General features: G+C 35.2%; 2 protein-coding genes across 2 annotated transcripts; one reads left to right on the top strand and one right to left on the bottom strand.

Moving 5' to 3' along the window:
- Positions 1 to 6,211: 6,211 nt before the first annotated feature.
- On the bottom strand, positions 6,212 to 21,108 carry ZP2 (zona pellucida glycoprotein 2). The gene is made up of 18 exons (XM_052001329.1): positions 21,019 to 21,108; positions 20,632 to 20,720; positions 20,351 to 20,434; positions 19,745 to 19,839; positions 18,424 to 18,576; positions 15,060 to 15,104; positions 14,720 to 14,884; positions 13,957 to 14,053; positions 13,511 to 13,689; positions 11,625 to 11,748; positions 10,175 to 10,362; positions 9,993 to 10,084; positions 9,757 to 9,881; positions 8,864 to 9,053; positions 7,726 to 7,858; positions 7,530 to 7,626; positions 6,754 to 6,834; positions 6,212 to 6,392 (listed from the first exon to the last, which is right to left on the bottom strand). Exons 1-18 carry the CDS (start codon positions 21,069 to 21,071, stop codon positions 6,232 to 6,234), a joined length of 2,151 nt encoding a protein of 716 aa, XP_051857289.1. The 5' UTR covers positions 21,072 to 21,108; the 3' UTR covers positions 6,212 to 6,231.
- Positions 21,109 to 40,789: 19,681 nt separating this feature from the next.
- On the top strand, positions 40,790 to 54,194 carry ANKS4B (ankyrin repeat and sterile alpha motif domain containing 4B). The gene is made up of 2 exons (XM_052001319.1): positions 40,790 to 41,015; positions 52,314 to 54,194. Exons 1-2 carry the CDS (start codon positions 40,852 to 40,854, stop codon positions 53,401 to 53,403), a joined length of 1,254 nt encoding a protein of 417 aa, XP_051857279.1. The 5' UTR covers positions 40,790 to 40,851; the 3' UTR covers positions 53,404 to 54,194.
- Positions 54,195 to 64,363: the final 10,169 nt, after the last annotated feature.

Below are 64,363 nucleotides of genomic sequence, written 5' to 3'. Positions count from 1 at the left end.
AGGAAATCCAGGCCCTCATAGAATCTGAGTTGAAAGATCCCCGAGGCCATCTTGCCCAACTTATAACCTAACAAAAACATTTTTGTGATATACTTGATAAGTGATGATTCAAACTTTGTGTAAAGATGTCCAATGAAGAAAAACTCAATACCCCCTGAAACAGCCTAGTATACTTTGGGAGAATTTGAGTTTTAAGGAAGTTTTTCTTTACATCAGATTTAAGTTTGTCTTTTTGCAACTTCTATTGATTATTTGTCGTTCTGTTCTCTAGGGCCAATCAAATCAAATCTAAATGATTTATATATATGATATATAATTTATATATAATGATATATATATTAATAGAAGAAATTATATTCATGAGTGTCCACTTTACTTTTCCCCCCTTTCATCCCCCTCACCCCCAAGAAGGCTATAATTAAAAAAGTATATATTTTTGTATAGATATGTGAATATATATATATATGTATGTATGTATGTGTACATATACATTTAGACAGATACACACCCCGCCTCTTCCCATATATACACACACATATCTTTCCTATCCCTGCTGACTCTGCTTTAATTTTGCTCCTTAACTTGTCTTATTATTTAACCTCCCCGCCACCCATGGATCCCTCTCTTGTTTTCTTCCCTCACCCTTTGCTTCTCCATCTGCCCATTCCTCCCTCCTTAATTTTTTGTAGATTTTGGAGGGTGCTATACCCTTCGTGATATAAATGTAGCATTGCCTATTTAACCCATTCCCAATATGAGTAAGTTTTCAGAACTACAAGCCCTCCTCCCATCTCTGATGCCTTTGTGTTTATTCTTCCTCTCCACCTCATTTGTATAATATAATTACTATTTTTACCTTAACTCTGCCCCAATCTTTCTTTTGAGCTTCCCTATTGTTGATGTCAATCTTAAACATGATATATATTTTCCTTGTAAAAAATCAATTTGTTCCTTGAAATTGAGCTTTCATATTTTCATATTGGCTCTATGTTATATGTTCTATTAAGTTTGGGTTTAACTGATAAGTCCTGAAAATCTGCAAGTTCATTGAATGTCCATTTTTTCTCATTCCATATTCTAGAGAATTTTGCTAGATAGGATATTTTTGGCCACAGGCCTAGTTCTTTTGATTGTTGAGGGATATGATTGCAGGACCTATGGTCTTTTGTGTATCAGACCATCTGTGTACACTATTCTAGACTGCCAGGGCCATACATACCTGTCTTTGGGATACCCCTGGATACACACAAAGATGATCCGATCCTGAGGTGCAAAATAGCCTTTCTTTATTAGTAAATTCATCAGGGGTTAGCAGGAAACAAGAGCAAAAGAGTGCAAGAGCAAGTGTATGCCTGCATCTCTCTCTCTGCATCTCCTTCTATGGACTTAGAGGTGGTTATTTATATTTACTCTCCTCTGGGATTACCCTGTGCCTAGCTCACTGCTTAGGTGGATCTGCAGAAGGGAGACACCTGGAGTTAGTGCTGCTTCTAGGTGGAGATAGCACAAGAGGACACATTCCCTCTTCATCTCAAGGAACCTATGAGCAGTTCCTTTAACACCTACAAGACACAATCTCTTACCTCAGAGGCCAAGCCCCTTTTTACCTCCTGGGCCCACCCTACCAGCTGACATAGCATACATGGCAATTCTCAGAAAGAGAGAGAGAGAGAGAGAGAAATTGTGGCTACTGATAACTAATCATAGCTCCAGCATATTTGAACTGTTTTTTTCCTTGAAAAAATTTCCCTTTGATCTGAGGTTTTGAAATTTGGCAATAATATTTCCATGTGTTTTCCACAAAGAATCTTGCTGGGGTTGGTGTGTCCTACATTCTAGAGCTTCCAAGTTGGGGGTGATTAAAACATACCATCTTAGTGAAGAATGGCAGAAATATGGAGTCCATTTATTCCAAGTTCTTTCCCCTTTTTATACCCTAATGTAACCAAAACAACATTGGGCATGCACAAAGTATGTACTCTGCAGGCAGGACCATGTAAACAACTTGCGATTGTACATCGTTTGCTACCTGGTATCACTCTTTGCCACCTGGTATCAGTCTGCTTCAATCACAACACAGGAGGTGGTGACAACCTGACTTCCCAGGAAGGCCGATACCCCTCAGGGAGATGAGGAGCCCAACCAGACATTGCTAGTAGGTTCCCTCTGGACTGAAGGGTCTTATACCTCACCCAGAGTTCAACCCCTCTGTGACCCTCTACAGAGGTGATCAGTAGATTTTTCTATTTCTACTTTCCCCTCACATTCTATCACTTCCGGAAAATTTTCTTGGATTATTTCTTGCATTATTGTGTCACGGTCCTTTTTTGGTCAGAACTTTCAGGCAGACCAATTATTCTTATATTTTTCCTCTTCTTGATCTGTTCTCCAGATCTGTCATTTTTCTTATAAGATATTTCACATTCTGTTTTAATTTTTCATTTTTTATAATGCTTTCTTTTTTTAATTTTATAATAACTTTTTATTGACAGAATCCATTCCAGGGTAATTTTTTTTTTTTTTACAACTTTATCCTTTGCACTCACTTCTATTCCGATTTTTCCCCTCCCTTCCTCCATCCCCTCCCCTAGATGGCAAGCAGTCCTATAGATGTTAATGTGTTGCAGTATATCCTAGATACAATATATGTTTGCAGGATCAAACAGTTCTCTTGTTGCACAGGGAGAATTGTATTCAGAAGGTAAAAATAACCTGGGAAGAAAAACAAAAATGCAACTAGTTTACATTCATTTCCCAGTGTTCTTTCTTTGGGTGTAGCTGCTTCTGTCCATCATTTATCGATTGAAATGGAGTTAGGTCTCCTTGTCAAAGAAATCCACTTCCATCAGAATACATCTTCATACAGTATCATTGTTGAAGTGTATAATGATCTCCTGGTTCTGGTCATTTCACTTAGCATCAGTTCATGTAAGTCTCTCCAAGCCTCTCTGTGTTCATCCTGCTGGTCATTTCTTACAGAACAAGAATATTCCATAACATATACTGCTTTATTTCTTAGTCTTTATAACTTTACTGGCTTCCTCTTGCCCAAATTCTACTTTTTAAAGTTATTTTTATCTTTCAGACTATCTCCTTTTTTTGAGTTGGTTCACTTTTTTCTCCCATAATCTTATTTTTCTTGAACGTTATTTATTTATTTATTTATTTATTTGTGTTTTTCCCCCTTAATGTCTCAGATTTTAAAATTTTTTGAATTCTTCTATAAATTCTCTTGGACAGGGAACCATTTCACCCTACTCTTTAGGGTGGGATTTTTCACTTGTGTCCTATTAACATGAACCCTGGTCTTCCCCCTTTCCCTAGGGAGTTTCCCTGACTGGGATCTTTCTTTGCCAGCTCATTTTTTTTTTTTTTTAAATGAGAAGTATTAGTGTCAGTACCTCTAATTGTGGAGCAAGAGGCATCTAGCTTCATTTGTCTCCTGGAACTCCAAACTAAGAGCTCCACCTTCTCTCACAAGTGCCTGTATCATCCCTGCCCCGTGCCTCTGCACTCTGGTGTGCTGGTAACTTCTCATTCAAAGCCACAGCTCAGCAGCACAATTGGGCCTAAATCAACTGAGGTTCCCCCAGTCTTCTAGGGCTCAGACTCCAGACTCCTCAAAGTGTCCAGAAGGTGAAAGTTTCTGTGGTTTCTGCTGATACTCCAGCCAAAACAAACTAGCCTCAAGGTTCCCTTTTTGATGCTTGTGCAGAGATTACCCACAGGTGTCAACTTCAAGTGGGCTAATCCCTGGACTGGGGTCTTTCTTCAGCTCTTCTGGGATTGTACTTATTAGAAGACTCCTGTTCCAGCCCAAGTTCTCTTGATCTTACACTAGTCTATATTCACACTGAGGAGCAAATTTGTGAAACCTGGAGAGTTTGAAATTTACCAACCTACTCTTTCCATAATCCTCCTGGGAGGGAATTATTTAAGAGAATCCTCAAAGAGCCAACAAAAATTGAAAAAAAAAAAAGTAATATGAATAGAATATCCACACTTAGAAGGGTTCAGTGAAAAGGCTACCTACAATCCCATAAGCTGAAATGCTATAGAAGTCAGTATGGGAAAGAAGGATATTCTCAAGAATTAAATTATAAAATTTCAAAGAAATAATTCTAATGAATAAAAATTAGAGATGTATATAGATTGTATGGATACAGAGACCTCACCAACCCAGACATTAAGATTGCAATATGCATAATTAATCAAAATATACTCAATGGAGGGATTTTTTAAAAAAATCCTTTTGGGGAAGGGAACATTGAAAGAAATAGTTCTGAAGACATAGTACTAGAGTACCAACACTGAACTATTTTGCCAAGTTTAATAAGCATTTAACAAAGTCTACTTAAGAAATCATTTCAAACACAATTCTCATTCTTGGTATGAGGAAACCTTTGTCAAGATCATCAAAACTTATATCTGAACGTACATGATGAGAACAGATAGTGCTGAAAACTCAGAAAAGAAAATCTGGGAACAGTTTAGCAAGGATCAAAGAACTAAATAAGATTCTTTAGTAAATAGATGGGACAGTATCTTCTCACAGAAGAGAAATGTATCTTTTAGCCAGAGAATTAATTGCAATGTGCTAGAATAATAATGGCTCAGAGTTTAACTTAAGGAAACTAGAGTACCAAGATGTTCTTGAACAACTTGTTCATCTGACCTGGGGGAAAAAAAAGCTTTGTTATAGTGAGGAACTGGCAAACAATTGTTTAGATCTGGCCAGTGATAATGGAAAGACTGTGGGAAATAATAGTATTAAAAGGAAAAATCTATATAACAAGTTCAGATTCATCCTGTTATTCTTTGAAGGTACATGTTTAAGTTGATAATTGATACTATTCTAAAAAGGAATAATTTACTGATCAAGTATCTGTTTTAAAAGTGAATGTAAGACATCCATTGTCTAGGTCAGTGGGCCTTTGGTTCCCAGAAGGCTTAGAACATATTAAAAAGTATATTTAATGACTATTCCCCCCCCCCAAGAAGAAATGTTGGAATCTTTACAAATTGTTAAGTCATTAGAGTTGATAGAGACAATTATCTAATTTAGCATGGTTCACTATCATTGATCTAATCCTACAAGGAGATGTTTTGGGCCAGAACCTGAAACAAGGTACTAAGTAGAACTAATTGATACAATGCTTGTATTCACACCTTTAGAGAGCTCATATAAGCAAGAAGTATTTAAGTACTCATTGGAGTTCACAAGTATGAGAGATTCACAAAGAAGAAACAAATCAGAGATTGTTTTTTAATCACCAAAAAGTCATGTCAGCCTAATTTATTTCCCTTTTTTGAAAGGGTTTATTCTAATAGAATCAGAGCAGAAATACTTGACAAATGTTCCTCGTGTTATTCTTAAGAGATGGGTCTTAAAATAAATAAACAAATAAACAGCTAAAAAACAAAACAAAACAAAACAAAACAAAAAAAAAAACACAAGAGTTACCTATGTTTTATCTTGGAAGGGAGTCTCCAGTAGAATGCCTCAATAGTCTTTTGTACTGAATATCTTAGACTCAAATATGGGATAGTTGGCAAGCTTAGCAAGCAGATGGCACAAAACCAGGAGAGGCAGTGAACACATTTGTTAAGATACAAAGATAAATAAGCTAGAATACTAGGCTCTCAGTTGCCTAAACTTACCATTAAGTGCCATTGGGCTTTTTTTTTTTTAATAATTTCACAGGGCCCAAATAGAGGCATATAAGAAATGATTTGAATATTTTAGTGGATTTTAAGGGTCTTGATATGCTGGACATGCAAAAAATAATTCCTTATGCTAACCAGTTCAGGTAATGTCTACCCTATAATAAACCATTAGCAACCCAATCATGGCTAGAAGAAAATATTAGTTTTCAACAAAGGAGTAGGGGGTGGCAATAGGTGTATGTATTAAATCACAGAACATAGTATTCTTAAATTACTGAGACTGAATTTGATCCAGATCTACTTCGTGATAGACAAAGCACATTTAAAGTAGAGAGGAAATTGGGATTTAAACATAGCTGCAAATACTTTCGTTTCTCCAGTTAAAGAACTCCTATAACATATGTTACCTTTTTCTAGTAGAAGTATGATAAAAATTTAATACAAGTTTTAAATTACCTCCAGAATGAACGTAGGGAATTGTTGAAAGAATGATCAACCATAATCCTAAATACAGTTACCTTCACACTCAAGAAATGAGACAAAATTGTTACTTGACTAACTTTATTAAGCAAGATCATTTGTTAACTCACATCTTTTTGTCCTGCTTGGTATGCATTTAACTAGACAAATTACTGCCACAACAAATATCTCTGCTATTATAATAGACCCTACTTGAAGAGCAATACTTGTTCCTTCATACCAAGGCCTTTTAGTGTCTGTAGGTCCTAAAAGGCAAAGAAAATAGATTCAATAATAAAATTTAGGTCACATGTATGTTAAACTTAGTGTCATAATCCTTTAAAGTTTTCATGACAAAATAGTACTATTAGTCTTAATCATAATTAATGATGATTTTGGACAATTTTAATATATAGTATCAAAAGGCTTAATTGAATCAGTCTTCTCTCATTTAAGTTCTCACTTGCTAATAATTTAGTACTGAAGGATGAAACTTAGATGAGTGCTTATGAAAACAAAAATAGTTAAACTGATTTAAGAATTTGAGCCCAAGACAATATTTGAACCTAAAGTTAAATAACCCGAGTAAATAAAAATGTGTATTTCTACAAAAGCCTTGTGCCATACCTCTCAATGAGGGGACCTGATCTGATAACAAGATGACAGGTCCAGGAAGACTTGTTATTGTAGACTTTTCTGCAATGATATCTGAGAGAGAAAAAATATGCATGTATTTATTTACTGTAATCATGGTCATCTGTTAATGATTGAAATGTGGGTTTGAGAGCAAGTATTAGAAATACCTTGTCTCTTACATCTCGTGTATAGTTTGATCTTTACCATGTTTCCAAAGCTTAGCCTTTCAAGGAGATTTCTTTCCTTACCCCAAAATTCATTATACCTAGACTATCTTATCTAGGTGAAATTCTTCTTGTAATCCCACCATTGTTCTAACTCTGGTATAGAGGGCCAATATTGATGGAAAATAGATCCTTCTATGAGAATTGTTGGAGGTGGAAAAATCATGGTTTCCTGCTTCCTACAATTCTTCTTTAGAATATTCAATATTCATACCCTCATTAGTTGTTAACCAAAGTAGATTTCTACCACAGGGAAAACTTATTCTTCCCTCCCAAAGATACTTAAATATTAAACATTTAAGAAATATTTAAACCTGTATATTCCATGTGGGTTCTTTGGTTGGTTTTGGAAAGAACCACTGACATTGATTTATTAACTACTAGCCTAATTAATAAGTTGATTACCCAGAAACCATGTCAGATTTTTCATTAGTCTCAATTGGGAACAGCTTATATGAAAGCTTAGTCACCATTAACGATCAAGGAACAGCAGAAGTTCTTAACTCCTAAGCAGAGCAAGGCTTAAACCTTTTAAATATTTACCTCTTTTCATCCTAGATGATGCGGGACAAGTCACTGAACACAAAGGAGAATCTGGATAGAACCGATCACAGAGCAAGACACTGCAGTGGAAATAGATCTAAAAGACAAATGAACACGGGAAAGAAAGGCGCTTAGCCTATCTAAGCCTAGCTTAGCTCCATCTTCTAGGAGGGCTGAGGCAACTTGCATCACTTACCAGGTTAGAGAGAGCTTGGCCCTGAGATACGAAGGCAAAAGTTGTCACTTCAAACCTTCGGTAGTGATTAGGATAGTTCACAGAACCTACATTGTGGAATTTTGTACGGTAGTTGTCTAGTATATAATCACAGCTAGGAGGCAAGACACATCATGATTTGACTTAAACACAAGGTCTCTGTTACAATTTGAACCAAAGTAATCAAAACATTAAACAAAATAAAATACAGATGCTATATTTTAAAACTGTCAGTATGAGATCTGGAGATCCTTACATAGGAATTAAGGACACCCATTTCTATTTGAACTCGATACCACTGGAATTGATATACTCCACCTGAATTCCCAGTCACTCCAAGAGATAGAATTTTGGTTTTTCAATAAGCATTTATTAAAAATGATGGGCCAGGCATATCACAAACCCTGGTTTCCACTGCTGTTTAGACACTAAGATGCTAACTTTGAGCATGCTCTTAGATTCAAGGGGGGAGGAGAAGGGGGAAGGGGGGAAGTGCTTGAAATAGTCAGTTTATGCTCATCCCTATCCCCAAACTTGGATCAGTCCAGGGAGCCTCCTCAATAGTTGCTGCTCATTTCAGAAACTATACCTTAGAAGCACTGTCCTGGGACTGTTCTTTCATAACCCATTATTTTAGGAAAGGCTTAACCAGGCTTTGTTTCATTTCCTCCTTCCCCCACCACACTTATCTACAACATCCTTATCAGTAAACTATTTCTCTTTTTCTTATTTCCTTATTTCCTAGTTCTGGTATGAACCATGATCAATTTAACTGACAGTTCCTAGATGGATTGTATCATTGTGATTCCTCCCTATAGCCCCACTGTTTCTGTGGCTTTTCTAGAGGAAAATTAATTTTCCTTGCCATTATTTTCTTATGTATTGTCTTCAACAGAATGTAAGCTCTTTGAGTTCAGAAACCATTTGTTTTGTTTTTGTTCTCAAGTGCTCAAGACACAAACCTAATAAGTGATATTTTTAATCATTCATTTCAAAGAGGCAGTCCAACTTCATTTTTCTTCATGAACTCAACCGACTTTGCACTATTCCATATATGGTCTGTTAATTTAAGCATCAGAATTCTATAACCAAGAACAGATTAGCTTAAAGGTAGACTTACCCATCCACAATCACATTCCATCGTGGAAGAGAGGCAGGGTCCACTGATGCTGTTGCCCAGCAGTCATCCAAGACTAGTTTGAGGTTTGGATCATTTCTGTTTTGAACTTGAACTTCCATATAAATTGGTTGACGTAGGTATTTCACTATAGGGTACTGATCATCCTTATAAGGATGGAGATAAGTCTCATCTAGGAAAGGGAAAGCTTCCTGTAGGTTATTTGAATAGTTTTAAGACCAGAATAGAAATGAGGGAGCCAAGTAGTAGAGTTCCATAGGAGATTCAGGAAGACCCAAATTCATTTCCAAATATGTTTTCCCCATCTATAAAGTAGGATAATGGGGGGGGGGAGGGGAGAAAGAGAAAGGAATAGGCATGTACTTATCATGCATCAGGAACTGTATTAAACTTTATAAATGAGAATTTGATCTTCATAAAAATTCAAAGAGTAAAGTGCTATTATGATCTTCATTTTTACAGGCAAGGAAACCATTTAAATGACTTGCTTACAGCTACACAGCTGAAAGCGTAAGGCCCCATTTGAACTTTGATCCTTTCTTGATTTCAAGCCTAGCATACCTACTGCCATTCCAGCTGCCTCTAACATTCATGACAAAAATATAAATTGCTTTACAAATAGACACACTATAAAAATGTCATTAAAATAATGTCCTACTATTAGAATAGTGTAGAATAGACCAGAAAAGTGGAATAGAAACCATTGACAACCACTGTTCAAGAATAATTATAATTGTAGCATATAAAACAGAGTTAGAATTGAATTGAAATATAAAGGTTATAGAAAAATGACCCAACAAAAGGACATTGTTCTTATCTTGGAGAGTTAAGGTACAATATAAATTATGCTTCTCAGAAGTATATATTACTCTTACCTGGATAGATTTGTAGGATTAAGGAAAGTGGTCCTGGTTTCACTGAAGCCACTGGAGAAGGAGGATTACTGATATTCGTTCTGACCAAGATATCGGTGCTGCTGTAGAAACATCTCACTGTCAGACTGCCAGGATGAGTGTGGGAAGGGAAGATGCAAAGGTAAGTGTTTCTAGATTGAACAATTTGACTTAACTGACCAAGAAGGAATATGTTTACTGAGCCGAGAGCCTCTTACCTAAATTCACTGTCTCTAGTAATTTTGCTTGGGGGGAGATCTGCCCAAAGAGCATGTATTTCATTTTCATAGATGACTTGGTCTCCTTCAAACTTCAGGACATTAAGGAAGAGTTCATTAGTAATTGGTTAACTTGAGGAGAGGCAGGTCTCAACCTCTTAACGCTCCCCCACATCACCAACCTTTGCTCTTGTTCCACACCCATTCAGAGGTATGTGAAATCGAACCATCTCTTGAGAGGGATCCTTAAAGGCCCACTGGCAGGATGTATCTCTCACTTGGAGAGTGTCTAGGTTCAAGGTTGGCTTTGTTTGGTGGCTGTAGACTTCAAAGTTCATAAAGCCATCCGGGGTACATGTGCCATCAACAACTATGGTTTACGGAGGGGAAAAAAAAATTTGTTTACCAAATAAGTTTTATAAGCCGTTAATTTAGCACTAAGCCTGGAATCTGGAACTACTCCTAAATCCAGTATATCTATGCGAGTCAATCTGTAGCCTCAGTTTTCTCAAAAAAAAAAAAAATAATAATAATAATAATTTAAAAAATTAAAAAAAAAAAAAAAAAGGAACCTAACCCCTAGCCCCCTACAAAGATTGTTGTGAAGATCAAATGAGAATTATGAAGTGCTTAGCACAGTGCCTGGCACTTTGTAAATGCTTCATCCTTTCATTTCTTCCTAATGGGAGAGTTACTAAAAATGCTGCTTTAAAACTTCTAATAATCTGACTACTTTGAAAGAATATCCTTTAGTTTTAGGCAACTCACTTTAACTACATGGCCATACAGCCCTGTTTGTAGTGGCTAGAAGCTGGAAAATGAAAGGATGTCCATCAATTGGAGAATGGTTGAGTAAATTGTGGTATATGAATGTTATGGAATATTATTGTTCTGTAAGGAATGACCAGCAGGATGAATACAGAGAGGACTGGCTAGACTTACATGAACTGCTGCTGAGTGAAATGAGCAGAACCAGGAGATCATTATATATCTCAACAACGATACTGTTTGAGGATGTATTCTGATGGAAGTGGATCTCTTCGATAAAGAGAGCCTTAATTGATCAAAGATGGACAGAAGCAGCTACACCCAGAGAAAGAACACTGGGAAATGAATATAAACTGCTTGCATTTTTGTTTTTCTTCCTGGGTTATTTATACCTTCTGAATCCAATTCTCCCTGTGCAACAAGAAAACCGTTCGGTTCTGCATACATATATTGTATCTAGGATATACTGCAACCCATTCAACATGTAAAGGACTGCTTGCCATCTGAGGGAAGGGGTGGAGGGAGGGAGGGGAAAAAAAAAAAAATCGGAACAGAAGTGAATGCAAGGGATAATGCTGTAAAAAATTACCCTGGCATGGGTTCTATCAATAAAAAGTTACTAAAAAAAAAAAAAAAAACTACATGGCCATAAAGACCGATATGGTTAGATCTGGGGGGGGGGGGGGGGAGAGGGGAGAAGGGAGGGAAAATTTGGAACAGAAGGTTTTACAAGGGTCAAGGTTGACAACTTAGCCATTTATAGGTTTTATATAAATATAAAGCTTTAATTAAAGAGACTAGTATGGTCAGAATTGACCGGTTTTACAGTCTGTTCTTCTCACCAATGTCAAATAGGATCCTTACCTACTGAAACTGGTGACTCACAGGACTCGGGATAGAGGATCACAGATACCATCTCCCCAGAATACTGAAAAGTCAGCTTGACTGAAGGTAAGTAAAACTGAATATCTGCCTCATTCTCAGACATCTGAAAATAGAAAAATTTAACTAGTATGAGATACCAGAGGTTATCTCTAAAAGCAACACTGGGGATGTTCATAGGTTTGCTTTTAGTGTCTATTTAGTCACCAGGTCAAGGGACTTTATTTCTTTAGATCTAGAGGTTTTTGAGGGCAGGAATTATTTATTTCTCTTAAAACAATGATATCTTGTTATGATCAATATTCTAAGTCCTAACCAAGATCAAATATGAGGTACTACAAAAAGTTGGCAAACAACATGCTTTCCTTTCACACCAAACCACCACATTTATCTGGGGATCAAGAAATACAAGCTTGAGATATTAAAACAGGTATCAGATTTGGGAACAAGAAGTCTCAGCTTTAATTTCTGCCTCAAACAATATTAGTTATGAGCTTGGCTGTAGTGTGCTTTCTAGAGCCCCCATAATGGGGTACCAAAAAAATATACCTTCTAGACTAGCTCTCTGGAGAATTTTGGGACCAGCCTGAACCTTGGGTCTTAGTGGAGGAGTGAAAGAGGCAAGAGACTCACAAGGATAGAGTCCATTTATTTCAAGTCCTCTCTGCCCTTAAATACCTTAGTATTATTATAGCACACTGAGTATGTGCCAACTAGAGAACCATTACATTATCACATCGAGCAAGTGCTAACTACAATAGTATGTCACCACAGCAAACCCAAGTGGTAACCATAAGCACCTACTATTGATATATAAATGCCTCTTTACTGTAAGCATCCCTTGCTTCAACTAGAACACAGTTAGTCATGCCCTCCTGACTTTTCCTTAGGGAAGATAGAGAGCCAAAGCAGACATCGTCAGTAGGTTCCCTCCGGGCTGAAGGGTCTTATACCTAACCTAGAGTTCCCCCACTATCTGCAGCCCTCTATATACTTGGCATCTCATCTTGCTGGCTTTATTTTCATCTAAGATGAGAAATGAACTACTATCTCTAAAGGACCATCTTATCTTGAACATTCTGGGAAGATGCCCAAGTGGGAAATGATTATCAAAAAACCTGTCACTGTTCCAAAAGAGGCAAAACCCCTCTAGAGTCTTTACCCAGATTTGCATGCTAAACAAATTACAAATGACTGGAGGGTACTGGTAAGAAATGCCTACCGACTAAGTGATCAAAGTATACTATAGGTCCCTACATCCTTCAGTCTTTACTCATACTAGACACATAGGTGATCCCATAAGGAATTCTAGTGCTCTTTGTACTATATCTCCACAAGAATATTGGTAGTAGTGCATAAATTTTCAAGAAAAGATTTTCCTTAAAAGCAAATTTTAAATGGATTTCCATTAAGATTAGAAAAAAATGAGTTATTCTACCTTGGGGTGGGGGAGGACGAAGGTAAGCAGTATATGACCTTAGGTTACTAGGAAAATTCATTTAGTGAACAAGTCTTACATATAAATAATAACTTTCTGGGTATAATGAAAGTCATATCATAGGAAATTAGGTAGTCAACCTAGTAGTTTCTTGGGATTTTCAGATTAGACTATCTATATGTAAAGTCATTTATAATCTCCCTTTTAATGAGGGAGGTCCAAATTCCTTCAAGTCACCAGTAAGGTAGTATATTTTATTTATTCCTTTTTTTGAGAAGTACAAGCCAAGATATAATTCTTTAAAATATCCTAATTTTTAAAGTTTTAAAATTTAAAAAATATTGAGTTCTAAATTCTTTCCCTCTTACTCATTGAAAAAGGCAAAGAACTCAATTATACATGTGAAATCATTCAACAAATACAAACTTACTTTAGATTTCAGAATCCTTTTGTTGAAGTGTAGCCTTGAGCCATTTGACTCTAGAGCAATGCCACTGGTCTTTGACATATTCATGGGGACATTATGACTGTCTACGTTTATGGCTATCAATGCCCCTGGAAACTCTGGTATAAAAAGAGTCAGATGTGTTGAATTACAGGTGGCTGGACCTGAAAGATCAATATTGCTTATATTAATATTAAAAAATTCTTCCATCCAAAAATCATTTTTTCCTCTCTCTTTTTTTTTTTTTTTGCTTTTGCTTTTGCTGAGGCAGTTGGGGTTAAGTGAGTTGCCCATTGTCACATAACCAGGAATTGTTAAGTGTCTGAGGCTGGATTTAAACTCAGGTCCTCCTGACTTCAGGGCTGGTGCTCTACCCACTAAGCCATCTCCTCCCCACAAAAATCATTTTTTTTAACTGCCAATGATCTCACCTAATATGCAAATCATTCGGGATGAAAGACTAAGCCTTTGTTCAGGAGGCCCATAGGTAAGCTCAAGAGCCACAGTATACAGGTGATTATTTTCTTGCTGTGTTTATATATATTTAAAAAAAAAAAAAAAAAGAAAAGAAAAGAAAGTTGAATTCAAGTTGACATTCTATTACAGCATCAATTAATTAATATGCAGACACAGTGGAGTTTGGATTAGATTTTGATGTAATAGATTTCTCTGTAGGTGAAAAACTAAATACCTGTTACTTTTTATATGAAGGAACTAATCTCACTACACATTTTAGAAAATAGTTGAATAAGCACAAAAACATATTACCCAACCACAAATTCTAATGCTAAAGAACACTAATAGTAGTAGGCAGAAGTTACAAAGGTATGAATTAATAAGTGAATATTTGGCCTTCAAAACACAAGCAAGTCAATATGTGTTCATTATAGCTATAAGATATGATGAATAACAGTGTTACATGATGGGCAAAGGGTCAACCTTTTGAGTCAGAAAGGCCCATTTTAAATCCTGACATGAAGCCATTTGGCAACAGGTAAGTTACATAGAGTTCCAAATTCAAATGTAAGAGGCGAATTTATTAACTTCATTGCATATCTCTAAGTTTATATCCCTATAATTTTCAATACTAGTGAAGTCACAGATCCAGACCTAAAGAAACAAAAGTCAGAGAAAGACAAATTCAAATATCTTTTCTTGTGAATTTTTTTTTTTTTAAAGAAAAGAATCACCTACCTCATAGTGGGAGACTCCAACAGCATCAAAGGAAACTCGCAAGATGATCTTGCTGTTGTCAATGATAAAACTGTAGCCCTGTTGCATGGCTTCCTGAAGCGTAAGCCTTTGCCTTCTGGGACTCTCACCCACAATGAGAGTCCAAGATACCTGAGGTTCCCTATCCTGAAATAGGAAAGGAAAAAAACCTGCTTAGGTATTGGTGCCTAAGTATAATTGTACCTCTAAAACTTGAGTTCAAATGATGCTTTATCCATAGAATTTTTTAAAGTAAGCTAATACCCAAAAGCAGAGAAATGCAAACAGAGAAGGGGTGGAAAAGGGGATGGAAAATGCATACCATGGTCTCGTCATCAAAACTGGGTAGGATTTGTGGAAATGAGACCTGAAAGGAAAAAAATAAATCACTTTAGCTTCTAAAGTATATATGGTATGATACTTATGTAGTTTTTAAGTGATACAAAGCATTGTATATATTTTTCATTTGATCCATACAACTCTAAGGTAAGAACTAAAAGTTATTACAACCTTGTACAAATGAAGTTTAGAAATGAAAATTTGCTTAAGTTTTCCTGGCTAGTAAGTATGATGGGCAGAAATTGAATCCAGTTATCCTTGGGTCCAAGTCCAATATGCTTTCATTAGGAAAAAAAAAAATTCTTCATTCCATCTATAAGAATAAGGTCAATTTCTAAGATGGAGATGTGGTCTGAGGGGATGGGGAAAAAAATTAGGCTGAGAATTAGAAGATGCCAGGCCTTTGTTCTGGCTTGATAACAAGTTAGTAGAACTGGAATCAGTGAATTTTTCTGTACCCTGGTTTTCTAATCTATAAAGTTAGGTATACATATTTGATGCTTAATATTTATTAATACTGAGCTATAGAACTTGGTCTTGGAGGTAAAGAGTCATCTTAAACTCTCAAAGCAAGAACAATCAACTCTAACTCAATAAATTATTTGAAACAAATAGGGAATGAAGAAGTCCTACCAGGTAGGACAAAAACAGAAAAAGAAAGTTATAGCCTAAACTCCTTAATGAATATTGATGCAAAAAAATCTTAAAATATTATCAAAAAGATAATAGAAAACATCCCCAGGATAATACACCATGACCAAGTAGCATTTATACCAGGAATGCAGGGCTGGTTCAATATTAGGAAAACTTAACAATTGACTATATCAATAACCAAATTAACAAAAACAGAAAAAGCATTTGATAAAATCTACACTCATTCATATTAAAAACACTAGAGAGTATAGGAATAAATGGACTTTACCTTAAAAAAAGGAAGTAGCATCTATTTAAAAACTATCAGTAAGCATCATATGTAATCATGATAAACTGGAACCATTCCCAATAAAATCAAGAGTGAAACAAGGTTGCCCACTATCTCCATTCCTATTCAATATTGTATTATAAGTGCTAGCTCCAGCAATAAGAGATGAAAAAGATTAAAGGAATTAAAATAGGTAATGAGGAAACCAAATTATGACTCTTTGCAGATGACAGAGAACCCCAGAGATTTTACTAAAAAGCAATTAGAAATAGTCTACAACTTTAGCAAAGTTGCAGAACACAAAATAAACCCACATAAATCATGAGCATTTTTATATATCACTAACAAAATCCAACAGCAAGAGATACAAAGAAATTCCATTTAAAGTAACTGCCAATAGGATAAAATATTTGAGAATCTATTTGCCAAGGGAAAGTCAGGAACTATGAGCAAAACTACAAAACACTTTCCACACAAATAAAGTCAGATATAAACAAGTGGAAAAATATTAAGTGCTCTTGGATAGATCAAGCAAATAAGATAGATGACAATACTATATAATCTATTTTTTTTTAATGCTACACCAATCAGACTCCCAAGAAACTATTTTAATGACCTAGGAAAAAATAACAAAATTCATCTGGAATAACAAAAAAGGTCAAGAATTTCAAGGAAACTAATAAAAAAAAATAAAATGAAGGTCGCCTGATCTAAAACTATATTATAAAACAGCAGTCACCAAAACTATTTGATATTGGCTAAGAAATAGAATAGATTAGATTCACAGAACAAAACTCAATAACTATAGCAATCCAGTGTTTGACAAACCCAAGGCCCTAGCTTTGGGGAATTTGGGGAATTCACCATTTGACAAAGACTGCTGGAAAAATTAGAAATTAGTATGGCAGAAACTAGGCATTGACCCACACTTAACACTGTTCACCAAGATAACAAAATGGTCTCATGATTTAGGCATAAAGAATGGGATCATAAATAAACTAGAAGAACGTAGGAGTTTATTTCTCAGACCTGTGGAGGAGGAAGGAATTTGTGACCAAGAACTAGAGATCATTACTGATCACAAAAAATAGATTGTCAACTTAAAAAGCTTTTGTTAAAAAAAAAAAAAAAAAAAAAAAAAACCACTAATGCAGACAAGATTAGAAGGGAAGCAATAAATTGGGGAAAGTCTTTAGTTAAAGATTCTGTTAAAGACCTCATTTCTAAAATATATAGAGAATTGACTAATTTATAATTACAATTTACATGTATTAAGGGAAATGAACAGAACCAGGAAATTATATATTTCAACAATACTATGAGGATCAATTGTGATGGAAGTAACTATCTTTGGCAATGAGAGGATCCAATTCAGTTCCAATTTATCAGTAATGAACAGAACCAGCTACACAACACTGGGAAATGAGCATGGACCACAATATGGCATTTACACTTTTATTGTTTGCTTGCATCTTTGTTTCTTCCCAGGTTATTTTTACTTCTTTCTAAATCAGATTTTTCTTGTGTAGCAAGACAACTCTATAAATATATATATATATATATATAGACATATATTTTATTTAACATAACTATAACATGTTTAACATATATGGCACTACCTGCCATCTAGGAGAAGGGGTGGAGGGAAGAAGGGGAAAAGTTGAAATAAGTTTTTGCAAAGGTCAGTGTTGAAAAATTACCCATGGATATGTTATCAATAAAAAGGTATAATTAAAAAAAATAAAGAGGAAAAAAAATACATATTAAAAAAACTCTGAAAGGCATAGCTATGAAAGAAGTGTTAGTGTTAAATCCTGTAATATTTTTTAACACAAAGTGATGTAGAGTATATATATATCTACTCTGACTCCTGTCTCTACCTCACCCCACTTTCAGTTGGAACATTAGCAACCTTGAGAAAAGAAATTACTTGCCCAGGATCACAGCTAATTAAGGTTTCTCTAACACCAATTAGCCATCATCCTGAGCAATAATTATTTATAGGAATAATATTTATGTAGTATTTGCAAAGCATTTTACCTATATATCATCTCATTTCATCTTCACAATCCTAGCAGATAGGCAAGTAAATGTCCTCATCCTTGGTATATTATTTTGTTAAGCTATACTAAATTCTCCTGGTGGATTTTTAAGGACATGGTACCTGGCCTCAACAGTAGGCTCAGATGAATAGCTATATTCTGATGCCGAGGAAGCATTTCTAGTTTACATCTATATATAAAGTTCTATACAGTATGGAGGCGCAATTCCTGCCTTCAAGGAGCTTACTATTTAGTACTGAGCAACAGTATTCTAAAACAAAATAAATGAAAGGTTGCTTAGACTATGCATTTAAGCATGTATAAAGAAAGTCAAGGGATCCTTTGAAAGCAAAAAGCTAGAAGGATGATCATGTTATACTCACAGACATGAACTCCTTGGTACAGTTTGTGGCTGCTAAAGTTTCACCTATAACCTCATCAGCTTGAGTGGCAGGACAGCTGAGCCGGTAGGTTACAACCTGGTGGTTCACAGTACCATTGGGCAGGAATTTGAGGTTCACTTGATACATACCATGCTGGAAAAAAAAAAAAAAAAAACAAATACAAGACAGTTGTCTCTGCTATAATAATTTTTGCGTCCAAAAAATTTTTAGTCTCGAGCCTGCATTCAATATATCACCTTCACATGAGGGGATATTAATTTTAAAAGTTACGAAATAACAAGCAAGCCTTTTCAGATGGTCTCATGAGATTGTACTTTTTGACAGACCTTCTGAGCCACTAAATTTACAGAGTATGTTTTTCCCTCTCTAATGAGGTTACTTAGTATATTTTGGGATTCTTAATTTAGATAGAGAGCTAGAACTGCAGTGCCATCTTCATATTTGTTACTCAAGTAAGGAATACATATCCCCACCAGTTTAAGAATTCTATCTCACTCTCCAAGCCATGCCTGATACCTTTGATATCTGCCTAACACTCTTGCCCAGACTTCGTTGAAATCTGAAAATTTCTTTTCCTTTGGTTACTTTGAGGAAAGGGGTGGGTGGGGGAGGGAGGCAGGCATGTTATTTTGTATCTACTTGTGGCCAACACAGTTTCATTTCCAACTCCCTCAAATTATTTATTTCTTAACCAATTAAGATATATCCAATTTCATAAATTATTTTTTAATTCATGAGATCTGTCATTTATTAGTTGTGTAACTTTTAGAAGAAGTTCTGGGTTTCAGTTTCTTAATCTGTAAAAATGAAATATTTGCCCTTCCTATTTAAAGTTGTAAATACAGAATTACCTGGATCATTCAGTATAACACCTTTATTTTGCAGACAAGAGACTCAGAAATAGAATTGAATTGCTCAGTCTCAGTAAATGGAAGAATTAAAGTCATTATACCAAATCTATTATTAGCCAGTTTGCTTAGGACAATATTCAGTTTTCAAAAATGGCTGTAGCCTAGATATCTTTAATACTTGGTTTCCAATGCTTCCTCAGTTTTGGTGATAATCACTAATAAGTCACAGTATTAACTATTGTCTGATTACTATCACTGGCCTAATCTTCTATTAGAATGCCTATTTAGGAGATAATAGCTTTTTCTCTGCCACCTGTAACGTCTGTTCAGACATCTGTTTTCATAGTTTAGTGATTTGCTATTTGCCACAACAAAAATATCCTCCCCACTCGGAAATAACTCCAGTTTTTCCCCCCAAAAAGGAGGATGAGGAGAATTAAAACACTTACCACCATTTCAGCACAGTTCTTATACATGGCTCTCAAGGTGAGATTATTTGAATTCATAATATGAGTACAATTCAAGATTTTGTTACCAAAGGAATCTAGAGGAAGAAGAGAGGCAATCAAAATCCCAGAGTGCCACAGAAATTTTAGTAAAACATCTAACCAAAGTTGAATATTCAACAGAGAATTTTGCCCTACCAAAAAAAAAAAAAAAAAAAAAAAAAAAAGACCCCCCCCCCCCCAATCCAAATGTCTTCTTAAGTTGATTAATCAGTGTTCAGTTTTCTCTTTTTAGAGTCAAACCCAGAGGCAAAGCACATGGAGGCTTGCTGAATCAATTATCCCTTTTAGGAAGGGCAGGAAGAGGCGTCTCTACTGTGGGAGCCAGCTTCCCTATTCCCGACCTTCCCCAGCTTTATAGAGACAGCTCTATCCTGCAAATATTTCAGCTGCTACAAACTACTAAAATATTCAAGTTAAGACTTATTTCCCATCTTTGTATCCTAGCATGCAGTAAACACCAAAATAATGTTAGAAGCTCAATTTTGATGAGTCTGAATCAAGAGCTGAAAGTTAGGCAAGTCCAATTAGCTAGCCAGCAAGACCTACCAACTAGGTATGCTTGCCAAGACTTGCTGTCAAGATCTTCGGGAAATCCAATCTTTATTTCATCATCATAGCAAGTGACTGTGCCTAGAAACCAAAGGGAAATGATTAACATACATCTGGTTTCTTCCCCATTCTCAGGTCTGGGGGGGTAGAGGAGGGGAGAGGAGGAGAAGGTCGATTTCTACTAGTCATAGGAGGAAGAGTGAAGGGGATTGTTTTATCTATCCTTAGGCTTACTAACTCCACTAATACAGTGGTCGGAAAAAGAGCAGCCAACATACCTGGGAAGCTGGTAGTTGAGAAGTTACCAGCAACTACAGAGGTTACCAGAGTCCCAAGGATCAAGAGCCAGGGAAAGTGTGGGCCTAGGCTGTAAAGAAAGGAGAGAAGTTTTGGCTTAGGAGCATCTGTGCTTTTTTCACTTGAGTCATCCATCATGGACTCTTTTAGCACTCTGATGAAAGCTATGAATCCTTTCCCAGAAAGAGAATGTGAAATACATAAAATAAAACTACAATGGATTAGGAAGGAAACTCAGGATTGACAGAAGCATAGATGTGCTTAGGTTTGGTTTGTTTCCCTCCTATCCTTACCCCCCACATCCAAGGTCATATAGACCTCATAAAATCCATCTACAAACCACAAGTTAAGAATCCATCCATACTCACCATGTCCCTTTAGGGGACCTATTCAGTCCAACTCCAAATACCCTTCTCCCCATTGTTCAGAGAAAACTGTGAAGGCTCAGCTCACAAGCCTGAACTTATATAGGGAAGGCTGTGAACATGCAAGATCTCCTCCTGCTCCTCCACCCTATCTCCCACAGGTGGTGCCTGGACTCATTATGACTTCTGAGTCTCATTGAGAACACTTGGCTCAGGAAGAGAATTGGGGTAAGTGCAATGAGCACAAGCTGTGGGTCCACAAAATCCCTCTAGAGAGAAGAAGGAGGTGTAGTTCTTTTTGGCAGTGGAAAGTAGGACTGCTGCTTCTGTTTTCAAGAAAATGTGGAATCTGAGAAGGGAAGCAAAAACTGGGGAAAAAATTTTATATCCAAGGGTTCTGATAAAGGCCTTATTTCTAAAATAAATAGAGAATTGACTCAAATTTATAAGAATGTAAACCATTCTCCAATAAATAAATGGTCAAAAGATATGAACAATTTCCAGGAGAAATTAACACCATTTATAATCATATGAAAAATGCTTTAAATCATAATTTGCATGATCGATAAAGACATACCTCAGAGTTGTCTACTAGACACCTCTCATATTGGCTAAAATGAGAGGAAAAGATAATGATAAATGTTGGAGGGAATGTGGGAAAACTGGGACATTAATACATTGCTAGTGGAATTGTGAAATGATCCAACCATTCTGAAAAACAAATTGGAACTGTGCCCAAAGGGCTATCAAAATGTGCATACTCTTTGATTGAGCAGTGTCTCTACTGGATCTATATCCCAAAGAGAATATAAGAAAGGGAAAAAGACCCACATGTGAAAAAATGTAGCAGCCCTTTTTGTAATGGCAAGGAATTGGAAACTGAGAGGATGTCCATCAGTTGGAGAATGACTGAATAAGTTATGATATATGAATGTTATGAAATATTATTGTTCTATAAGAAATGATCAGCAGGATGATTTCAGAAAGACCTGAAGAGATTTATATAAACTAATTCTAATTGAAGTAAGTAGAACCAAGATAATATTGTACATAACAAGATTATGTACTGATCAACTGTGATGGACGTGGCTCTTTTCAACAATGAAGTGATTCAGGCCAATTCCAATAGACTTCTGATAGAGAGAACCATCTGCACCCAGAGAGAACTGTGGGGACTAAATGTGGATGAGAACATAGTATTTTTACTTTTGTTGTTATTTGCTTGCTTATTTTCCTCTTTTTTTTCCTTTTTAATCTGATTTTTTTTGTGTGTGTAGCATGATAAATGTGTAAATATGTAGAAAAGAATTGCACATTTTAAACATATATTGGATTACTTGCCATTTAGAGGGTAGGGGAGAGAGAGGGAGAAAAATTTGGAACGCAAAGTTTTCAAGGGGGAATTGAAAACTCTCTTTGTATGTATTTGAAAACAAAAAGCTATTATTTAAAAAAAAAAAAAAAAACCTCTTTTACCTGAGCAAATCTCTATTAGCCAAGCACTCAGATTGCCTAAAAGGCACCAGGTGAATGGCTTGGAATCCTCCCAATAGCTGAGGAAAATGTCAACCTTTAGCACCTGATACCTGATATGGTTATTAGGTTGATCAATTGATATGGTCAAAATGGAATGGTTTTCACAGAGCTCAGCTGCTAGTGGATAATACCTCACACCTTTGGAGTAAGGAATAGTTGAATTAAAATTCCAGCCTCATAACTAATAATGTTATCCTGGATGCCACTTGTTTGCCTCATTTTTCCTATCTGTAAATGAGATAATAATAGCACCTATCTTCCAAGATTGTGGTAAAGATTAAATAAAATTATATTTAGAGAGAAGTTGTAAAGGACTACATCAATGTAAGCTTTTTTTTTTTTTTTAAAGAAAGGAAATTGATTAAGAAAAGAAATAAGAGGAAAACAAATTGAGCTGCTTCTTAACTCTTCGACTACTACATAGGATCAGAGAATTTGGATATGTAAGAGATTTAACAAGATCATTTGGTCTTAACCTGTCATTTAACAACTGAGGAAACTGAACCTAGACAGAATAAGTAGCTGCCTAAAAGTCATACAAATGAACCAAAATTCAGGACCTCTGATCCCCAATTCAGTATCCTTTCTCTTTGTCTGGATGCTATGAACAGCTGTTTTTTTTTTTTTTTAATTTCTTGATTTATGCCTAAGTTTCATGGACACCAACCAAAGAGTTCCAGCTAAAATCCCCTTTAGTTGTGGATCAGGCCTATTTAGCTGCTGCTAAACTACTGTAGACTTTTCCTTGGATTTGGCATCTAACTCACCATTCCCTTAACACACACACACACACACACACACACACACACACACACACATCCTTTTCTTAAAAGGATGGTCTTTTATGTAGGCAGTTGCTTTTTTAGTCTCACTTAAGGTCCCCTTGCTAGACCGATCATGATACCTGATATCGTCATTAGACAGATTTTTCCTCAGCATTCAAGTTTTTTGGCTCCAAGAATTTGTTACCATTAAAATATATATTTTAATATACATATTAAGCATTTGAGTTGGAGTTAGAAGGGAGGATATGAGAGATCATCTAATCTAATTATTTAATTTTACAGATGAAAAAACTGAGGCCTAAAGAGATGGAGACAACATGACTTGATGCTTTATGAAACAAAGGGAACCAGAAATCACATTAGCTGAATAATCCAGAATAAATGAATGTGTGTGTATTTGTAAACAAGTATATTTGTAAACTTCACATGCAGGGGGAAGCTTGTTGTAGTGAATCAAGAGGAACACTTGGGTTCTAGGCTAGCCTTTGACAGGGACTGGCTGTGCAACCCTGGGCAAGACCCTTTGCCTCTTGACCAAGAATGTAAATTGCAGAATAGTTTTGGATTTACATCAATAAAGCTTTTTTTTTTTTTTCATCTTAGGAATTCTATGAACAAAAAAAAAAAAGGCTTCATACAGTTAGCAGGATGTTCTATCTGAAAATGCAGGACATAATTTGAATAATAATCTACAGCATTCACACTTTCTCCATTCCCTTTACCAGTTTAGGCAATCAACAAAACATTATCTCAAGTCCTGATTTGTAACTTCTGCTGATTTTCAAGATATAAATACTTACATTGAAAATTTAACAATTGGCTCTAGTTTCAGCCCATCCTTGCATACCATATACTTTGCTCCCAAGTATAAAAATTAGTTAGAAATATTCTATAGTCAACTATGCTCAAAGGGATATCAAACTGTGCATACCCTTTGATCTAGCAATGTTCTTAACTGGGCTTATATCTCAAAGAGATCTTAAAGGAGGAAAAGGGACCCACATGTGCAAAAATGTTTGTGGCAATCCTTTTTGTAGTGGCAAAAAATTGGAAACTGAGTGAATGGCCATGAGTTGGAGAATGGCTGAATAATTTATGATATATGAATGACATGGAATATTTTTGTTCTATAATAAACAATCAGCAGGATGATTTCAGAGAGTTCTGGAGAGACTTACATGAACTGATGCTAAGTGAAATAAGCAGAACCAGGAGATCATTGTACATAGCAACAAGATTATATGATGATCAATTCTGATGGATGTGGTTCTTCTCAACAATGAGATAATTCAGGCCAGTTTCAATGATCTTATAATGAAGAGAACCATCTATGAGTAGGAGAGAATACTGTGGAAACTGAGTGTGGATCACAACATAGCATCTTCATTTCTTTTGTTGTTGTTTGCTTGAATTTTATTTTCTTTCCCATTTTTCTTTCTTTTTAATCAGATTTTTCTTGTGCAGCAAGAGAATTGTATAAATATGTATGCCTATATTTGATTTACGTATATATTTTTACCATGTTTAACATATATTGGATTACTTGCCACCTAGGGGAGAGGATAGGGGGAAGGGGAGGAAAAATTGGAACACAAGGTTTTGCAAGGGTCAATGCTGAAAAATTATCCATGCATATGTTTTGAAAATGAAAAGCTTCAATTAAAAAAAAAGGAAGCACATTGCTTTGAGCTTCAATAGTTACTTGCTATAAGCATCACAGCTGTGACTGTTCTTATTGATAGTGTGATACCTTCTTTTTTGATAGACCTGATAAGTGATAGAATCTTCTCTTGCTGTCTTTTCCTTCTGGGATATGCTGAGAGTTTGGTAGGTGAGTTTCCATTTTATTTTAAGTTTCCTTCTAAAGATATTTCTTGAAGTATTTCTGGTCTAAATTGTAGAGGGCTGAAACTCTTGAGTCCTTACACTGAGGATGGTTCAAGGACTTAGGGCTAATTACTGATTGGACAATACCTTATGGGCATAAGCTTGGAAAATGGTCCTTCCCACTATCCTGTACTGGCTCAATGATTGGTGTATACAGAAGATTGTAGGAGGGACTAGGGGGTGAACTAAGACGAACCAGAGTCACTTTTTGTGATGGATGAGGAAGAAGGCGGTTCTGCTTCCATCCTGTTCAATCCTGCTTCTAAAGACCAAGAATAAAAACTTATCCTGACTCTGGCTGATTCTGGGGTGACTGGGGTGCTAGCGTGGTCATCACACTAAATCACTGAGTTTAATAAATATTTCATTAAAAAGGTAAAAGAGAGAGAGAGAGAGAAATATTCCACAATTAAATATGAACCATACATCTAAGATTTTCATTACTAAGTGGGTAGTTTGAAAGAAAGATTGTAGTAGAACTGAGTATGCTGTGATTCTAAAAAACAAAACAGTGTAGGAAAAGGCAAAAACAGTAATTAAATCATATGATTGAGGTGCAAGAATGACTAACAGAGGGAAAAGAGGTGGAGCAGAAGGGTTAGTAGTTCTGGAATCCTACTCACATAGGGAATGGGTTGAAGAGGAAACTCTTTGTGTGTGTGTGTGTGCATATTTATATATATACCAGAAATGTATAAAAGTCTTCTAAATTTATGGAAAGGGGATGGGATAAGGGGGAGGGGTTTATAGAAAATTGTGTCTATTAATGGGAAGGGGATAAGATATATAGATTAACAGGAATAGGATAAAAGGGAGGGAAAAAGTGGGGAAAGAGAATAATGGAGGGATCCTTGGAGGGAGAGGGAGATTAAGCAATAGAAAGGCAGTGGGTAGAAGTAAAGCAGAGGAATAAGCAGGGATAGGAAATAAGAGACACACACAAATATAATAACAATGATCAGGAGTAGAATTGATTAGAAAAGAAAAGCAGGAGTAGTCATTGATCTTAGATAAAGTTTAAGCTAAAATTGATTTAATCAAGAGAGAAAAAAGTTAGGAAAACTATACTATGTGTCAGCTATATTGGTCAAAATTGTTTATTTAAATAACTAGATATTATAATATTGGAATATTGTTGTGGTGCAGGAAATGATGAGATGGTAGATTTAGAAACATTTGAAAAGTCTTGAACTTATAAAGTATGATGTTATTAACCTTCAGAGAAATAGAGGATAAACAAATGTAGTATATTAGAGATGGGGAACCTTTTTTTCTGCCAAGAGCCATTTATAACAATCATTCATTAATTATATAAAATTATCAACTTAACAGAATTCAAGCAATGGGAGGTTGTTATACCTTGCTTTCGGTTCATCACCTGAAGTTGCCTTAGCAAATGATTTCATACATATATATATCCCATGCTTAATTGTAGCCTTCTTGCAGAAGTGAGGTGGAGAAAGAAAGGAAAAAGAAAAAAGTACAAAGCAGAGAACAAAAGAAAACTACATGGAAGCATAGAAATTATGGACAGCTCTAAATACAATGTGTAATATTTATTATATAGGCTTTCTTGAAATGGAAATTTGTCTCACATTTTGAATTCTCTTATGTTCTGTGTATATGCAATTTTTTTTCTTTTTCTGTTTTTCCTATTTTTAGATTTTAATTAATTATTTAATTAAAAATAAAAGAAAAATATTCCACAGTACACACCAGGAATAAAGAAACTTAAGTTTTGCTACTAACTTGCCAAAGTTATGCCACTTTTCTGGGTCCAATTTCCTCATGAGTAAAAAGACCTTTAACCTTCTTTATAGTTGAGATATTCTGTGGTTAATCAGAAATATAGAAAATATAACCAGCCATGAATAAAATAGTATAAATAACATGGACTAATATGAAGAACTTTGACATTAGAGGGCCTCGATTGAAATATGACCTATTATTGACTATACCTGTGTGAACTTGAACAAATCATTTAAGTCTCTGAGTCTCAGTTGTTTTTTCATCTGTCAAATGAGATTGGAGTAGATGCCTTTTGGTGTCTTCCAGCTCTTTGATCCTACCAAGCTAGAAGTATATCTGTCTACTTCCTTAAATATTAGTCCTCTAGGGTTTCATCCAACTTCTGGTCACATTGTCATTTTGGCAGGAAGGAGGATCCTAAACTCGATTTCCAAGATTTGACTTCCTTTCCCACCAAATTCAAGTTCCATCATGAACATATATGAAGAATAGCAAAAAAACAAAAAACAAAAATACACCCTATTTATCCAAATTGGTAGCAAAACATAAAGCTATGATCCCATGAAATTGATGTAACCTTTCTCCCAGTATCCATTGATGTAGTCATATTGAGATGACTACACTGACTTGAAGGAAAGGCAAGGTAGAGTTATCAAAAGCAGGGAGAGCTTTAGCCTTTGCTAGTCTCTTTTAAATCCTCTTTAGAGACTTTTCAAGAGGTGAATCACTCTAGGACTTTCAGTTTCCAGCTTTGAGAAAGAAGATGGAAAGATCAATTCTACTTTGAGTTGCTGAAGAAAAAGATTCTAGAAAGAATGAGAGGAGAGGCCAGTGTCCTATCATGCTCCTGGACCAAGTGTAGAATAGTAGAGCTTTGGTGAGTTTCTCCTTGGATGAAATCCAAGACATTTTCTCTTGGTTAAGCTTATCTTGTTCTCTCAGTGAGAGAATTCCTTCATTCAGTATTGCCTGATACATATTCTTCTAGGTATAACTTCTCTGCTTTTTGTTTTGCTATCAATTTGGATTGTTGTTTTTATTTTGTTTTGTTTTGCTTTCTTTACTTGTGTTCATGGTGAAACTTATATTTGATGGGAAAGGAGTCACACTTTTGATATTGAACTTGGGGTCCTCCTTCCCTCAAAAATGTTATGGCCAGAAGTTGGATGGAACCCTAGACTAATAATATTTAAGGGAGTAGGTAGATAAAATTCTAGTTTGATACCTCCCCTCCGAGTGGCTTCCACTCTCCCTCCTGGCAGAAATTAAAGTCTCCCTTGGAGAAGGGTCGGGGAAAAGAAGTTCAAAGGCCTCCCTTTGAGTTATGAAACTACACTCTTGCCACACACTTGCTCCCTCAGCTAAGCTGGGAGGGGAAGGGGAAATGATATGTAAAAGGACAAATTGAGACACTTCCCAAAGACCTAGGCTCTTACTAAATAGATTAAGTTTTTATCTTTTGATTCCAATGACTGACATTCTGCTGAAGATGATTCACCACTGAATTAGAGTCAGGAAGAATCTTCAATCCCCAAGAGGTTATAAAATAACTGGAGAGCAGTTCTGCTTTCTTGTTTCTTGACTATATCCCCTAGATAGACTCTAGGACTGTCAGTTCTCTCTTAGACTTCTAGAGAGTAAGAGAAGAGATTTCTTTTCTTAATATGAGAAATTGAGGCTATGCTAATGATCATGAAGATGTGTGCTTGTCTGGATGGTTACCCCTTCTGTCTTTGTTTCCTCCCTGAGCACAGGATGATTTAGTATTGGTAATTACTCTACCTGGGTTCCCAATTGGGTTTCGTCTCCCCAAAGAGAAGTGTTTCCTGATGCTTGCACCATTCCTTGGAGATGATCACTGAAAAAATCATTCTGAAACTAATAAAACTAAAGAGCTATGCCATGCTCAGGAGAATTAGACCTTGTGAGTAACTTAGATGGTTTAGGCCTGAAAAGAAAGTGAAGTGTCTGTTCAGTCTCACAAAATGCCTTTATATTTGAGAGGAAATTATAATGATGGCGATGGACTATTGTTTATTTATTCATAGATAAATAGGTGAATATACTAATGGTACAGTGTATAGAATGTCAAGCCTGGAGTCAGGAATTCCCCTCTTCCTGTGTTCAAAACCTATTAGCTGTGTAACTAATGGTGTAACTCACTTAACTTTGTTTGCCTCAGTTTCCCATCTGTAAAATAAGCTGGAGAAAACCCAAGGGGTTCATGAAGAATTTTGGACACACAACTGAATAACAACAATAAACAAATACATAGAACTTGTATTAAGTGATGAATGTGTGATGGACGCTGCTAAGTAGAAGTCTTTCATGTTTTTAAGTATATTTTTGGTGTAGTGGAGGAATAAATAGCTATTCTCCACCTGATAATTATATTGTACTTTGAGTACCTTTTCTAAAAGAGGCCTTGTTATTCCCCTTTGGGGAGATGAGGTATGAGCCATGTCTAAGCTTTGTATAGGAATTTTCCCTACTATTCCTACTCTGGGAATGAGTAGGGATATAATGAGCCACAAAAATAAGAAAAACCCATGTTCCTTTTTTTGGTTCAGGTCAGATGAAGTGAGACTCTCTGTTATTCTAGAATAGGAGTGCCTAAGTCATGAATCACATATTCTCTGCAATGAAAATTAATGTCTAAAACCCAGTAAACCGTGCTAAACCTTTTAACCCTGTAATGCTGTAAGCAAAGCAACTACATAAGGCCCTACCATTAGGCTGGGATAGTTCTTTCCTAAAAAATAAAGCAGTCATGTCAAACTCAAATAGAAAGAGTCTAATTAACTCATACATAAGAATTTTTGCAGACCTCATATTGATTTAGAAAACCATATGTTAATATTTGTGGGGTTTTGTATATTAATTATTTTGTCAAATTTTCCCAGTTATATTTTAATCTGGTTCCTGCAGCATTTAGAAGGATTGTGGGCTGCATGTCGCCCACAGGTTTCATGTTTGACACCTCAGCACTAGACAGAACAAATACAAGTGGACAACACAGTCCCTATCCCTACCCTTAAAGAGCTTACATTATAAAGAGGGAAGATAACAGATATAAGTGGGAAATAGAAAACAGCTGTGTGGATGGCACACACACACACACACACACACACACACACACACACACACACACATACTCAATAGATGATAGAAGAGGAGTCATGGTATAGTGATGACTGGCAAATGAAGTAGAGACCTAGGCCCTAGCAAGGTAAGGAAAAAGTTCATCTGTCAGAATTGGGGATAGTTCTGGAGGCAGTGCAGAGAAAGTAGAAATGATGGTTGGCATGCAGAAGACATGGCATGGACAGGGGTTAGAAGAGTAGGCAAGTAACTTATCCGGTAATTAATCTGAACTCTATCCTCTACTGAATATGAGAGATTTTAGAGAGGAGAAAAGGTAAGAGTCAATTCCAGTAGAGGCACATAGTGTAAGACAAAACATAAGGTTGTAGCTAAGAATGAATAGAAATCTCTATTGGAAAAAAAAAAAAGATGCATGAAGAACAAAGGCAAAAGTAATCTTATACAATTCAAGACATACATGTGTGTGCCAGGGATGTTCTAAAAGAAATTTCAGACTGGCCACATAAATGACTCAAAAGTCTGTTCCAATTCTAAAGTTTTAGGACAAAGAGGATAGAATAGTTCATGATAATGGAGTTAAATGTAGGGGAATTTTCTTTTTAATTTCCTTTCCCATCATGAACTTGACAGACATAAATACACATCCATCTAAAAAAACAAAGAAAAAAAAAAGAGGATTATGAAATAGTGACTTACTATTATCAAAAGAGCCATAAACTTCTCCCCAAACTTTCCTTTATAGAGGGGTCATAATCTTCTTGTAACTCCATTTTCCAACTCTTCTTAGCTTGGACTTGGGGGAATAACCTGATCCCAAGCCTATTACTCCCTAGTGGTATCCAATGTTTTCTTTTTGTGTGTTCTTAGAATGTAAGCTCCTTGAAGGCAGAATGTCACTTTTTAAAAATTTGTATCCCCAGAGTTTAACAGTGCTGGACACATAGTCAATGTTAAAATGTTTATTGAACTGAATGCTCGGTTATAATTTTCAAAGCATATATTAAATTTAATACAATAGTAACAAAATTGCCTAGTCTATTTGGTAAACTTGCTTTTTGTTCTCTACTGTATATTTTTTAAATGTTTCATTGGCACATTTTTTTTTTACATCACTATCATTACCCACCAATATTTTCCCCACTCCTACTTAATTAACTTTTACCCAGATAGAAACCTTCCCTTGTAATAAACAAGTATAAAGTAGCAAAACAAATTCACTCATTGACTATATCTAAAATTGTATGTTTCATTTTCTACTTCTAGTGTGTCACTTTCTTTGGGAAATGTCATTCATCAATTTTCTGAAGACAAGATAGCTCCTTGAGTTGTTTAGAGTTCTGAAGTCTTTCAAAGTTATTTTCCTACACATCACTGTAATCATTGTTTAAATTGTTCTGATTCTGTTCATTTCATTCTCCATCAGTTCATAAAGTCTTCTTAAGTTTTTCTGAAATTAACCCTTTTATCATTTCTTACAGAGCAATGATATTCCATTACATTCATATACTATAATGTGTTCAGCTATTCTCCAATTGTTGAGTTTTCCTTTGCTTTCTAGTTCTTTACTACAAGAGGCTGCTATAAATATTTTCATACATATGAGCCCTTTTCCTTGTTATGTCTCAGGTTCCCTAAATTATTATGCCCCAAATAAAATTATTATAGCTCCACTCCTTTTTCCCTTGCCATTAGGACTGGGAGAATTGAAACCTTGAAGCTCTGGTCATTCTAGTATCAAAAAACTCTAGGTGGCTTATCTCAAGTCCTTGCTGGGATAATTCTCCCTCCATTTGAGTATTGCCCCTCACCTTGATGTCTCTTGCCCCCAACCCTCTTATCTTGACCCTCATCCTGTCAGGACTAATATATGGTCCTCTCTTGGAATCATGGCTTATCTGCTCACCCAATGTGATGGTGCCATCCCCCTCCCCCTTACCCTTATCCTGTCAGGACTAAGTTATGATCCTTTCCTGGAACTATGGCTTGTCCAGTCACTAAGTATCCTCATACCCACTCTCCCCCCTTATCTGCCTTTATTTCCCCTAGCTATATAAGTCTCCTGACTTAGTTGCTCACTGCTTTGGACAAGAGTCCCATGCAGTCAGCTCGCCTTGGCTGTTCTAAATTCTCCACAATTAAAATATTAAAAACCAATCTCTGTTTTGCCTCAGTTTCTCTGCCATTGCACCCTTTGTCTTTGATCTCTTTAGTGGATAAATGCCTACTACTGGCATAGTAGCTAAAATAATATGCATAGTTTAGTGACGTTGGGAGTATAATTCAAAATTGATTGACCCAATTCACAATTCCATCAACAATGCATTAATGTGTCCCTCTTTCATAGCCCAAGAAAAGAAAAATTTAGAAGGGATTCAGATGAGTTCTATTTCTTTTTTTACTTTGCTTTAGGGAGGATATACTTTGTAGAGTTTATAGAATTTGGAGTTGATAGGAACTTAAGAAATTTTCTTACCTACTCTACCACCTAGAGTAGATTTATAGGTGAAGGAATGGACAATTAAAAATGGAAAGTGACTTGCTTTCACTTTTAAATTCAGTATGCGTTTCACTCTGGGATAAGTTGTATACAGAAAAAAAGGAGGGACCAAAGAGAAGATAACATGAGACTGTGAAGATATAAATGGCAATTGAAACTATGTGAATAAATGATTCACTAGGAGAATTTGGTTAGGAGAAAAATCAAGGGAGCTGATCAAGTTATCATTCTTTTCTACTGATGATCATTTGTGTGTCATTTTAAATTTGATTTATAATTCAATCTGCCATCCTAAAATTAAACAGAGCAAATAAAAGTTTTCAAGAGGGTATCTTTCTGAAATGTAACATGACTCTTGATGACCTTTGTTATTGAAAAAGGGGTAACAAGTATATAATTATCCTGATTGAAACTATCAGATCATAATAATTTCCTAATATGAAATCTGAAAAAATAGGAAAGAAAGAGAACTTTCCCTGGATGACAAAAGCCAATTAGTTGCAAAAATAGAATTAAAATTCATAGCACCTACTTTTTAAGTGCCTCTCTCCACCCCTTCCTTTCCATTATCCTTCATTGTAAAGCACATCCAAATTAAAAGAAGGTTGCTTTCTTTCTTTTCTTTCTTTCTTTTTTGGCTGAATTTAAAAAATGAGAAACAAAAAAACCCTCTTCATTGTTTCAAGTCCTAATTAGACTGTAATACCGTCTGGGATTTAGCATTTTTAAAATGTGCAGTTGAGAAATGCCAAATAATACCTCATGCAAACCAGATGGTACAATAGCAACTTTGTCTTTTTTATTCTGGCAAGAAAATAGGACTGTGAATAGTATGAAACTTTTGTGAACAAATTAAGTCCCACCAGTCCTTCAGAGGCATTAAAATTCCATGAGTCAATCTACCCACCTCGTTTTTCTTTTACTTTTTAATATGAAAGAGAAAAAAGAATGGGGGGCAGCCATAATTATGGGAGGAAAAAGTGTGTTTTTACATCCTTTTAATAAGAAAACATGCCAGTTATTGCTTGTATCTGAAATCAGTTGAACAAGAAAAGTCTTATTCAATTTGGCTGAAATAGCTTTGGCGCAATGATAAAAAGGAAAAAAGAGATTTAGCATCATTTTCTAGAGAGTTCATCTGATAACAATGTGCTTATCTGAACAGATAATGAGATTTTATAGGATCATGCACAAGTTCACAACAGATTGCAAGATAGTAAAGAAAAGTATTGTTTGGGCTTTACTAGGTTCCTGTGGGTGATGTTGTAACTGGGAGTTTTTTGAAATTTCCTTGTTGGTTTTGCCTTAAGTAAAATACAAAACCAAAACATTAATTAAAAATGGTTTGTGAAAGGCAAATCTCCTCTCATAGCCTTTTTCTTTATTACCAAAATATGTGTGGGTTTTTATTCCATGCAAGTTAGTTTCTTTTATAATTAGAAATGAATAGTTTTAGAGACTGGGGAAAAAAACTGCTTGCTGCAAACTACCAGTTCTCTGAGCAGAGGGGGGGAGAGTCTGCTCATTACATGAATATAGGTATTTCTGGACCACCCAAGCCACTGAATTTCTCTGGCAATTAGCAATGAATGGCTTTAGAGAACAAAGGGAAAAAAATCTAGTTGGAAGTTTGCTAGCAAGTTTTTCTCAGGGTGGATTAGAAATTTGCACACACATGAATTTGTAATAACCTTTGTTTTCTGCCCTCTCTGCCCTCTTTCCCTCCCCCCCCCCATCTAAATGACCACACAGGAATGAAATATTTTGCAGTTCCTAATAAGATAATTTTACTGCTGCTACTTTTAGTGAATTTGAATTGGGCTCTTTAATGTATCTGACCCAGAATGAACACACTCAAACTTGCAGTCTTTCATTTAGTTAGATTTTCAAGGGAAACTGTAAATCTGTGGGAATAAAAAAAACCTTGTAAACCAAACCCTTAATTGAAAAGGTTATTACACAATAGATAGGAAGTCTCAGAAGAGGATGTGGGAGAACCTATCAAGATGGATCACTTAAGGACAATTGATCCTATTTTTTTACCCCCTCCCTATGCCCAGAAGTAGCATTAATCAAATCAGTCAGGGTTGTCCAAATTAAGATAATAAAAACAATTAGACCAACAATAATAGCACTTATATAGTACCTAATATGTGCCAGACACTGTGCTAAATTCCTTATGAACATTAACTCATTTGATCCTCATAACAAACCTGGTAAGTAGATGTTATTATCAAGTCCATTTTACAGTTGAAGAAAGTGAGACAAAGTCTCACAGTAATTATCTGAGATTAGATTTGAACTCAAGTCTTGACTTTACTCTCAAGGTAAAAAAGCAAAAAAGGATGTATTGGGATCTCAGAAAGGTCAACTGCCATCAGACAAGTGTCAGTAGAGGAATGCAAAATGCAAACTGCAAAACACAAGATTATATAGACCCTAACCAGAAGCCCCCAACTCCCCTTCTGACCTTTTCTGCCATTGACTGGGGAGTTCTAAATTATCCACAGCCCAGAAACAAAGAATATACTTTTTACTGTATTAGGTATTTAAATGCTAATGGAAGGTGGAAGGGGTGAGAGGTGGGGGACAGGAAGGAAATGTTTATCTAAGATAATTAAACACTGCAGTTTTTAGCTATAATTCAACTTGTATTATTGCTGTCTCAAGTCACAATTAGGGCATAGGCCAAGGCCATTTCTTATGAGAGGTCTTCACTCAGTTTATCCCATTCAGTCCTTTCTGTTTATTTACTAAGCATTGAAGGCCTCTCACATCATTCTTGATACATTTCCTCAATAATGCTCACTCTCCAATCCCTCTGGTCCTGGTTTGTCCTTTTTCTTTTTTGGGGTTCATGCTAGTCCTTTTAATACTCCACATCTAATTGGACTTCTCCCTCCAAGTTGTTTAATCTTTACCATCTTAACCAGTGATGTCTGTACTATCCTTGGGATAAGCTGTATCACACAGGGAAGGCAAAAACAGGGAGTAGTAGGACTCCACTTAAAACTATTATCAGAAACCAAAGAACTTATTTCCACCAGCTGTCTTCAGACCAAGGCCACCAAGAGGTATTAAATGGTGAGAACCAGGTCTGGAATAGGACATAGGCCAATTTTCTGATGTCTTTGACAATTTCCTTCACTATCTGTCCTTTATCATCAGTTTTCACACTTCAAAAAATTTAATTTCCCATAAACTCATTCAACAAGTAATCTAATATCTAATAATCTAAACTGTAATATTGCTTCTCTAGTCTGAGTGGCCTGATCTGCTAACAAATCCAGTGCCTTTACTTGGGGAGATAGGTGGCCCCAGATTGGAAATGGAGGTATCAATTTGTATGGAATCTCAATTTGTATACTGAATAGGGTCATTAGACTCCAGGCCATGGTCGAAATAACTACTAACCAGAAGACAAAGGAACTGGATTTGTTAGCATTTGTTATGCATTTTAAAAATTTTATTAAAGCTTTTTATTTTCAAAACATATGCATGGATAATTTTTCAACACTGACCCTTGCAAAACCTTGTGTTCCAAATTTTCTCCCCTTTCCCCCCTCCCCCCAGATGGCAAGTAACCAATATATATTAAATATGTGCAATTCTTTTATGTATTTCTACAATTATCATGCTGCACAAGAAAAATCAGATCAAAAAGGAAAAAAATAAGAATGAAAATAAAATGCAAGCAAACAACAAAAAGAATGAAAATGCTATATTGTAGTCCACACTCAGTTCCCACAGTGTGGGTGTATCAGGGATCCTCAAACTACAGCCCGTGGGCCAGATGCGCCAGCTGAGAACGATTATCCCCCTCACTCAGGACTATGAAGTTTCTTTATTTAAAGGCCCACAAAACAAAGTTTTTGTTTTTACTATAATCTGGCCCTCCTACAGTCTGAGGGACAGTGAACTGGCCCCCTATTTAAAAAGTTTGAGGACCCCTCGTAGATGGTTCTCTTCATCACAAGCTCATTGGAACTGGCCTTAATCATCTTATTGTTGAAAATTATATAATATGATTTTGTGGTCCCCTGACCTTAGGGGGGGCTTCTATTCTAATAATAAGTCAGTAGTCCTAAATCTTCTTGCTCAGTAAACTCCCAGGCCCAATCTTTCTGATTCTAACCACTCCTTAGTCAGATGGCTTCTGACCTCAGGAAAGTCCCACAGATCAATTCCTGAGACTATAGTGAATAAGACTACTCCTCAATTCATTGCTGACTGGTAATCTTGTCGGTAATAACATGATCAACTGAGAACCACTCCTTCCAAAGACCACTCCTTCCTACCTATGAACCATATGATCCCACTCTCGGGAAAGGTGATCCAATTAGAAATCCAAATTATGTCTAACCCCTGAGGTCCACCCTCTGTGGGGTGAGTAGGCTCACCTTGTCATATCCTGTCAGAAAACCAAGTCATATCCCTGAGTTTAAATTTTCCCTATAAAGTCTATTTATGGACCATTCCATGGCTGCTGCCCTCCTTTGGGTCAGTCCTCCATGGCACTATGCCTGGGGTCTTTCTCCTTACTTTTCCCCCATGCCACGTGATATCTCCCCTAACTCCACTATGCTTCTCAACCCCACTTCTCCTCCTTACAACTAACTAACTTTTAGGGTACTAAGTCCCTTTCAGGATTTAACCTACCAACTAAGGACATGTCCCAACCACATGAGGTGCTCCCTTTCCACTAGGTAATTGTGAATTTCACAGGGGAATTTGTTTTTCATACGCTCTCCCACTCTATTTCATATTTACCATTCCTGATGTTGTTCCTTCGTTTTGTGTGTAACCTATTCCCCTAAATAAATCCACCTTTTGCCAAAAGAATAGTTATTGTAAATTTTCCATGACAGAACCCCAATTTTTGGTGTCTACCATTATCTGGTGTCTATATCACTCACATCAAATAAATTGGAGATTAATGAATAAACCAGAGCTTCTAATGGAGAATTCAATAAAACAAATGAGCACATAGGCTGACTGGAGAAAGCCAGTTTAATTGATATGATCCTAGACTGCCAGGATGCAAAATATGGGACTGTTAGGATCAAATTTGTTTTTTCCCTTCTCCTCATTTCTAATTCCCTGCTCCATGTTCCTTCTTCCTCATTAGGTAATTTTGTAAATACTCTCACTTCATGGATTCTATAGATTGGGGTCCTTAAACTGCTGCTAATGAATTTTTAATTTTTTTCCACAATTGTATTTCAATATAATGTTTCTCTTTCTAATCCTATGTTTTTTATTTTAATTAGTATTATGCATTTAAAAATATGATTCTGAGTAGGGGCCAAAAAAGCTTTATCAGTGTGTCATCAAGTTCTGTGACTCAAAAAAATTAAGAATCCTTGTTACAAGGCAACTTCTATTGGTAACATACTGATTCTTTTTTCAAACAATCTATAAGTTTGAGCCTGAGGATTTCTATCAACTGGAGTATGGATTCTTCTTCTTAACCCTGCTAACTGATGCTGCCCACTATAGACATAGAGATTTGAGACTGTCCTTACAATCAGCTATTCTCTTCTTTCCCTCATGAGTGATAATAAAGTTTAATAAAACTATCTTTGTGCAGAATAATGCTTTTCATTTAGTTTATCCTACATTACAAAAACACATACAATAAAAAAAAATATGTAAAACAATAGAATCTGTAAAAGGGGGGATGCAAGATTTTGGATTCAAAAATATAGAGAGGGAAAATTTGCTAGGATAAAATCAAAGGAGAACATCATTGGAAGAATTCATATTCTACAAAAATCAAACTAACCTTGAGAAAAGGACTCAGAGATAATTTGAGGATCATTGATATCCTGGAAAAATATTATTGATTTTAAAAGTCTGAATACAGTGTTGTAGGAACAATGCATGAAAAATATCCAGAAATATTGAAAATGAGTGGCAGATTTCTGATTGACAAAAATTCTGGAATACAATGCAATCTCCTAATCACTAAACAACATAATAATTAAATACCAAAATTTCAATATCCAATAACAAATATTACAGCAGAAAAGAGAGAGGCTTTTAGCTACTAAGGAAAAGTTATCCAAATAATCTTTGGAATATGCTATATTCTCTCCTCTCAAAAAAAAGGTTGTCATTAGGATCCACCCAAAATAACATACTCTGCAATATGGAGCATATTCATCAATAAAGAAGATGCACTTACAGCAACAATAAAAGAGACCATTAAATGTTTGTGACAGCTCTTTTTATAGTGGCAAGAAACTGGAAACTGACTGGATGCCCATCAGTTGGAGAATGGATGAATAAGTTATGGAATATGAATGTTATGGAATACTATTGTTCTATAAGAAAAGATCAGCAAGATGATTTCAGAGAGTCCTGGAGAGACTTATATGAACTGACACCAAGTAAAATGAGTAAAACCAAGAGATCATTGTACATGGCAACAAGAAGATTATTTGAGGATCAATTGTGATGGACATGGCTCTTTTCAACAATGAGATGATCCAGGCCAGTTCCAGTGGTCTTTTGATGAAGAGAGCCATCTACATCCAGAGAGAGGACTGTAGGGACTGTGTGGATCACAACATAGTATTTTCATTCTTTTTGTTATTTGCTTGCATTTTGTTTTCTTTCTCATTTTTTAAATTTGATTTTCCTTATGCAACATGATAATTGTGGAAATATGTATAACAGAATTGCACATGTTTAACATATATTAGATTATAATCTAGGAGATGGTGGGAAGAAGGGAGGGAAAAAATTTGGAACACAAAGTTTTGCAAGGGCGAATGTTAAAAGTTATTTATATATTATATATTTGAAAATAAAAAGCTTTAATAATATTTTTTTAAGTAAATAAGGGGGGAAGAGACCATTTTTAAAAAGTTATTGATGACCTTTTTGTTATCACATCACATTTTACATCACATTTAAGTATGCTCTTTTTTTAAACTGTATTTTTCTTAAAAGTATTTTTTTTGGGGGGTGAGATCTATGTTTTCTATAATAACATGATTTTTATGGAAATATTTTGCAATAACTTCATATGTACTTTCTTAATGATGGGGATGGGGTGAGGATGAAGGGAGAGAATCTGGAACTCAAAGTTTTAAAAACAAATGTAAAAAATTGTTTTACTTGTAACTGGGGAAAGTAAAAATATTAAATATGTTATAATATCACAGTCATTTTGGTATCTTCCCTTCTCCCAACCTTTTCCCTTTCAAAGCCTTCCCCAAAAAAAGCTATTTCCATCATTCTTTCAAAAAATAAAAACAAAAAAACTAGAGATGAACAGGTTCTTTGGTCTATAAGTACTTTAAATGGGAGAAATGCAAGAAAAGTAAATAAATACAGTCAAGAAGCAAAAAGAATTCCATGTAATTTATGAACTTTCTCTTATGGTTTGAGGGCAAGATGTGGATATTGTTTTTGTTTTTTAAAAACCTTTACATTGATTGAGAGACAAAGAGAGATTATCTAGGAGCAAAAGAAATTAAAAGGATTAAACTAGGAAGGATAGCAAATTTAGCATTCTGTGGAGTAAAAGTTTCTTTTGAAAATGAATCAATATTTCTGCTTGATGTCTCCATTATTCTCAAGTTACTCCTAACTCCTGAACTAAGCAACCCTGCCCTAGCAGAATTTATTGCTTTGTAACCAAATGACTCATCATCTCAGCTACTCCTACTGCTGTTTTCATGGCAACCAGGAAAGGGATCAAAGGGTAACTTTCATCTCTAATTATTGTTGGGAGGTGGCTGAAAATGGAGGATATGTGAAACATAGAAGCATTCCCCCTAGAATAACATCTTTGTAACAACGGGATGGAGAAAACAGGAGAGATGATAACATAGTTATAGACTTTACAGGAACCCTTTTCTCAATAAAATCTGGAGAGTAGTGTTAGATTATATGACAATGATGACAATTGTTCAGTGACCATTTTGCCTATGTCACCATTATAATAATCAGCTAGTGACTTATCTTTTATTTCAGTTCCTATTTTCCCCCAAACTGTGAAGTACTTGGGAGAATAAGGGAAATAAAATAATCAATAACAGACATTCTGGAAGAAAAATTTCCACTTTCAGACCAAAGTACTTTTCTGGCTTCCTTCTAGGAACACAGGTAATGAGCTTTGCCCTCAGACTTCTACCTTGTTGAAGGTGGTACTGTAGTTTATGGTCACTGATTAACCCTCCCCTTTGAGGCAGGATTGCTTCGTAGGTCACTTTGCCTGGTGGAAGATTTAGTGTTGGGTGGAATAAGGGAAAAGCTTAATTTAAAATGTCAACCCGTTACCATCACGCCACAGTTGATGGCTACCTGGAAATTCTGAAAGAGGCTACCAAGCGAGATCTCAATCTTTCTGACGAAGATGGCATGACCCCTACACTCCTGGCAGCCTACCATGGAAACTTGGAAGCCCTGGAGATTATCTGTAGCAGGGGGTAAGTTCGATAAAGGCCAAGTTACCTGGGGGATTTTTCACATAGGAGTAATATGAATGGCACTGAGGGAAAATCTTTTCTGGTTCTTTCCTGAAGTTATTTAAAATTGTCTCCATGGAAAAGGAGGAAATCTTATAGTTAACACCCCTTCCTTGTGTTTTACAATCCTGAATGATAAGCCCATCTCAATAATAATAATAATAATCACGAGAATGATAAATCTATGAATATAGAAATACATTTTTTTAAACCACTAAGCTGAAACTAGGTTTTTGTTTTGCTTTTTGGGTTTGTTTGGTTTTGTTTTTTTGTTTTTTGTTTTTTTTGGGGGGGGTTGTTTTGTTTTGCCTTGTCTCTGAGGAAGGAACAAGACAACCCAGGCCGTAACAGCAAAAAAAGATGCTTTTGGCAATTATAGGCCAGAGACACCAGAATAGGTTAGCAAGGATAAATACATAAACATCTTTGCTGAAGGTTTTCAAAAGGATAAACTCTATATGTATCTATCATGGTTTCAAATGCAGTTTAAATGGGTAGGACATAGGGGTATGGAAGAAACAAATCCTTTTAACCAAAAGGAAATGCTCAACCTTTAAGAAGTTCCATTTTCAAGAGTATTATCAGCATAAATTCCAGTTTATAGAATTTTAATTTTCACTTCACCTATAAAATCTTCAGCATGAAATTTTCCTTTCTGAAGGATGATCTCCACCTCTGTAGTAAGATCTCCAACTTCAAGATTGGGTTACAGACTTATTTATGAGACAATTTTTTTTTTCTTATCCTTCCAGGGTTTTTGCATTTTGTTATTTTTTTATTAAAGCTTTTTATTTTCAAAACATATGCATAGATAATTTTCAACATTCATCCCTTGCAAAACCTTGTATTTCAAAATTTTCCCTTCATTACCCCTACTTCTCCCCTAACTGGCAAATAATTCAATACATGTTAAACATGTGCAATTCTTCTGTACATATTTCCACAAATATTGTGCTGCACAAGAAATATCAGGCCAAAAAGGAAAAAATGAGAAAGAAAACAAAATGCAAGTAAATAACAACAACAACAAAAGTGAAAATTCTATGTTGTGATCCTCATTCAGTTCCCACAGTCCTCTCTCTGGGTGATCCACATTCAGTTCCCACAGTCCTCTCTGTGGGTACAAATAGAACTCTTCATCATAAGATCATTGGAACTGGCCTGAATCACCTATGAGGCAATTTAATAAGCTATAAATAGGATTTTGAATTTGCTTGTCTATGGAAACCACTTTAGGCCTAAACAATGATCTCTCTTTGCTCTAATTGAGACATTAACAATATGCTTAATCCTGAGGACTACTAATGGAACTAAGCAATGTGGGGGATGTGGAAGAATAAAAAGGTAAAACGAGAAGACATAATCCAGAAAGGAAGGGGGAAAGAAATTGAAAAGATGCTTATGATGGGGAATATCAGGGTCAAGGACAGTCCCTAAACAGAATTATGAAGTTAGCAAATTTTTATGTGCTCTGTTCAACTTTGACATTAATGTCTCCTTCTCCAGGTCCTAATTATGGGAACAAGCCTCCTCTAGTTTGCTATTCTGGTCATATTCCCTGTCTTCCTCACCCCTAACCTTTCTCTATTTATCTTCTCTTTGAAATTTACTTAACATCTCTTATTAGGCTAAAAGATAATCTAATAAACTAGCTTTCCCTAATGTGCATCTCCCTAAAAAAGCTTAAAGAGCATCCCTGGTGATGACGTTAATGGTAGCAATTTCCAACTTTATCTTCGAATCCATTTGTTATCCACTGGTGATGATTTCAGATCAGAAAGCTAAGAGTAGTTTTAGACAGTGAGCTTTCCTTTAACTTCTAAGATGATTCCTATCCACTTATTTATGTACAGAGTTAGCCTTGAGTGGAATGCCACCAATAATTTCTTCAGGATCTAGTTCACCCACTTTTCTCCAAGTACAAAAGAGAAAATAACAAAGGTGAGATTATCATAGAATCTCTTGCATTCCATTCAAGGTGCTAACTAATTCTCTGTGAATAATGGAACAAAATACAAAATCCAATCCCTGTCAACAAGGATTATTTAGTTAGAAATAGAAAAGGGGCCTCACCAAAATATAAGAACATTGGTCAACCAACACAACACCATTCTGTCAGATTGAGTGAAGAGTGCTATGGGATAATTGGTAGCCAAGGGGAGAATGTGACACTTTTAATACATTATTCAGATTAGAAAAGAAAACTAGGGGGAAAGAGTTGGAAACTCAGCTCCACATTTTCAAAAATTGTCGACCTAGATAAAATATGTGACAGAGTTAGAATTAACATGGGGAACTTTATTATGGAAAGATGGGAGTAGTGAAGGAAAGAAATGTCATAAGAAAGAGGAAAAAAGGATCACATATCTTAAATTTCATTCCACAGAGATCTTTAAGAATTGGAAAAACAGATGTCTAATTTATGTATAATCTTTCCAAGAAGCAAGAATTTAAAGTCCTCCATTTTAGTCTCAGAATTGAATAAGTAGTTTCTTGGTTATTTTAATAATGTGATGGAAAACACAGTGACTAACCCTCTTTGATACAGTCACCCCTTACCACTGTCACTTGGACCAATGGACCAATAATGAGATGGTTTCATCATCCCAAACAGCTAAAAAAAAAAACCAGTATATGTGACCCGATAGAAATTGTCCAAGAGAGCTCAGATACATTCATACTCCTTGGGATGGCCACCATTGCATATTTAAATATGGAAAGGAAGGTATCTAGATTGACAATTTACTTTAAACTAAATTAGAAGAAAGAAATTGCAGCTAAATAGAAAGATGATTTATAGGTATTCCTTGAAGAGACAAAGGAATTGACAATTGGTTTTATTAGGCACCCCAAAATAATAAGAAACATCAATTCATAGCATATTTGGTAATCTCATAATGCTCATGATAAGTATTTCCAAAAAACTATGAAAATAATTGTACTTATGCACTCATTTATTATGCAAAATGTAGTAGAAAAATTAAAGAATTTAATAAATTCTTCCAAATTAAATTAGCATACCAATGATTTAGTTACTTCAATGCAAAGCCTAGATAACAATGGCAAGAAATATATTGGAAAAAAATGAATGATAGAGCAAAAGAAAATGAGAGAGTTCAAAGATGAAACCTTAATCCTAAATGCCATGATTACTGTCATCAAGAAAAGAATCATTAAGTTCTAGACATGGTGAGCACCAAACAGCACCATAAAAAAAAATTTAATTGATTATCTTTTTAACATCTGGAAACAGTTCATTACTAGTATGGAAGTCATTCCTGCCCCATCAGACTTCTAAGAATAAAGACCAAAATTAATGCAAAGCGAGAAGAAAGAATAAAATGAAACAAAATATATGGCGTGCAATTGAAACCATGTAATCCTGACATATACAAACAAGTTATTGATAATGAAAAAGGGATGATAATAGTAGAAAGAGCATTAACCCAAACAATAATTTCATATAAATCAATTGCTATAACATGGAGACCCAAGAGCCAAAGAGGTACTTTATTCAGCAAATTTTGATTTATTCATCAAAAAGCCAAAGGAAAGACTAATTACAATAAAACTCACTTGTAAAATCTTGTGTATTTATAAGTAGTATTCAATCAGAGAAACAGTGAAGGTTTTCAGAAAGTAGTAATATAGGCTAGAACCAAGTTAAAGAAAGCTTGATAATGGACCCAAACAAATTCATCCTAAGAAAATTTAGAGATGAAAAAGAATAGAGAACAAAAAATAAGAAAAATGGAAAAGATTTCTAAGGATTTTTTATATAAATGTTTTTTGTCAAAAGGACAAGAGTGACTTCACCCTTGTACTCTCAAAGAAGAAGTAGAAATGATACTAAAAAGAAGCAAGGTGGGAATAGGAAGTAGATTAGTTCAAGTATACCTAAAGGAGATTTATGCTGGATATGGTACAAGTATGAGGATAGTGTATTTAGCAATTCACAGGTCTCTATAGGCAGGGAAAATACCAAAGATATGACAACTTTTTGCTTCTGTGAGAAGAATGTGAGAATCTTGAACCAGATTAGGAGGAAGACATAAAGCAGGTATCTTGAAGGGGCTTGGGCCATTGAGGTACAATAGAGATCGAATTTGGCAAGGAAAAACTTTGTGAAATGGGATAAATTAAGGAAAACTTAAAAAACCATCTCTAAACCCAGATGCTGATCCTCATTCTATTTCAGGGTTAAAAAATGTAATCAAGTATTTTTAAAAAATTATTTATATTGCTGTTATTGAGATTTTTGTATAATGAGCCTTTGATGGTCAGATTTCTAAAGAGCTTTTCAACAGTTTTGTTTTAAAATAACTAGAACAGTGGATTTCAGAAACAAAAATACTATGTTTGGTCAGGGTACGGGGATACCAGGTCTAAAGAAGCCACCTTTTGATCCAGTGCTCTAAACCTAGGCAATTTGAATATCCAAACAGGCTCTTTGAGAAATGCTCCTTGTAACAAATTAAACACTGAAAATGAGCTGCTCTTTTATATCTGTGCTTTGTTGGCTGAAATAATTAAGATGGCTTGGTCCAGCAGGAAACATGTTGAATCTACAATAGATCCAAATCCTGGCTCTGCCACTTACTACTGTAATGCTGGAGAAACTGAAGCAAGATAGAGATTAGAGAGGTTTTAATATTTTATTTGGATTTCTGAGAGGGAGAGATTTTTTGGGACCAGAGGATCCATTTTGGTCCCAGGGCTGATGTCTTAAAGTATTCAGCATCAACATCAGCATCGAATGTGAGATTCCAATGATTTATATATGGCGCCAAGATCCGGCAGATAAAGGCAAGGGATGGAGTCTGAGCCTCGGTTGACAGGTTAGGATAGGACCATAGATTCTGATAAACTAAGAGTGAAGGGGTAGTTAGAGGCAGAAAGTATGGAACTTAAAGATAGTGGATACCAATTAGATATCTGAGATAGGACATCTGGAGTTTTATCTTTTGGAATGCCAGAGTGGCCAGATTTCTACAACCCTCATTATCTCAGCCCCAGTGAACATAAAGGGGAGTTGCATCCAGGAGGATTGAGGCAGAACAATTAAGGAATTGAGGCAGGATAATTTAGGGAAACTGAGACAGGACAATAAAAGGAAACTGTGGCACCACACTACCTATGTGGTCTTGTCTATATGGTCTATGTGGCAAGTTATTTAACTTTTCTGAACCTCAATTTCCCCCTCTATAAAATGAAGGATTTCGTCTATCTCTTTATGATCCTATTACCAAATGATTGTTATTTGATGAAGTGGTTCTTCTTTTAAGAGATTAGGTTCTTCTTTGCTTTATACATAGTAGCTACTTAATAAATGCTTATTTATAGAATTTAGAGCTGGAGACTACTTAAATTTAAACCTTCTCATCTTACAGTGAAGAAACTGGAACCTTAGAGTTATATGTTCTTCTCAAGGTTACATAGTTAATAAATACCAAAGGTGGGATTTGCATGTCTGTAATCCAAAGCCTATGCCTTTTTTTTTTTTTACTACCCTATGCTGCCTTATTGACTTGATTTTTATCCTCACCACCTCATGGTTCAGGAGTAAATCATCAAAAAGATGACATTGAATTTCATGAGTCAATTTTGTTTTTTCATGAAGTTAAGCCTCTCTTTTACTCCCACTATTATCTGTTGGATTCAGAAAATACATTTATAGAACCAAAGCTTTAGAATTGGATGGGAATTTAGAGTTATCTAGTACAACAACAGTCATTAACATGAGAAAACTGAAGCTTAGCTATAAAGTAATTTGCTCAGTGTCACAGATTTAATAAATAAGAGAACTAAGATTTGAACCCAGGTTATTTGACTCCAAATGCAGCACTTTTTCTACTTGACCACTGTCATGTGATTGGAGGTATTTTCTGATTTTCTTTTTAGTAATCCAAAAGAATGTTAAGCCTTTTAATTTGAAATTGTAAACTTCACATATCTAGATGGAGATGTCTCACAAAATAGGGAGACAATTCCAGTCTTTCTATTATTTACCATCTCCATATTTTTTATGTCTACAATGGTATATTCGTTTGACTTTGTATACATTCATTTTTGTGTATGTGTGCCATGTTTTAGAAGTATAGAGCTGGAAGGAGCCATCTCAGCAGCTATCTAGTCCAATCCCATATGAACAGGAAATCTATTCTATAACATACCCAACAAATGTTTGTTTAACCAATCTCTGCTTAAAGAGTTCTAGTGAAGATATCATCCAACTTCATTTTTGGAGAGTTAACTTCTATAAAGAAACTTTTCCTTACATTAAGCCTCAATTTGCCCTTAGCAATATCCATTCATAGTTCTTCATTTTACCCTTCAGCAGAACAGAACAGGTTTCTCTCTCTTCTACATAGAGAGTATTTTGAATACTTGAAGACAGCTCTTATGTGCCATCAGAAAACTCATTCTCTTGTTCTAGAATACACATCCCAAGGGCAGGTAGGGGACACAATGGATAAAATGCTTATCCTAGAATCAGGAAGACCTGAGTACAAGTCCAGCCTCTGATCCTGCCTGTGTGACCCTGAATAAGTCACTTAATCCTGTTTGTCTCAGTTTCCTTATCTCTCAAATGAGCTGGAGAAAGAAATGGCAAACCACTGTAGTAAATGTCAAGAAAACCCCAAATAGTCACAAAAAGTCCAACACAATAGAAAAACAACTAAACAATAACAACATTCTCATAGAATATGAATTCAAGCCCTTTCATCTTCCTGGTTGGCTTCCTCAAGCTTATCAATATTTTTAAATTGTGATGCCCAGCACTAAACAAAATACTTGAAATTTGGTCTTATTGTAGAGTACATAGAGATAGCTCCTCTTTATATCTTAGAACTATGCCCCTCTTTAATACAGCCCAACATCACATTAGCTTTTTTTTGGCTCCCACTTCACACTGCTGGCTCATTAAGTTTAGAGTCCCTTAAAACCTCATGTCTTTTTTTTTTTTAGATAAACTGTCTAAACATTCTATACTTTTCATGCTACTTTTTTTCACCTAAGGCTAGAACTTACATTTATCTGTATTGAATGCCACTCTACTAGAGTCAACCCAATGTGCTAAGTTGTTGAAACCTTTTGAGAACCTCATTTTATAGATATTAAAAAAAAAAAAAAACTGGGAGGGGTAGCCAACACACTGGATGACAAATTTGATGAACATGCCATCTAACATCCCTTTATCTAACATTGTTTAAAAAAAAACAAAAAACATGCATTGAGCCAAAACCAGGCCCCTGGATCACTTCAATGGAGACTTTTAAACAAACTGTCATTAAACTATTAACTATTCATTTTTCAAGCATTTCCAAATCCTTCAAAATAAATTATCATTGAATCTCTATTTCTCTATCTCTTCTATAAAAATAATGAGATACTTTATTTATATTAAAATTTAGATAAACTTTATCTACGTTATTCCCCTTGGCTCAATGGACTTTGGAGGATGAAGTTAAAGCAAATGTGTTTTAGATATATAAAAAGCTCCAATAGATGGCTTACTAAAGTGTGGGTCTGATCATATTTTGATTCAAAGATAAAATTCAAACTCATCATTTGGGCTTTTAAGAATCTTTATAATCTTTTTTTACCCCATCTATATTTCTAGATGTGGTATTCTTTATTTTAGAAAATGGAAAAGGTATATAAAAAATACCCTGGAAAGGGTAGATTTTTTTGAACTTAAGTAAAACTTTACATTTATTTGCATTTTATTTTGCCTTATTTGAGTCAGCTCAAAGCTCTAAAACTGTTCAGATCATTTTGGATCCCAATTCATGCCATCTAGTATGGTAGCTTCCCCTTTCAACTTTGTGACATTTATATATTTGATGGCTATGCCATCCACACCTTTATCCAAATCATCATTAAAACTGTTAAATATCACAGGACCATGCCATTTAGATATCTGAATCCTTGCCCTAGAGACCTGCCAAGTTTATTTTTTCATTGAATTATTAATGACTACACTTTGATCTTTTCTTATCCACTGGTTCAGAATCTAACTATATGATCATCTGCTCCACATCTCTCTAGCTTGCTTACAAGAATAGTATGGCATACTTTATCAAATACTATTCTAAAATTTGGGTAACCTATCTCTATAGCATTTCCTTGATCCACCAATTTAGTAACCTTCTCATTAAAGATAATAAAATTCATTTGGCATAACCTATCTCTTACAAAACTGTGCTGGCTCTTCGAAATCATCACATCCTTGGTTAGGTGTTTACTAACCATTTCTTTAAAGGATTCATGTAAAATTTTCCCCAAAATCACTGTTCACTGCAGACTTTATTTCTTCTTCTGAAAACTGAAACATTTGCCTTTCTCTAGGCCCACAATGCCCTTCTAATTTTTCACTATATTTCAAATATCCCAGACAATGAACTAACATCACACCTGCCAGTTCTTTGAATACTTCAGGATGCAATTCAGCTGGGCAAGGCAACCTGAATTGATCAATGAGGTATGCTTTTGCTCACTCTTTACTTGTCTTTCTGAAGCATCGTTTACAATTCAAAAGTCATTTTCCTTGGCAAAGAAAATCAGCACAATGAGAAATAAACAGCTCTACTTTTTCTCTCCTATCATCCCATCCATTTCCATTTCTAGCAACAGATCTATCCCTTCTATTATCTTCTTCTTTTCTCCCTTAATGTAGCCTTTTTTTCCTCTTCAAAACTCAACTCCTTTTTGTTTAGCTCTAGCTTTCTTCAGTAAATTCAATTTATTCTAAGTTTTAGGACTCTTGCCACTTTTTTGCCTGGCATTTGATAAATGATTAAAAATGCTTTTCCCCCTTCATTTATAAGCCTATGACAATCTGTGTCCTTCCCACTTATTTTTGTCCTTCTTCCCAAGCATGCAATGTTTATTCTTTTCTCACCAAATTCTCTTGATATGTTGGCTTTTTTAAAAGAAAGATGGCATTTAAGAATAATTTCAGGAATGTCCAGGACATTCCAATCCCATCAGTGATGACCCCCATAAGCCTAAATTCATGATTGTCTATTTTCCTGAACAACACTGATAAAATTGGAGACATCCATCATAATTTAGCTCCATTTCCACAGTTCTACACTTCAAAGCATCTTTATATTATTTCTTTTTCTTTCTTCCTTTGTTCCAGTCTGAGGAGAAGAGCTGGCTCTTCTCCTGGACAATGCCACTTCCTCTACTCATAATCCTGATTCCATTCCCTTCAGACTTTTCTGGGAACAAATCCTTTCATTAGCTGCTCTCTCTTTCCTTTTCAGTGTCCCCTTCATCCAGTAGCTCCTCTACTACTGCTTACAAACATGTCCAAATCTTCCCCAAATCTTTAAAAAAAGTCTTTATTTGACTTTATTGTACCCTCAAACTACTATCTAATATCTCTTCCCTTCGTAGCTAAATTATTAGAAAAAGTTATCTATACATATTACCTCCATTTTCTTACTTCACACTTTTCAATCACTTTGAAAATATTTCATTGCTGATTTCATTAATCAAATTAAAATATTTTCTCCATGGTTATCAGTGATTTATTGATTACCATATCTCATGACCTTTCTTTGTCCTCATTCTTTTTGACTTCTCAGTTTCTAATATTGACCACTCTCTCCTCCTTAGGCTTAGTGACTGCTTTCTCCTATTTTTTCCTCTTCCTTCATGGCTGCTTCTTCTCACTTTCTTTTTTCATTAGTGTCTCCTATGCACGGCTGAATTCCAGGGCCCATTATTCTTCCTTCTCTACAATTTTTCTTCCAACCCAGGTCTATCCAACCCAACTCATTCTTTTTTTTTTTTTTTTCATTTTTAAAAATTTTATTTTTTTGGTACATATTTCTTTATGAGTCATGTCAAAAGAGAAAAATCAGAACAAAAGGGAAAAACCATGGGAGAGGGAAAAAAAAACATAAAAAAGAAGTAAACATAGCATTGTTAATTTACATTCAATCTTTTCAGTAGTTCTTTTAGTAATATATAGGAATGCTGATGATTGGTGTGGATTTATTTTGGTGATGACCCAGAAGCAGAGATAGAATAGGATGAAGATGATGTGCAACTTTGCTAAAGCTATTAATTGTTTCCAGTAAGTTTTTGGATGATTTTCTAGGATCCTCTAAATATATCATCATATTATCTACAAAGAATGATGGTTTATCTTCTCATTGCCTATTATTATTCCTTTCATTTCTTTTTCTTTTCTTAGTGTTAAAACCATACAATAATGAACAATAGTAGTGATAATGGGCATCCTTGTTTCATTCCTGATCTTATTGGGAACCCAGTCTCATTCTTGAATCCTAGTGTCACTTCATTATCTACCCAGTAACTGGATGTCCCATAAGCGCTTCAATTTCTGCACATCTCCCATAAACACTTCAACTTCTAGACATTTAAGATAGAACAATTATCATTTCCCCTTAAATCTTTACCCTTCATAACTTTCCTATTTGTGTTGATGATCACTATCCATCTAGTCATCCTAGCTTCCAATCCTAGCATTATCCTTCTTGGACTTTTCCCTTTTCCTCAATTCCCATTTCACCAGTTACCAAGTCTTGCCAATGCTAGCTCTAGTAAATCTCTCTTGTCCATAACTTTGTCACCATTCCTGGAGCCATCACCCTAGTTTAGGTCCTTATTACTTCTTGTCTAGCTTATTTCAATAGCTTAAGTGGTCTTCCAACCTCCAGTCTTTTCTTCTTTCCAGTGAATCTTCCCTGTGGACACCAAATTGATATTCCCAAAGCATAGTTCTGACTCTATTGCTCCCCTTTTCAAGAAAGCTCAGTGGCTCTCTCTTGCCTCTAGAATAAAATAAAATTTCTCCATTAAGGGCTTTGAAGATTATCTTCCGTCTTCCTTTCTAGGTTTATTTTAATATTCTCATTTTTACACTTTTAAGTTCCAGTCCTAGCAATACATCTCCCAACTGTGTTTTTTAACACAAAGATTTGCCCCAAAATCTGAAAGGTTCCCTCTTCATCTCCCTGCTTCACAGATTCCCTAGTGTTCAACTTACAAGCCACTTGCTGACTCCTCCCCATCTGAGAAAGTACTTTGTATCTATTTAGTTCTATTGTTTATGTTGTTTTTACTGGTAGAAAATAAGTTTCTTGAGGTCCAGAACTGTTTAAACTTTTTGGTTTTGTTTTTTCCATCCTTAGTATGTAGGACAATTCCTGATATATAATGGATGCCGAGTGAATGAATGACAGGACACTAATGTGTTTCCTATATTTTCTTTTTTAGGGGGGATGCTGATAAATGTGACATTTGGGGAAACACTCCCCTCCATTTTGCAGCTTCCAATGGACACACCCATTGTGTTTCATTTTTGATCAACTTTGGTGCCAACATATTTGCCCTAGACAATGACTTAAAGTCTCCACTAGATGCTGCTGCCAGTAGAGAGCAGAATGAATGTGTTGACATCCTAGACAAAGCTGCTAGGGATCAGAGCATCCTGAATCCCAAAAAGGTTGCCAGACAGAAGGAACAAGCCCAAAGAAATGCCAGGAAACAGATTAAAGACTGTGAAAAGATTCAGGATAAACATCAGAATAAAATGAATCGCACATTCAACAAGGAGAAGGCTGGAACTTTATCTTCTATCAAGGGCACTTATTCCAAGGCATCTTCTTCAAACTCTTCCTTTCCCACTGCATTTGGAACTTTCTCTAAGGGTCTGAAAGATACTTTCAAGATAAGGTCTAAGAAAAACAGGAGCACAGAAGAAGAACAGATGGGAAAAGGAACAGAGGAGAACAGGAGAGGACAGCGAAATGTGATGGAAGTGTTCCAGGAAGATGAGGAAGAGTCTTTCACAAATGGTTTCAAAGACAAAATACAGCTCACAGAAGATGAGAATATTGATATGCAGCAAGAGTCCATTTTCAACCGTCCTGGTCTGGGCAATATTGTTTTTAAAAGAAATTCAGCTATTGAAGATACCTTAGAAAGAAAAAGAGAGATGGGGTTTGATATAGTTTCTGGGTTGCTCCAGAAAGGAGGAACAGGAGGCACTGATGAGATTGACCCAGAAGCAGAGATAGAAGAGGATGAAGAGGATGTGCCTTGGAATGAGAATGAAATGGAATGGGAAGAAGATGAAGCAGATATTACCCCCCTTGAGTTGTTCTTGATGTCTCAGAACCTGAGTGAGTTCTTCCCCATCTTTATGAGAGAACAAATAGATTTAGATGCCCTCTTACTTTGCTCAGATGAGGATCTCCAGAGCATACAAATGCAACTGGGTCCAAGGAAGAAAATCCTCAATGCCATAGGCAGGAGGAAGCAATTACTGCAGCATCCTGGTCAGATGACTGACACAAGCCTCTGATGAATGAGTATGTTCAGGAGGAGTGATGAAGATTAATTGATCTTTATAATGTAGGTCTGGGGAATATCTTGATGCCAGGTCACTGCTTCTCTCTCTCTTTCCTCTTTCTAAACTTAAAAACAAGCAAATAAAACCCTAAATCCAAATGACCATCTGGAAAATTACCCATTGCCTTCTAGGGAAATTTTATCTCGACTTCAAGATGCTCTTCACATCCTGAACTCTAGGAATACTCTTTCCAAATACATCTCCACTGAGCATCATGAAGAGACTCAGGGACCATAAAAATGGTGTCTCATTTCACATGACCTTTTCAAGTGTCTTTTTTGATTCATCTTAGGAAAAAGCTAGTGAATGATAATGAAGAAAAAACACCTGCTTTTTGAATTTCGAACTATCATTTCTCATCATATTATGACCTATTTCTTATATTCAAATTCTAAAGTGAGCAGATAATCCTGTTTTTAAAAAAACAACCTTTTTTATATTTCTGAACTAGAAACCAAAAACGTTGTTTAGGGGGTGATCTAAATACACAGAGATGCTCCTCACCTAACCTCTGGATGATCACTTGGCATTGATTTCACAGGGTGACCCACACAAACCCTGTGTTTACTAACCACCCACAACACCAAAATCACTTTCCAGCAATTAGATGTTTCTGGCTTTCATAGCACAAAGCCAGATGGTGTCCAAATCACGTTTCTTGATTAGTATTCCATGCTCCCAAATTAAATGTATTTATCAGGTGTTTTTTGCCAAACCCAAAATAAATATTAAGTGCTGAATCATTTTAAGACTCTTACTTTATTTTACTTACTCTTTACTTTAGCATTTCCATTACAAAAATGCCAGAATTCTCATTGTAATGCTGTTTGGGGGCAATATATTCTTTGTCTTATCCCATTGGGGAATGATTTTGACTTAAGATGCCCTTAATGTAGTCTGTCCTCTGTCATGTACTGGCTCTATGATTGCCCTCCAGGTAACTCTTTAAAATGAAGTTGCAGAGAGGCAGCTAGGTGGTACAGTGGATAGAGCACCAGCCCTGAAGTCAGGAGGACTTAAGTTCAAATCTGACCTCAGACACTTAACACTCCTAGCTGTGTGATCCTGGGCAAGTCACTTAATCCCAATTGCCTCAGCAAAAACAAAAGAAAAGATGAAGTTGCAGAGATGGTATAAATCTTCATTGGGAGATAGTGTCCTTATCAGGAGCTCCCTATATTGGCAAAAATGCAAGCCAAGACCCCAAAACCAAAACAGCAACAACAAAAACGTAAGCAAGCAAACAACAAAAAGATTCTTTTTGAAAAGAAAAATTTTACTTACCTTCCAGGGTGGGAGGAAAGAGGGAGAAGGGAAAAAATTAAAGGGGTGTGGTTCAATTTAACCTAATTGACAGTAAATATCAGTAGGAATGTCTGGCCATTCCTGAAATTCTGACATTACTAGATTCATTTAGGGATTGGCAAATAACATTACATTTGGTATTAACAATTTTCTGTTTTCTGTCAATTCCTCAGTGTTACCCTGGGTTATAAAGGAACCTAATAGGGGATTACCCCTAAATATTGTAGCTCATAAACCCCTCAAGTAGATGCAAGCCAATAACAATTAAATAGTCCCAGATCTTTGAATTTTTTTTTTTTTTTTTACTAAAACAGCAGGTTAAGTACAATAGTTCCAAAATATTTTCCAAAAAAGCAACAACAAAAATAAACCTGGGGCATGCTTTCTCAGAAATCTCAGACCATAAGAGTAAAGATAAACACAAACTTAAAATACAGTGGTAGTGAGGTACATCTGTAGAGAACAAATGTAGCAAAATCAATTCCTAATTCTAGAATAGCAAAGCTTAATGTCCTTTCTCCAGAAAGTGCTTAAGAAATTCACTGTGGGGTGGGAGTATTAGTGTTAGTGATGGATAAACCATTCTGCTGCTAGATTGGGATGACTCTCTTTAGAACATTGCATCTCTGATATGTGGATGACTTTTCTGGACTTGTTCCTTACAAGGCACAGACTTTTCAGGATGTGTTGGGTAGAACAGTATGCTTGATCTTTGGGCTGGCTCCTAATAGAGCATAGAATTTTACCTTAACCCTTTGGATTAGAAAAGCTGCTCAGTCACTAGCCCAAGTTCCTCACAGATCAAAGAATATGCTGGACAGGTCAATCTACCTAAACAATCTCAGTGTTTACTGTTCAATGGACAGCTACAATTTCCATTATCTTAGAAATTAATGAGTGTTACTGTGCTCTTTCAATCAGTGTTATAGTACTCTTTCAGAGGACAGAAATCTTGAGTTTAGGATTTGAGAAAGCCCCTTTAATTTCACTTCTCAAGCCCTACTTTTGAAGCTTCATCTTTCCAGATAGGAAGTGAGAAAAGATGGAACCTTTTCTGTTCAGTAGTACTTTGTATTTCAGAACAGGGTTCCCTTCAGTAAACATTAGTTTAACTTTTAGTAACCATATAACTGCATTTCCTAGATTCCTATTGGGCCTTTTACAAGATGAATGATTTGGAATAAAGTACAGAGGCCTTCTATGTCTTACAGCAAGTTCATAGTGTTTGTTTGAATTTTTATATGGATTAGAGTTACTCAAAATATCAGAATCCTTACTAACATATAGAATGTTTCACTTACACCTGAAATGGCCTCATCCACACAATTTCCTGTCTCCATTATTGCCCCTAAAGATCTTCAATTTTTCTGAGGTCTAAATAAGGTCTAACTACTTCCTTACTTGAAAATGACCTCTGTTATTAGATGAAGACTGAAATTCCACAATGAGAAACCAATTCCTTAGCTTTAATTCTTTGTCCTCCATTTAAACACAAATAACTTTAGGTGAGGTCTCTCATAAGGTCTATCTAATTAGTCATTTACATATGTCAGTGTTAATGAGTTGATAAGTTCTTTCCCAAAAGCAGTATTTGATGGATAAAGAGTAAAAAGTGTGTGAAGCTACTGAAAATTTAACAAAAGTAGGGTGAAGTATTAAGGAAGAGGATACTGAGAGGAAAAAAAAAAAAAAAAAAAAGAAAGAATCCTGAAGATAAATTTCCCTTATATCACAAAATCTGACCCGGGTCAGGCCTACCTTCAAGGAAAAAAAAAATTAAAAATCCTTTTGAAATGAGGAATCAATAATCAAAATTTAATTACATGAAAATTTTCTTAATAGGTATATCATAAAGGGTAGTTATTACTATTACTATTAATAATCCTTTTCTAAAACTCAGTTACTATTAATAGTAATAGAATAAGGAGACAACAGTGTGTTGCTTTTTATGGAATGTTAATATTCACAATGTTCCATTAAGTTCTTAGAATGCATCTTGTAGAGGAAATAAAATGTATATGTTATTAAAAAACAAGAAAATGCTAGTTATCTCAGTTCGTTTCTCATAAAAAATGGAGTAATTCAACACCTCAGTGGTTCTCCATAATGGTATATAAATTCAGTGCATTCAAAGATTCTCACTTTAAAAATATATGTATCTATTTATCATTAAAACTTTAAAACATTTTTATTTTCAGCTCCAAATTCTCTCCCTTCTTCCACTTTTCCCCCTTCCATTGAGGAGACAAGAAATGTGATGCCCATTATATATATAAAGTCACACACACAAAAAATTTTCTATGATAACCATGTTGACAGGGTTGGTGGTGGTGGTGGTGGGGAAACAATAAAAATAAAGGAAAAATTATGTTTCAAATTGGACTCTAGGTCCAATTCTCTGTCAAGAGGTGGGTTGCATTTTTATTAGAGTCCTTTAGAGATCTGGTAGATCATCAAATTGATTAGAGTTACTAAATCCTCACAGTTGATGTGGAACTGAGGCAATTAAAGATTTTTATTGATTTGTTCAAACTTCCCTATTATATAGAGAAGGCCAGACTGACCTGGAAATCAGAATCAACCAAGCATGAGACAGACTAAGTATACCTTAAACTGATGATAAACAAAAACTTGCAGTATTTGTGTGCTGAACCCAGCAGTTCCCCCTTGTTATGCTGCAGAACCAAAGTAGACTGGCTTAAGTCAATTCTTAGCCCAGGGACCAAACCTGATATGGCTATAATATGCCTTCTGAAAAACAACCCAGCCCAGAGATAATCTGATAAGACCATTGTGCAATTACCCCCAACCCCTTGTAATTTTTGTTTTTATAACTCCTGCTGCGTAAGCGCATGTCAATTCTAGCTATGGTCCCATGTATATATGTCTGCCTTCTCAGAAGAAATAAATCCACAGATATGACCTAACTCTCTATTTCTTAGACTGAACCATGGAAAAGGTTGACATTGATTATCATTACAATATCACTTTTACTATGTCCATTATTTTACTGGTTCTGCTTACTTCACTTAGCAATTCATCCATCTTCTCATCTTTTTCTAAAACTATCACTTGCACCATTTCTTTCTTTTTAATTTATTTTATATTTTTCTCCAGTCCATTTAAGACTAAAGTTTTTACAATTGTTTTTAAAATTTTTGAATTCTATTTTAAAAATTTTGAATTCTCTCCCTTATCCCCACCCACAATTAAGAAACCACATGTGAAATTGCATTTGCATCATTTCTTACAACATTAAAATACTAATTGTATTTTATCATATTGATATACCATATCTTGTTAAGCCATTCCCCAATTGGTGGGCATCCCCTGAGTTTTCAATTCTTTGTCACCACAAAAAAAAAGTTGTTACAAATATTTTTGTTCAGATGAGTCCTTTTCCTTTTTTTTTTTTTTTTTTTTTTTTTGATCTCCTTGGAGTATAGCTCTAGTATTACTGGGTCAAAGGGTAAAGATAATGAGTTTTGTTTTGGACATAATAAAGTTAAAATATCTATGGGATTTCCACTTGTAATATCCAAAAGGCAGTTCATATTGATTTTTGTATCTTCTTTTTGCCTATTTGCCTTTATCTGAGCTGGCACTGGCTACTGGAGAGGTCAGTAGCCTTTTGCCTTCCCCTTTCACTCTTCCTTCTCCTTTTCCTGTGGATAGCCCTGCCAGAACTAGAGATACATGATGTCCCAAAAGTCCCAAAAGATTGATTCTTTTTTATCCAAATTTTTCTCTCTTATCTTTCCTATTACCATCTTTAGTCTTTCAGAGAAAAGTATATACAATCTTATTTCAATAAATTAAATAATTTTTAAGAACATTCTAAAATAAAGTTTCTTCCAACTTATTTTAATAACTCTGTAAGCTTCTTGGACTTATTTTTTTGTCAATAGTAGGAAATTAACATGATTTAACTAGCTTTTAGTCTTTTTCCCTATTTTTTCTCCTCAATATTTCTGAAACAACCTTTTAAAATCTTTAATGATTTAGCTTATTTAATATTCTGAAGTTTCTCAAATTTCATTAGCAACTGGTTTACCTTGATTTGTGTGTTTGAATTGTTTTAAATACTTCTCTTTTTGTCTTAGAGGCTTTATTATTCTTAGAGGTTTATTCTGAAATCTTTAAATGGATATGTCTCTGTAAATTTTTTAATGTCTGCTTCTCAAATATCATTTTCCTGATTTTATGGAGCATATTGAATTTTTCTGGGAAGATAATTCTGGGCTTATGGCCCATGCATTTTAATTTTGCTTATGTTCTATTCCAATTTTTTCCAATTTTCTCTTGTTTTCTTTGTAAAATTCTCAAGGTTTGAGTTAAAATACACATTCAACTATAGTTAGTAGAAACATATGTTATATGTGATTAATCACAGTGAAAAGTCCTTTGCCAAAACAACCTGGAAAATAAAATTTTGCCAGTACATCAGAAATGTTTGTTAGGCAATACATCTTGCAAAATAAAGACGGTTAACACATTCCACTGGCCCCAACTGATGAAGTAGCTATTTGATGAGATAAGTGGTATAACAAAAAAAGTCCAAAATAGTCTCACTATTTATTTACCTTGAATAATAAGTTTGCCTCTTTGGCCTTATTTTTCATATTTGTAAAATAGATAGTATTTGAACTAGAAGATCAGTAAATTCCCTTCAAGTCAAAAAACACATTGTAAGTACCTACTATGTTCTGGGCCAGTTCTAAGTTAGAGATGACTAGCTTTTTTGACTTGAGAGTTAAAATACAAGGAAATGATTTTTTTAAATGCAATTAAAAACCAATTTATTAATTAAGAGATTTAAAAAATCAACATCAAAGTTAAAAGGATACAACATGTTACTTTCTACTGTCTCCATTATTACCTGATTAAATAACTCAGGAAAATATTTCACTATTCAACATCTCCAATTCATGGTATTACAAGCATATACTCTGATGGTATTCCTCCCTTCTTATACTTCAAGAGACAAAATAGTTAAATGGCCTGTCTCTCTTAAAGGACCAATTTAGTTCACCTGCCACTGGAGTCATATGTATGTATATACATATACCTATACAGATAGCCATATATATACTTATACACATGTATATGTGTCTGCATATAGATAACATATTTATTCACACATAGATATATGAAATGATAGTGGAGCTACCCATAAAAAAGATAAAAGGAAGAATGAAGAGTAGAGTGAAAAGGGAAAGGATCATGAAAGATCCATCTAGGTCTTGGAAGCCAAGCTACTCCTTCCAGTGATAGCATCCCCCTCAATGCCCACATAAGACCAACAGAGCTTCTACTACATAAATTGAAGATACAAAGATAAAAAATAATATAATCCATTGAGAGACAAAAAATTCTCTGGTTAACTACAAAAGTCAATATTAACATAACAACAAAGTTAAAGAAAACATAGTTCCTTTCTATTAACTAATTGCTTTGGGCAATTTGTTTTTATTGTTATTCTGAACCTGACAAAAATCAAGAAATATGAAGATTTCCAGACATAAAGAAAAACAGGAAAAGGAGATTATATATGAAATTATTATTCTTTATTATTTCCTCATTTTTAAAATGTAACTAGAAATTTAACAATTAGTTTCACAGCTGTCCTATTTATCTTTCTCTAAACTTTCTTCTATTATCTTCTATGCCTTTTTAAACATGGTTCAGTGATATTATTGTTTTTCTTTTCTTTCTTTTTTTGGTATCACTGTCATTATCATCCATCTTCTCTCAATTCCCTTGAGTTGTTATTCCTGATTCTTCATGACCCCATGAACCAATAGTACTCCAAATTCTTCTCTCTGCTACTCTCTCAAAGTCTCTCAAAGTTTATGTTCATTGGTTCCATGATACTATCTATTCCCTTCATACTGTGTCATCCATTTTTCCTTTTTCCTTCAATCTTTCCCAACACCAGGGCCTTTTCCAATGAATCCTGTCTTCTCATTATGTAGCAAAAATATTTACTCTTCAGCTTCAATATTTTACCTATCAGTGAATAACCTGAAATATTGACTATTGAGCTCCTTGTTGTTCAAGAGACTCTCAAAAATCTTCTCAACTTTCCTTATAATCCAACTCTTACAGCCATACACGCTAGAAAAACCATAGCTTTGGCTATGATTTTTGTTGGCAAGGTGATGTTTTTGTTTTTTAGTATGCTGTCCAGATTTGCTATAGCTTTCCTTCCAAGGAACATGTGTCTTTTAATTTCATGACTTCAGTCACCATCTGCAATTATCTTTGAGAGAAAAGATCATAAAAACATCACTGATTACTTTTGTAAGCTCCAAGTTGGGGATTAATACTGAATGGGTAGGACTCAAAAAATAGGGGTGGTATAGTGCATTTAATCAGGGATCCTTCATACCAAGTAAATGTAGTAGTAGTTATAGCAACTTCAGATACCTTCAAATGATTAGGGCACTATCACCCAAAAGAACCTCTCATATAATTTATTATATTTCTTTATATATATTTCTTTATTTTGGGGGGTTCAAAATGAAAGTATGTGGGTTATGATTTTAACGTGTGTGTGTAGTCCCTTGCAAAATCAATTGTAGTATATATGACATCTACATGTCACAAACATTAATATAAACATCAACATTTAAAATAAGACTGATTATCTTAACATCCCAATAAATTATTCCACAGTATACTCAATCCACAAGAACATGTATTTGACATTGCACAATTGAAAGAAAGAATTCTTAAGTTAATGTTGACTATCCCATTGATTTACATTAGCTTAGAAAGCCTCATTAATAATTTTAGACTAAAAAAATTATAATTATTATAGTAAGAGATTAAGTTCCTCCCTTTTACAGAGTGCCTGCAGAGCTGAAATGACATGCTCAGTTTCTCAAATTGTGGTAGTCAAATTCCCAGTTTTTTAAGTCTTTGAACCATCTTCCTCTACTTTCAGCTGGCTTAACAATTTTATGCTAACAATTGTAACTGTTGTATTGCTACAGCTATAGACAGACAATTTAATGATGATAACATCCTCCAAATGCCCTGTAATACTATTCTCCCTAACTTGTCAGCAGCTCAGTCTTTTTTTTTTTTTAATTTTTATTTAATGATTACTTTATATTGACAACATTATCCCTTGCACTCGTTTCTTTTCCGATTTTTTTCCCCCTCCCTCCCTCCACCCCCTCCCCTAGATGGCAAGCAGTCCTTTATATGTTGGATATGTTGCAGTATATCCTAGATACAATATATGTTTGCAGAACCGAACAGTTCTCTTGTTGCATAGGGAGAATTGGATTCAGAAGGTATAAATATCCCGGGAAGAAAAACAGAAATGCAGATAGTTCACATTCGTTTCCCAGTGTTCTTTCTTTGGGTGTAGCTGCTTTTGTCCGTCATTTATCAATTGAAACTTAGGTCTCTTTGTCAAAGAAATCCACTTCCATCAAAATATGTCCTCATACAATATCGTTGTCGAAGTGTATAATGATCTCCTGGTTCTCCTCATTTCACTTCAGCTCAGTCTTTTAAACTGACCTACTTCCTTATTCTTGTTATACTTCCCAATTCCTATAAATCCTATGAATAATCATTAATGTCATGAATATGTATTAATTTTGGGAATATAGTTCCTCTTTATTGATTATAAAAATGCTCTCTATAAAATTCAATTTATCTTTGGTTCTTGAGAGGCCATTAACCCACTTGTAATAAACTGCTGTTTTACTTAGAATCCAGTCTTTCAAAAATTCTACCCCAATACAGTGTAAAACACAACTTGATAATCTACTTCAATGGCTGAATATCTAAATTATATGCAGGGCATGTAATATGCATACATTATGACAGAATTTATATGTCCAGGATGTGGGGGGTGTTTTAGGAAGAATAACACTTCCTTTGTGAAGGCTTCTCAAATACTTTTCAGGGATGCTTTTCTGCTTGTAGTCTACCTGTGTCCCAACTCTCACCTGTGGCTCCAAGAAGCAGTAACAGGAGCAGCAGCCACATCCTGGTAAAACTATCTCAACAGTTAAACAGGTTAAACCAGATTGAGGACAGCTGGCAGGCTGAGTTGCCTACCCCAGATATAAGAAAATTTTTTCTTTGATGGAACAGTCAGATATGAACAATTTGTTTGAGTGATCATGAAAGTAGCTAAAGCAGGTGCTAGGGAGCACTTGGAGCTCCACATCCAAGATGCCAGCCTTCTTCTCTGCATCCTGGGCATCACCAGCCATCCTGACATGTATTTTATTACTGATCTTTAATGACTCTGGAAGAGAGAATGAGACTGATAATTTAACTTACTTAAATTCAATTCTTACACAAGTTAAGACATTGCCCCATGATGTCACTGGTCCTCTTTGAAAATGAAGGATGGACAACAAATTACATGTCCGTAGTACAAAAGAAAATACAAATTATCCACAAAAATGTAAAAACAAACCACAGTTTGTTGTTATTGTTCAGTTGTCCAGACTGTGGTTTGCCATTTCCTTCTTCAGTGTGTCCTGATTTTTATAGCTGAGAAACTGAGGTAAATTGAGGTTAAGTGACTTGTCCAGGGACACACAAGTATCTGAGGCCAGATTTGAACCAGGTTTTCCTGATTCCAAGTCCAGTACTCTATTCTCTGTACTGTCTGGAAATGAATGTATTAACTTATATGCAACTAAATAACCAGCAAAAATGTATAGCTAACAGATATAGCTACAGAACATTCATGATATTAGGAATAAATAAATAAATAGAAGCAGCAAAATAATAAAATAGAAGCATAACTCAGAAACATGTAGTCATTACTATTTGCATAAATATAAATGTGTCCATATATCTTAACACACATAAATCACACATATAAGGCATATGTTATATGAGCAAACATTCTTATCTGACTGTATGTGCAATTATTTCTCCAATTTCACTTGTGATAGTATTAGAATGATTATTGATTGAATGGATCTATCTATCTATCTATATATATACACACACATTATTTTATTTTATTTATACTTTATTTACTTTACTGCCCCTATGCCTGAAATAGTTAATAATAGAGGGGGATAGATGGTGAAGCTGCTAAGTGGTACAGTGAATACAGAGAAGACTTGGGACCAAGAAGACCTGGATTCAATTCCAGTCTCAGACACTTCCTAGAAATATGACCCTGAGCAAATAACCTCTGTTTCTTCTGTTTTCTCAACTATCAAATGGGGACAATAATAACACTTACCTCCTAGGATTATTATGAGAATCCAAAAAAATAATATTTGTAAAGTTTTGGCTTAGCTCAGTGCCTGGTGCACATGTGAAGCTATCTAAATATTATTATTATTACATTATAACCATCATCTTTAGCTCTAATAAATTTGTATTGCTAAACTTGATCTAATCAAGGACCCAAGCAGATTATCAAAATTTTCAGACTCCATGAATTATCTTTGTAACTTAAGAGCCTCTACAACTGAAGTTCTAAGCAGAAAAAGTGTTGTATCTGGGTGTCTATCTATCTGAACTGGTATTTTCAGTTCAAGGCAAGTTTATTGAATTACAGTACAAAGTATTTTTCATCATTTGAAACTCCAAAACATGTAGAAACTTGAGA

This window comes from Antechinus flavipes, chromosome 1, assembly GCF_016432865.1.
Source record: "Antechinus flavipes isolate AdamAnt ecotype Samford, QLD, Australia chromosome 1, AdamAnt_v2, whole genome shotgun sequence".
Lineage (NCBI taxonomy): Eukaryota > Metazoa > Chordata > Mammalia > Dasyuromorphia > Dasyuridae > Antechinus > Antechinus flavipes.
The sequence above is the reverse complement of the archived record's forward strand: the minus strand, read 5'-3'. Positions and strand labels throughout refer to the sequence as shown.

Bases quoted from the DNA above. Each gene is read 5' to 3' on its own strand.
- ANKS4B (XM_052001319.1), top strand. From the start codon at position 40,852: ATGTCAACCCGTTACCATCACGCCACAGTTGATGGCTACCTGGAAATT. The intron at 41,016-52,313 runs GTAAGTTCGATA...TTTCTTTTTTAG, and splicing joins GAGATTATCTGTAGCAGGGG to GGGGGATGCTGATAAATGTG.
- ZP2 (XM_052001329.1), bottom strand. From the start codon at position 21,071: ATGGGGAGAAGGGTATTTGGAGTTGGACTGAATAGGTCCCCTAAAGGG. The intron at 7,859-8,863 runs GTAAGTCTACCT...CTTGCCTCCTAG, and splicing joins TGGAATGTGATTGTGGATGG to CTGTGATTATATACTAGACA. The intron at 6,393-6,753 runs GTATGGCACAAG...TTTGCCTTTTAG, and splicing joins TCAGGTCCCCTCATTGAGAG to GACCTACAGACACTAAAAGG.